Raw genomic sequence first — 72,089 nt, 5'->3', positions numbered from 1 at the left:
TGGGGTATAAGAGGGCCAATTAGGAGTCCTGCGACACTGAACTGCAGGGATTTGTCGTACCGTAAGGATAATCGCCACAGAGCCTTAAAAGTAACAGTGAGAAACTCAGGCAATGTTGTAGTTCCTTGTCGGAAAGGGAGATAAAAAGAGAGAGAAAGATAGGGGGGGTCAGTACAGGCCCAGCTAGTGTCCCATGCTTACTTGGGTGTAATGACACATCAATTGTGACATCTTGTTTCATCAACTTCTGCTTCCCTTCACTTGTCTGTCGGGGCCTGGTCTCTCCCTTTCTCCTGCCCTTCTCCCCTCCTGCCTCCTGAAATCCATCTTCCTCTCTCATGTTCTCCATGTAACTGCCCGAGAGCCTCTGCTATGTAAAGGACAATCCTGCAACGTCTACCAGAGGACATTCAGATTCAGAGCATGTGATTTCTTTTTTTGGGGAGACAGTGTCCTGTTAGGGCTGGAAGTAATGTTACAAATAATTTTCACATATCCCAAAATATCGCAAAAGTACGTGCAAAAGTATTTCTGAAAGAATCAAACTGATGTTGTTGTTACAGAATGCCTGGAATCATTCATTTTGACATGATCCTACTGTCACAGTTTAATTCCATTGAAAGTAGATACAAGTAATATTTAGTTTAATGTTGGAATGTGAGTTGATGAATCAATTCAAAAGTAGGAAATCATCAACAATTTAAAAAATAGAAAATGCCCCTCCCAAAAGTACTTCCAGGTTCTCATGTATGAGTGTTTGCTTGTCTTTAGACAGTAAAAATCATTGGTCAGACAAAACAAGTAATTTGAAGACGTCACTTTCGACTTGTGAAAAGTTTGGGAAACTTGGGAAAGTTGAATAGATTTAATAGATTGAATAGATAGAAAGTTTAATAGATTGTCACAAAACAATAAATCAACTGAGGAAATTATTGCTAACTGCAGCCCTGTGTCGTGCCACCATCAATTGTTTATCCTCCATCTTTTTTCACAAACATTCCAACATTAAATAAAATATTACTTGTATCTACTTTACTGTAAATGGAATTAAACTGTGACAGTATGATCATTTAAATACTCTATATGCCTTTGTTTAATGCCCTGCAAGCTTATTTAAAAAACAAATGTGATAATGAGAGGAAAAATAAAAAAAAGAAAAAATGAAATGACAAATGAGAATAGTTTTTTATGGACCTATAGATATATATATCTCAAAGTGAAGTCAACGTAGGGCGTATCAAAAACACGATGAATTGCATTCTAACATTCTCTGTCAGAATCGTGTGTATGTGTGTGTGTGCGTGTGTGTGTGTGTGTGTGTGTGAAGAGGTAGGGGGCCCAGCTGACGAGGCCTCTCACCGGGACACTGGCAGGCCTAACTCGCGGCGGGTCCAGCCCTCAGCTCTACCTCTGACAGGCTTCATACTTATTGCTCAATGACATTCGATGTTTTCCTTCAGTTTGCTGTAAGATTGATTTCCCAGATATGTTTGAAATATCTCCAGAGCCCTAGAGCAGGGTGACAGGCACAGTGGCACAGCGAGAGAGGGAGAGAGAGAGAGGGAGAGAGCGAGAGAGAGAGTGGGAGGGAGAGGGAGAGAGAGGTGGAGGGAGAGAGAGAGAGAGAGAGAGAGAGAGGGAGAGGGAGAGAGAGGTGGTGCAAAGGGGGAGATGGTGTGTCCAGGGAAAGGAGAAGAAGAAGAAGAAGCAAAAGAAAACTTCAAAATCAACATGATCTGTCTGTTACCTGCTGGATACTCAAGGTTTTATAGTTGATTCTTGATATCTTTTGGTTTGATTGATCATTTAATCATTTCGTCAGAAACATGTAAATAAGAGATGGCCATCACAAAGCCCAAGATAAAGATAAAGGGGCACTGTAGAGATTTTCTGTACACAAACAAATGCATTGAATGCATTTCCTTCCTCATAATACATTAGCCGATTTTCTAAAAATATTTTACATTTACTCTGATGTTTAGTCGTTTCTAAGCATTGCTACACTGCTTTGTCTGTTACCACCAGTCTGTCAGTGAAGTGTGATACTGACAGCAGGACCGTAGCCTACGCCGTCACTACTCTTGCGGCTGTAAAACAGGTTGTTTTGAGCGCCACAATCCCCACGAAATGAGCTGTTTTACAATCAGAAATTGATCAGAAAGCATTTGGAAAGTCTAGAAGAGCACGATTTGATTGTTCTATCCCCATTGAAATTAGCATTGGGCTACACCCGAAGTTAGCCGGCTCGGCCGAGGGAAGTCTTTGATGCACATGGTCTGACCTTATAGACCAGGGGTCTTAACATTCTGCAAAAGTAGAGCGCAGCAGTGAGATGTCTAACATGTCGTATACACTGTATAGTATATGTAATCAACCCTCAGCCAAGGCAGACGCAGCGTTTCAGAACAGAGAATACTGCGTATTATTTCAAGATTTTGAAACCTAATTTTCTATACTTGCTAATCATTCAAACTCAGAACACATATTTATTTTTACTTTGAATTTATAATCCTATAAAATACAGTAACAGAGGAAATCATCACTATTGAGCAGTCAAACACTTGCCAAATGTTTGACCGCTCAACAGTGTTGTTCTAAAAAATGGCCTAAATTACTTATTGATCAGAAAAATCGCCACTTATGGATTTTCTCTTGCTCAATAAATCAAATATTTGACTGATCATTTCCGTGTTATTGCATTTCTGGCTCATGTTGAACTTTCAGTGTTCTCAGATTCACCCTGTACTTTACTCTGATATACTGTAACTAAAATAAATTGGGACATATTGATGCCTGACCCTAAAGGGGCCTGTTGTGGCATCAAGTTCATCTCCCTCTACTGAGTTGTGCATCATGGTTGGAGGGGCCTCATGATTAAATTGCCCCGTTTGTGAAAACGCACCCTCGGTGCGTGTTACACTATGTCACGCCTCGTCACTGAGCATTTGAGCACATTTGTTTTCTTGGGAGCGAGGAGAGGAGGGGGATGCACATATCTACTGTTTTAAACTCTTTAATGCAATTTAACAATGTCACATATTCTTTTCACGTTTCATTGGGGTCCTTAACGTGTGAAATTGCAGAGGCTTGCCCAGCCTGAGCGACACGGCGCAGCAGAGGCAGGGTCACACAGAAGCGCCAGATGTGGGAGGGAGAGCGAAATTAATTGCTACACATTGTTCAGTGGGTGTGTACGCACCTTCAGTGAATTAACCGCTCTCAGGGTGTGACTGTTTGAATAACGAGAATTAGGTATGAGGCCTCTCACTCACAGCTGAAGCCAACTGCAGGGATTGTGTCCAATTAGCTTATATGGCCCTAAATTCACATGCTTAACTTGTCATTTGTTAGTGCATGTAGAGCGAAAACACTTGTTGTGAACAATACATTGCACATAGTTGTTCTCTGGTTTTCTGTGCAGTTCTCATGCGTGCAACACAAAACACCTTTTCACATCTTTCAAGAGAAGTAACTCCTTCATTTAACGGTGATTTCAAATGACATATATGATAAGAATAATTAAGGGCCAGCCACTTAGTTCAAGTGACATATTCAGATCGACAGTTTTAATAGAGATGACCTGAAAGCTACGCATTAGGTGAAAATGGCAAACCAATTAGCGGGGCTGTCAGTGTGAGCCCATTAATGTGAATCTTAATGTTGTCTGATACGTCTTGTATTTCTATCAGATTAGACATCACAATGTGGCTGAGTGCAGAGGTAATGCACTTGGATGGCAGACATCAGGAGCATATGGTGCTCTGCTATGGCCATGAACAAGTTCATACCATCCCCTCACCCATATGGAGGATGAAAAGGCAATCAAATCCACGTTAAGACAGAATGCCTTCTGTAACAATGTCTAAATAGCACAACTTTTTATTCTATTTGATTGACTAAACTTTGGTGTAGCTGTGTTGTGTGAAATGACAGTTTTCATTGCATTCCACACCATTACCTAAAGACTTACGGTATCAAGAGTGGTAGTACATCATCATATCCCTCTGAGGTCTACAATTACCATCTAAGCAGCTCGCACTGACCCTAACCCACGCTGCCAGCATCATCCGTATCAGGGGAAGTAGCAGTGGCGTGCCCACCTACTCGTGACCCTGGCGAAGTCTCCGGTGTGGCGAGCTTCTTGTAGCCTAGCCCAGCTCAATAGAGCACCTCTTCCCTCCACCTGCCCCCTCCTGTCTTTCTATTTTCCTGGCTGTATGGAGAGTGGAGGGACGGAGGGTGGGTTTGGGGGATTTGATGGAGAGGTGGTGCTGGGGGGGCACTCTGCTTCCCCTGGGGCTGCCTGCTGGAGCGAGGTGACCCAGCTTGTCGCTCGGTGACCTGTGAGAGGGACATTATGAAGTGTGAGTGGCTGTCACCCTAACCGCTTGTGACAGCACGGCTCCCGGCACAGCTGTGCCAGCCTGCCCCCGCCAGAGACCCGGGCCCATGGAGAAGGGGGCGGGAGAGAGGCCGCTTTGGAAAAGGCGTGGGCCAGGTTGGGGTGTTCGGAGAGTGTCTGCGATAGGGCAGGAGGGTAAGAGTAGAAGGAGAAAAAAGGTTAGAGTGTTCAGGGCCTTTGGTCTTGGTGGTGTAGTGACCTCTCCATTGATTCTGGGGCTTAATGGACGACTTTGCGGCTCCACAAAGTCAAAGCCAGCACAGTTGGGCCTTGAGTTAACGGATGATAGTAGAGGTGTAAGCGACCAGCTGTTAACCTTTAAGCCAGCAGAGCTACGTGTATTTGGCATCTATATTTTGTGCCAAAAACAACTTCCTAACTTACTGTTTTCCATAGTGCCAGTTTCCCCTCCCAGTCAGAAGAGTTTCCTCCTCATCAAACGGTGAGACACTTTTATTCTGTATTCAGAAATGTTTAGGTACCTTCTTTAGGTCTGAATAGAAAGGCATCAGAAGACATGACAGCCTTGGTTCTGTCACTCTTCATCTTAATGTTGGGTTATGCTCAACCTTAGCTGGGTTTTGTTCGATTTAGTCCTCTGCAAATCCACCTGTTTCAGGCTCTCGTGAAAGAGTCGGTGACCTTTCGCATGCCTCTGCTGTTGTTTGTCACCTCGATGAACTCGATGAAAACATTTGTTTACACACTAGACTAGTGCAAGCAGGCACACACACACACATTGACATGGCAGGAGATGTGGAGATATTCACATGAATTGAATTGAATTTAATTTTTACATCCTATTTTGATAGTTCATTGCAAACTTTACCATCTGTTTACCAAACATTTTTAAGTTCCGTTCATTTTAGCAACTTTTGAAACATCACTCTTGGACGTGGGATGAAGCCTATGTGGCTGTTGTTGAAGGTAGTTTAGCAGTAGGACTATAAGTAAATAAGTAAATATTTATACGTCGTATAATTTAAAAGGTAAACATGAATTCAACCAGGCTTGCAAGTAAAGTCGACCCAATAAGATAAGGGACACATGGATATTAGTTATATTTCCTGAAATGCAAATGATGTGTATGTGCACAAATTTAAAAGTAATGGACGTGTGACACAAAGAATGAATTCATGCAAAACCCCACACAATCCTGAAAGTGGTTCATACCTGGTTACTCTTCTGCATCTGGCAGTGTTTGTTATACTTCTTGAACATACAGATCAGAGCTTCTCTTGCTTCCTTTTACAAAAGTGCACACGCAAGATATAAGTACAAAAGAAAGTTGGCATTTTTAAGACATGACTTTTAAGGAAATAATAAAAAATTAGTTTAAATAACTATGTTAATAAATCATATGAAAAGCAACACTGCATATCGTCGATGCCTTACATTGTACATTGCCGACACTGTACTTCCTGGTGGATGAGCACATACTGTGATTTTATTAAGCAGGTCTCTAATTCCCCTAATCACTGTACATTGCAAAACGTGTTATTTACACATGAGCAGTCCAAGAAACACAGAGCCTGACTCCTCTTGAGGTGTTCCCAAGCACCTAATGAGCTCATGTCTCATGTTACATTACCGCCTCTTTTTGTAATTTGGAAATGTCAGAATGGAGCAATAAGATGCATAATTCCTTTATAGCTACAATTTAAAGAAAATGATCCATTTTTGGCAACCACGGTGTCCTTTACGAATAATTGACATCAGCTGTTACAAAGAGGAACCCTCATTTGTCCCACCTCGCTGCAGACTGCAAGGAGGCCACAAATATGCAAACAGAAGAGGTGACGTGAAATTGGCCTAATTGAACAATAGAACTGGAATAAACCTGTTAATTGGAACAGCCTATTTTCCCACAATACAAAACAGCTTCATGAATGCTCATTTACCAAGCCTGGCAGTCTCTACTCGATACAACTGCATTGAACAGTGTCTATCTATACAATGTTTATTCTATTTACACTATTTTATGCATCCAGCAATCCTGTTAGAAAGCATGTGTGTGTGTGTGTGTGTGTGTGTGTGTGTGTGTGTGTGTGTGTGTGTGTGTGTGTGTGTGTGTGTGTGTGTGTGTGTGTGTGTGTGTGTGTGTGTGTGTGTGTGTGTGCATAATAGGTTGGCCCAAACAGCAGCAGGTAAACTTTTAATTAAATTAACTGATTTGGCAAACTGGATGGATGACATATGGTGATGTTAAATGTTTTGTAAAAAGTCCATTCTGAGAAAAATCATTCCCACACCTCAACTTTAACAAAACAATTTAGTATAGATTTAGTGATGCATATATTTCACCATTTTCATTTGGGAGTAATGGGAGCTTAATAGTAGAAGTGTTTTACTTGAACCTGGCTTTCTTTCTGTTGAAGATTATCTGCATACAGATACAGTGTAGGTATAACTTCAGAAATAGCATGAATGAATTACCTCAGCTCAGATAACTAAGTATGTATTGACTTTGTTACATTTGCGGTGCAATGTGGTACAGGTAAATGTCCTTCTTGTATGTAAAAGGATTGTTACAATATAGGTGCAGTGTTTTAAAATAACACACTCTCACTCTCACTCTCTCTCGCTCTCTCACTCTCTCTCGCTCTCTCTCTCTCTCTCGCTCTCTCTCTCTCTCTCTCTATCCCTCTATCTCTCTGCAGGGCCTCTCCTGGTAGCGCCCAGCTGGCGCACTGCGAGTCGGCTGGGCAGAGGCAGGAGGCAGTGCCAGCTCTACTGGTGCAGAAAGGGGCACACCGGGCAGACAGGCCCAGTGTCAGCAGCAGCAGCAGCAGCAGCAGCAGCATGCTATCCCCCGGCTGCCACATTCATAGCACACACATATGCTCACATATATAGGCTCTTGCTGCAACCCAAGCACACCAGCATCAACGGACCAATGCCAAATAGGTTTGGTCCGACTGGGACCTAGTTAACTGGGACAAATCATTTGTTTACACACTAGACTAGTGCAAGCAGGCACACACACACACACATTGACATGGCAGGAGATGTGGAGATATTCACATGAAGAGAAGCTTGTCTTTGGTGCTGTTAGCAGAGTCCTAAGTGATTACTTTGATAATCCTGATGTCAGCCCGGGGGCCTGTTATCCCCTGAAGGAATCTGAGCAGCACAACACATGTAATAGAGCACATATTGGACGGAACGCATGTTATTGGCTTGTATTTGTCTTCAGGGTTGACACTTGAGGCTCCTTGTAATTACGAAGATGAAGACTGGGCCTTCTGCCTGTACTTAGCCCCTTCATGTCTTCAGCCCTGAGTATTGCTGTCAGTTATCTGCCTTCCAATTCAACTTGACCTTCCTCTAGCAGCAACTTTATCAACCCAAGTAAAGCGCTGCTGCCCTGAGATCAGACCTACAGTGATTAAGTTCAGCAGGGAGAGGAAATAGCATGTTGTATGAATATACAAAATAATTCAACACTATTGTGATATATATATATATGTGTGACATTCATTTCAATAGCATCCGTTGTGTGACTTATTCTAAGCCATTCATACGGGGATTGTTTGTCTTTGCATAGAAGAAGGAACTCGCTAATTTGCATACTGTTTGATTATCGGAGTCTTGAGTATTCAGCTAAACTTCCTTATTTGTGTTTGTGCCCCTGTGTGTGTGTGTGTGTGTGTGTGTGTGTGTGTGTGTGTGTGTGTGTGTGTGTGTGTGTTTGTTTTGACCTCTTTCACACAGAGAGAGACCCCTAATTGTGCTCCAGTATCCAGCAGCGCTCAGTGAAGCAGAGCCTATATGCTCACTGGCATTTCACACACCCAAACGTGTGCATGTAAACACACATGAATATCATTTATCCAGCTGGGGCCCCATGCGACACACACACACACACACACACACACACACACACACACACACACACACACACACCCACACACACACAGATGCACACAGACATCGGCTTAAATGGAAATAATGGTGTGGGTCCTATCCCCTAATGTACATAGCACCTTATTGCAGCAGGAAACCCCCTCAGCCATATCTCCACTGTTATCTGTCCAACTCCTGCTTGACTCTGCAGGTCAGCCCTCTCTATGCCATCTCCAGCCTTTGAAGCAGACTTCCGCTTTAAAAGTTGTATGCCACTACCTTTGATAATCAAGATAGGACCTAATTGAGCTCACCCATGCAGAAGATGCTCTCGCCTTTTCGCGCACACACACTTTTTGAGGAGACGGGGGCCTATACTGTTTCAGCTCATCCAACTGTGAGATTCTCCTTTCCCCTCTCTAGTCCTGCCATCATCTCACTAATGGTGTTTCTATCTCTTCTCCATAGGAGGTAAATGAAGCTTTTAAGCGGGGTGGAGGGGAGGGGGACTGCTGCAAAGATTAATTGACTTTCTGCAGAGCTTCACTTATCCTCCACTGGCACCTTTGACTTGTGAGTGTATTTGTGTTTGGATTACATGATTATATCGCCATTATTGCGGCAATTTGTGGTTTGTTCAAAACGGTGTCAGGAAATGTCCAACTGTGTCCCGTCAACCATTTCATCGACAGTGGCTACTTGGGACCTTTATGCAATTAGAGCCAATCTTGGTGGCATTCTTGGTTAGATATTTTGTGATTACAAATTATGAATGTAATAAAAGATAATTCTGAACTCACCCTGTTTTTTTGTATATTTACAAATTTTCAATTACATTACAATAAAAAAAACACAGGGAAACAGATTACAGTTAGTAAAAAACAGGGACCATAAACGTGGATAAGTGTGTAATTGTGGCTCTCCGACGGTTGCTTTGAGAGCTCATTGCACTACAACTTAGGAAAAATACACCTAAATTGAGAAACACATTCACCAATTTCACAACATGTATGTGCCATATGCTGCATGTCATACACAACGTGTAATGTACAATTTGTTAAGGTTGACTCCTCATAAATGATGCTGTTCAATGAGCTAGTAATGTTTATGTTCATTTCAACATTGTGATGGAGTCTGATATTACTAAAGATAGTAACCATACTCCTAGCAACAGCCATTTACTGATTACTCGTGTGTTCACCAATTCATAGTGTTCCCTAAAAAAACTGCATTTTGTTGATATTGACTTGCAGCATTTTAGTTTTTGCTTGAAATGGGTGTATTTGCAGCGTGTTTCTTAATGCCAAGCATATGCTTTCAAATTGGTGAATGTGTTACTTTATTTACTCGAATTGATTTTGTTGTATTTGTTTTACTTTCGTTCTTTTTTAAACTAAATGCAAAAAGTGTGCTGTCACTGTACCCACTGTACCCCATAATGTTAGAAAAGGTACCCCTTAATTAAGAAACACCTACAGTATATCGTTTTCTTTTTAGTTCCCACCTTGTTACGACCATATTTCCAAATGTCACATCTTGGTCACTTGTACTTACATGTATGTATCCATACTACACTGTACACAGTACAAAATATTGCACCACAATGAACTGCTCATTGTGGACCTCTACAAAGCCTTTCTGAAGTGTTGCTGGCAGTGAAGCTAGCTTTAGAATTCTATGTGGACAGCAGCAATGTTACAGAAGAGTTTGCAAATGAGCAGAGGACTGGCAGCCGTAGTCTGCCTTTTTGTAAAGGGTGCGTTGGATATATGTTGCTGATGATTGTGACGTTTGACATAGCTTTACCTTGCAAGAGAACCTTGATCATCTCTTTGCACAATTTAAGTATAACAAGGAGCTCTGCATGTTTGATGTAGATGGTTGAAATACTCTTCACTGACTATTAGTGTGGAATGATTTACTGTTCTGAGGACCAATACAACAAGAAACAAACATTAGACTCCTAAATAAGAGTAGTCTTGGACCAAACTGACTGACATACAGCACAATCTCCATTAATGGATCAGTCTGATCCAGGAAAATGCTGAATTGGTGTGTGTCCATATGTGTCAGTGTACAGAGGGTATGATCGTGGGTAGCAGAGCTGAAGTAAACTGCTTCATGTTTAAAATGTCTTATTCCGATCTCACAACATTCTCCAGTTTCCACCAATCACCTTGTTTTAACCTACATCACCTCACAGTCATGTTGAGTACAGTTTTGTAGAGTAAATCAGCCTTTAGCCTGATACACATGCTAAATAACTCGATATCAATGTTTGCTGTACGTCTGTGTTTCTTACGCACACATACATTTGATGGACAATTAGTACGTATATCTTAGAAACCCTGAAGTAAGTTTGACTTTGAATAAAAAAACTGGCATGGTGAGAGAGAAGAGCCAAATGTGTGAAAGCACAAAGAGTTTGCTCCCCACCCCCATCTCTCCGCTGTAAACTCCACCACCCACAGCTGCGCACACTTCTCCTGTCACGGTGATAATCTCTTTGTCAGGAGCCGTCTGTTAGAGATTTGTCCATCTGATTCGGTGAACGTCCGAGTGGCAGGTCTAGCTGTAGTGCCACAGGGTGTCCGTGGGTCCGTGTCTGTGTGTGTGTGTGTGTGTGTGTGTATTTGTGGGTGAAAACCCAGTGCCATCGGTGGTGGGATCTCCGTCCTTGTCAGAGTGTGTATGTTGCTTGTCTTCAGAACTCTGTTTTGTGTCCGAAGAGGAATGTCGAGCAGACGAGGAACAGACACAGATACACAAGGAAGTGGTTTACATTTCACATTTAAAAGCCAATTTAATAACATCTCCTCTTCATGCATCCATCTTTATCTTTACTTATGTTGTAGCCAGTATGACTGGAGATACAGCAGCACTCTGTGTCACCCATTACTAAATGTGGAATATTGAGAAGCTTTTATTCCCTTCAGAGACATAAATTGAAAACGGCATTCCACTACATGGCTCTGCTTTGTGCATAGAACTACGTCTAACTACTCTGCTCTTAAATTATTAACAAGCAACATTGAAAATAATTTATCATCTGGTTATTTGAAATGCAAAGTGATATTCCGGTGTTTCAAGAAAAGCGGTACTGATGATCGTGCAGTAATATTATTTTCAGCAGTAGTCAAGTGATAGATATTGCTATATTTCCATTTATCATCAATCCTGCAAAATATAACGTGATGCATGCCATCTTTGTAATAAGCTCCAGTGGTGTCTTCGTCTTAATATTGAGCCACACAGTCACATGCTCTCCAGAAAGGTCAGAGGTCAAGCCATGCTAGAAAAACAGCCCTTCCAGAATTATTCAGTTACTTGCTCAAGGACATGTTGGTAGTTGGGTATTAAAGAACATGAACATAACTCAAGGACGGCCAGGTGAAAACCGGGTTTCCTACTCATGATTTAATTCATTTCAGTTGCATGTGCTCATTTTTAAGGAAGACTAAAGACCAAAAACTGACACGAGAACTCTCTGACTGTATGTCAAAGTAAGATGAAATGATTTGTTGAAGCTACACAAGTGTAGTATTAACTTGCAACAGAATATAAATGGCATTATACTGAGTTTTAAAAACATGAGGAAATACATGTAGAAATTCTTCCATTATGAAAGCCAATCTAAATTCTGACAAGGCTGTAATTGTTGGGTTGAGTTATTGTTTCTCAAAGCTCTCTTTCTTTCTTTTGCCTTTCATCTCTCCCCTCCCGACACCTTCTCCTTCCTCTATCTGTTGTTTGGTCTCCTCTTGTCACTCCACTGCAATCATCTTCGCAGGGGGGCTTGTCATCTGTATCTACTCATATCCTCCAATCCCTTTTGCTCTGAGCACTACTGCACTTAAATGTCAGAGCTGATGAGCCTGCCACACCCACCTGACACATCAGCTCAGCGCCTGCTAAAAGCTTTTATGGAACAGAGAGTGAGCCTGGTGGTTGATATCAATTAAAGGGTTCCTCGCTTCTTTTTTGGGGGGGATTAAGGCTCCAAAGGGACAACTTCTGGCGAGAAATAGAAAGAGAGCGAGAGAGCGCGAGCACAGGTTATGATTGGTTGCCATCTAGTGGCTTGCTGCCACATTATCATGGATAGAGAGAAAGTTACAGAAACTGAACTTTCCTCACCTAAAAATATATTACATTTACTCCACCTTTCATAATTATTCGTCATGCTCTTGCATGCATTTTAATGCATACAATTTGACAGACTGTTAATGTACTTGCAGAATTTGTAAGATCGATTTATTTGTTCAGCGTAAATGCATTTTAGAGCTACATGTCTTCGTCTACTTTCTGTTCCTGGCTGCCTATCAGTAGGCTACAAACTTGTCCCGCGTCATATCACCCCTCACAATTAATCGTTTAGTACGCTCAAGCAGCCTTGAATACATCTTGTAAGCTCAGTTCTTTGTTTGAGATTTAAGGAAAGTGAAGCAAAAATTGTGCAACAGTGTTACTCTTTTCGGAGGTCTGGAGATGTAATGTTAAATATTGCACTGTACTTATAGATCTTTTTCGCAGACAGCATTTTGACATGTCAGAGAAGGAAAAGCACAGGTAAATAATACAAATGAATGATCAATTGCATTTACACATGCAGGAGCATAAATATTATTTAAAACAAATCTGCAAATTTCAGTGCAGTTTCTGTTGTTTTCCTTTATTTGTAAAACTTTGGCATTCTAGCCAATAATTTCAGTGATTGGCCAGGTATAGACAGTATGTACACTCTGAGCAATGGATAGCAATGGACAAAATAATATGTACAATCTCTATCTGCAAACACAATATATACAGTCGTACTGCGTACCACACTATATGTACAATCTAAATTAGTAAACAATATTTACAGCTTTACCTTGAACAACACAATATCTACAACCTTATCTGCATCCTCACAGTTGCATCAGTCCCAGCTACACCACTCACAGTTGTGCAAATCTGTCACAACACATACAGCCTTAGGATCAGCCAACATAATATGTACAGAATTACTGTTTCTCTGCTACAGTGCTTGTTGGTTACACGTGACAATATGTTTCGTCCTACGTCTGACCAGTAAGTCTGTGTATTGCTGTGGAGCATCATCATCCACATTCCTACTGGTAAATTGTACAACACAAAGTGTGCTACTCGTGTCTGCAAAACACCCTGTTCTGTCTTACCTCGTATTTGCGATTGTACAACTTATTAGATACAATCAGGGCAGCAGCAATAGACAGTAGACCTATATACAATCCTCTGACACAGTGGTTCTCAAACATGTACTGGCAGCTACTTGACACACTCAAGCACACACAGAAAGATGATTTATCACACTGATTGCTGAGTTAATATTTCAAAGTACAGCCTGCAGAGTTTTGCTGTGAGTGGTATATTTACCAAAGAGCGGTATGATGCTCCCCCGGTTTTCCCGCCTCCATGACGTCTCTTAAACCACATAACATTTTGAATATGTTATAGAAAAACACAAGAAACTACGCTCAACATAAATACCTTCATAGCTCACTGTTCCATCTGATCTGGGAAGTGCAGTTGTGATACATTTAACAATACATTTTACAATAGTCAAAGGCTGTATTCATGGCAGACAACGATACATACTGTATAATTATTAAACATATTATTGACGATAAGACTTCAATGGCATTGGTAACTTAATAATTCCCTTTGGTAGGATATTTACATTTTTAACATGCATAACTCTGTAGAATTCAGAGGATCGATTGTAGGAAACATGTTATAATCAGAGTGAGAGTACCTCATTCAAATACATGTTACTCTAACCTATATCTATTGTTAGATGATGATGATGATTCAACATATCTATAGTTGGATATATGTTAGAGCAATGACTGTGGAAGACTGTATTAATGTATGACGTTTACTCCTGGGGACACACATGTGTGTGCTAAATATGAAACCTAAAGTAAATCGACTACATGGCATGTTGTTTGTGGCACTGAATACTGCTTTTTCTGAAGTTGGTGACCGGACTCATTTTTCCCGCTTTCAGCGGTTGGAGCTTTCGTGGCTTTGGTTTGTCTGTGGATATTGCATTACATTTATAATTGTACTCTGAAGAAGTAAACGTACATGTGTTTTTTTTCATTTAATTTGACATTTTCACAGCCAGCACCAAACTATGAGAAATGTTGTCTGAGAGCCAGGCTCAAAATTTGAATGAGAAAATAAAATCTCGATAAATGTTTTTTCAACCAATTGAAAGTATGGGCAACCGTCAAACAGAGTTTATGATACCCACGGGACAACTGAGGGATTGGACAAAGCTTCTGCTGGATTGAATGAAACCCTCTGTGCTCAGGATTTAGATGATGATTATGATTTTAGGGCAATAATAGTCAACTTCTTCAAATAAGAGTCAGGTGTGCATGATGACTTTTACATCACAATTGAAAAGGTTTAAAATGTACACTTTAAATGAGGTGAACTGAAGCTCGTCCTGATACCTGTGCTTGTGGACTGCTTCATTGTTCTAGGGAATTAGGCTTAGTTCCCTTTGCGACAAGATTTCTAAAATCTGCTACATTTAGTTTTTATAGGCCTAGCACTTTGTGACAAGGTCTTCTTTAATTATGGGTCTATTTTTAATTCATTTGAAGTTTCATTCAGATTGTTGAGGCTTTTCCTTTTCTTTGGGGTCTGAGTTCTCTTCGGGACTCCCCGATTTATTCATCCCTCGCCGCTGAGCGAGGCAGGAGGACTGAACAGGCTCCAATACTGGAGCAGGAGCGCAGCGCTTCAGAGCTGAGTAGGTGGCAGACAGTGCTCCCTGGTGGAATAAAAGGAGACGACGTCATTACATATTAACACTGGTCTAATCTGTCGTGCAACTACATAAGTGGCAGACAGCACCACCTGCTGGAAAGACAGAACCCATTACAGTGGTTTGCATTGTTGTACATTTTGCCGATGCTGACATGAACTCATGTAATAAGAACAGCTTCTTTAAGAGCTCAGTTATTGAGGGCAACAGAAATAATGACACGTGCAAACTTTCAGACGTGTTACGCACTCAGTGAAAAGCATTTGACGAGTAAATCTTGAATAAATGATCTTACAATGAGGGTGTAACAGAGCTACCCACAGAAACATAACAACAAGTATTGGATCTGATATTCTGATTATATTCACTGTATACACACACATGCACATATGTACCGACCTTAACAGTAAGAGCATCTTGTCTGGTGAGAGCTCTGTCAGAGAGCTGGTCTCTGTCTACAATCCAGGGATGACGAAGAACCTAATGGGCATTAAAAATGATTTCCTGATGCATTTTTCAAAAACTGCTCTTAAATGAGCAGTGTGTAGAACTTGGTGGCATGGAGACATTGCAGATTGCATCCAACTGAATACCCCTCTGCTCACCCCTCCCTTTCAAAGCGTGTCTGAGAACAATGGTGGCCTTCAGGTAACCTAAAAACGCAAAAGGTCCTCTCTAGAGCCAGTGTTTGGTTTGTCCATTCTGGGCTACTGTAGAAACATGGTGGTGCAACACGGCAGACTTAGTGACGAGGACCTGCTGCCTATGTAGATATGACCGGCTCATTCTAAGCGAACAAAAACAATTCTTACTTTCAGGTGATTGTGGACTAATATAAAGATAGTTATGAATATTGTATCATATTTCTGCTAATAACCCTCCTCAAAAAGCAGTATACTGTAATATGTAATATATTTAATAATGTTTCCTATCAACAGAATAATACATAATTGATACTAGTACAGTAAAAACTATTAGGAGAAAAAACAATATCAATGGGACTTAATAGCAGCCATCTAAATAGCCTAATAAAGCACACCAAGTCATGTTAGGGAGGGACTAATAGTACCTGTGGGGCAGTCAGGCGCTGGTGAGGGTCCACGTGGAGCATCTTTGTCACAATTACCTGTTAAACATATGCATAGGTGATATTAGTTTATTTGGACAGCAACACAACTATTTTATGTGTATTTTATTCCCCAAAAAAAGGAAAAAAAAGAACCTTGGCAGCGTCTGATACCAGGCCCCAGTTCCCTCCTGTGATAATGAATTTTCCACTGCCGATTTGAGCCAGAATTTCCTCTGCTGTGTCCTCAGAGCTGCTGGCAAACGGACTGAAGCTGGGCCAATAAGAATAAAAAGCAATTCAAAAGCTGGGCGAACTCTACAACTGGTGTGAAAAAACAATCTGACATTATTTAATCTAGAGACAGTAAAAGCACAATGTAGAGATGTTAAAAGACCTAAAGCCACTTTCTAGGGTAGTTTATTTGGAACAAATGTTGTATACAGCAGCAGGAGGAGCGGTAACAGAAAACATCGCATGTGTTTTAAACTTTAAACTGACCCAGCTATCATGGTGTAGAGCAGGATCCCCAGGCTCCAGATGTCACAGGCTGCATCATAACCCTGCTTCTTCAGAACCTGAACACACACACATTTGAACAATTTATTATGTTCTTTTTTTTCCTGTCAATGATTATTAATGATGTATTTTTGACAGCTGTTTTGTGGTTTCATTTGTTTCATAAGTGTTGGTGAGATATTAGAGGCTTCCTATTATGATTACTGATATACTGCACCTCAGGAGCCATGAACGTAGCTGTGTAACAGGGAGTCATCAACAAGCCGTTCTCAGCCCGAAGCTGCTTGGCAAAACCAAAATCACATATCCTGATGGATTGTGGGAGTCCACTGTCATCAGAATAGCGAATGTTACTCGGCTTCAGGTCTCGATGCACGACCTGAAAAAAACGAGAAAGGCACACGCAGACAAAAACGCAATCATGATCTGCAACAAAGTTAACATATGGTTGCTCCAAACCATACAGACTGTTGCAAGTAGGTGAATACAGTATAGTGATGGAACGAAGTCTTGTGTCAAAGATTTCAACAAATATTTTTACCCCCTGCGAGTGTAAATATTCCACAGTCTTGGCCAGTGTGCAGGTGATGTCTGACGCATCTCTCTCTGTAAAGTTCGGCACTGTCAGAGCTCTGTCCAGCAGCTCATCTCCTCTTAGTAAATCTTGCACCAGATGCACACATTGGCCGTCGTCATACACCTGATGGTAAAAGCACACACACGGGGAGCTAGAGCCACCAGAAGGCACACAATACAATGTTATCACAACACTTGTGTCACGATGCAATCTTGATTCAATCTGATTTTAAACATTTTGCGATGTGGTGCGATAACATATATTGCGTATTATTACCTTTTTTTCAACTGCAAATTATACAGTTTGTCAACATTCTGTTTTATCAAATAAGATAGAGTTTGACTCGGTTCATCTCACTTCAGTCATTTTTACTGCAGCAAAATGTGTTTGTCAGTCAAGCAGAAAAAGCAATTATTGTCATAAAGTTTAATTTGTAATTGCAATATTAATAGTTTCTGTAATAAAAGATCGATACTAAGCTTCCAGGTATCGATTCAATATTGCAATACAAAATATTGCTAATTCGATGCTGAATTGACTTTTTCCCCCACCCCTATTATATCCTGTTGTAAAGATGCTGAAGAAGCTCTTCTAACATGGCTGTTGAAGAAAACAATGTGTCAGGAGTGGGTTTTCCACTTACATCCTTCAGGGTAATAATATTTGGATGCTGTCCGTATCTTAACAGGATCTCAATCTCCTCTGATGGATCTTTTCTGCCTCTGTCAATGATCTGACACAAATACAGAAACGACAGGATATGTTTAGAAAGACATACAATTGCAAACCTCTAAATAACCAGGATCCACAAAGCATGTTGTTTGGGTGGTTTTTCATTTAATAATGCCAACCTTTCCCACAATGCACCACTAGCTCACTTTATATGTAATTACATTTTGTTGGTTGGATTCAGACCTGTGTTTTAGGTCAAACTGGGCTATGAAATGCTAGGACAAACGCTGCAAATGCTTTTTATGTATGTTGAAAAATACTTTGAATTCAATATAATGTTGATATCACAATGTTGTATATCTTAATAAGTTCTAGCAAAAGTTTAGTGACCACTACCTTCACTGAATACTCCACAGCAGTAACTCTGTTCAGACAACTTTTGCAGACAGAAGTCGCTGTCTGTCCAATTTCCTCCTTGAGCTCATAAACATCACTGAAGGCCACGTCCCCTTGGAGGTGCTGCAGGGAACACAGACAATCAGACAGACACACACACACGCTTCTATTACCGGTATATTTCATATATCTGTCATAGTCAAATGTGTCAGTCATATATTAGGTGTGAGAAGAATTGCATTGCTTCAGCAGTCAGTTGCTGTAGTAATAGTTGAGCAGGATTTATGAGGGTCAGCATAAATTAAATTGCTTCATCGTCCTGTCTGCTCGTTAACTCATAAAGCAATGATCAACTCTGTGATTTATTTACAGAGTTAATTAGTTGTCCAATCAATGTGCAAGTGTCTCATTTGTCTCTGTTGATGTGTAGATAGGGCATGAACTGCTTTCTTAAAGACACGTACCTTTGCTATGGGATTGATGTTGTTCACCTCCTGACGAGAAGGTGCTACCGGAGCGATGCTAGGCTCCTGACTTTGACTCGTTGCGACAAAGCTGAAGCCACGAAACAGCTGGTGTGTGTTTGCGCTGGGAGGGATGCCGGGAGAATCTGGATAGAGGAAAAGACGGACCGATACAAACATGTGCTCACAATACTTGAACTTCATTACAAATTTACATCCAATTAGGAACATCAACATTTTGAAATACATATAAAATACATTTAAAGTAAATCTTGTTCATTATATGAGCTATTCATCTCAGTTTTATTTGCTTTAATTACATGAATGGTACGTTTTGATTGATGATAGAATTACTCGACTCAAATGGATGGAAATTGTATATACAATTGAAATGAATAAACCTGACCTATGTATTTATTTGATTGGTGTATAAATATGTATGTTTATGTTTTTGTGGGTCTCAGTTACCAGTGGGTGTTCTGGAGGTGAACTCAGGGTCAAAATGGAAAGTGTCTTCAGGTCTTCCAACTGTGGGTTTGAATGGAGGCCTCAATTCCTTCCTGTACAACTTCTACAGAAAACAACAACAGCGGTCAGTATCAGCATTTATCATAAACCACTGGTTTAAATACAAAAGAACACATGGCCAAGTGCAAATTCACAATGAGAATTATTATAAAAGTGATGTTGCAGTTGGTGTGTGTGTGTTTTCCCCATTATACTGCTGTGTTTAACAATCACTGGATCCAGTATGAACAATAAAATATAGGTTGGGTTCCACAGCAGTTACATTTTTAAATTTCATGTCCCACTCAAGTCTCACATCTCGAAGCAAACTAGTCATATTGTAATGCAAGTGTTAATGTAAACATGTACTGAGTCAGCAATGGCACAGCCTGGTTTTTAAATGTAATGTGGAGCACAAAGAATAGAGCAAATGTAATAAGAAGAAAATAAAATGAAGAAGATTGGACTGGAAAATAAAGCTTGGCCTCAACTCGTGGATAATGAAAAGTCAAAGTGATTAAAAAGAACACCCATAGCATATGTAATGTGATGTCAAGTGAAAACTGCCCATTATACATGAGCACATACTGTATCTTTATTACATAAAGTGTATTATTGACTATGGCCTGCAGATGTCACCATTGCAGTGTTAACAACAGTCTGGCAGGGTCTCTTTGAGTAATATATCACATTAAATACCGAACAAAGGACTGATGCACACTCCTACTTGCTATTTGATTTGTAATTGACATTCTCTGTGAAGGCGAGGTTGCAGATTTGGTCAGTTTTATCAAAGATGAAAACATGAATAAAAGATCACAGAGAAAAAGTCAACCAAGATTCTGATGGAGTAAAGCATTATGCCTCTTACTGCACAGGATTCGAATTAGCATAGTGTGTAGGAGAACGTAAGCCTCTTATTGATAGCTTGTCACATCAAGCCAGCAACACCATTTGTAAATGTGAAAATGTGGTGCTTGGCAGAGGCCAGTAGGTAGTTATGTAGCGAGGAGTACAGTGAGAGCCGGTGGTGAGGGCAGAGATTAGTGGGCGTGTAAAGCTGATCAGAGTGGATTTTGTTCGAAATGAGAGCATCACTACTCGCAACAGCGGATAAACAAGAGTCACAAGCCTTCGGAACATCTCTGATAGAGAGGAATGGGTGCAACAATGTGACCAAGGCTCACATATTAAGGAACGCCCTGTTCACACTCACACTTCTTGTGTGTGTTGTCTGTTAGTAGCCTGTATAGGATATACAGTAGTTGAAGAAGTGCATTGCTTTTCACCAGTGTGAGCTTGTTGAGATGCTTTTAACTGCTCTTGTTATGGTATGCAGCAGAAGGCTTCTGCAGGATGAATGCTACTCAGGTACTGTAAATAGAAGCTTTGTGCAAGAGTGAGTTGAACGAATTTCAAGGTTACATTGTGATAGCACAGGTAATGTCTGCAGCCAGAAGATGTGCGCATGAGCCACCTTTCTGTGAGAAAGGCTGTTCCAGATAAGAGGATTAATTACAATGAAGTTGGGCAGGACAGGCAGACAGGGAAGTTAGAGATTTTGCTACAAAGCAATAGAAAACCATGACTCATGATTGTGGGTAAGTTTAGAGGAAGTGGGTGAACAGCTACAGAGTTCTTATGTAAGGATACAAAAACTACAGTTATCACAGAGTGATTTAGATGTGTTGTTCTTAGAATATGTTTTTAAATTCAACACAGGCTGCTAATCTGAGTAGTGCATCTCAGAAGTGGAACCTCCAAGAAACCAGTAGGCTACGTTTGTCCCATGATACTGAAATAACTTTTGTTCCGGCAACATCCTTACATGAAACAGTAAGTGTGAACAACCAGGTGTAGTTGTTGGCAGTCGAACAGGGTATTCATTTACAGACCTTTACCACAGTTGTGGCGGACATAACGACATACGATGCAGGCCTCGATCTGTTCTCACTGTCTCTAGCAGTGTTAACAAGCCAACTTTGTTTCACTTCCACTTTTTTTCAGTCTAATGTACACAGCATGTGTGTAATGCCAGTGAGTATATATCGTGTCCTTCCTCGCAAAAACAACAGTACTGGACAGCTTAAAAATCATGCAGACCGTAGAACATTCTTCATGAATTGTACTTACGTTCCAGTCTATGGATGCAAAGAAGCGATGTCTTTTTATTTCCTCCACTCCATCTGGTCCTGCACCTGTCAATCACACAGATTCAGACACGTTGATAAATGATGCCATTGTTCACATCTAAACATGCATTCATTAAAAACGAAATCATTCAAAGAGCATGAATACAGTCAAGTCTTTTATGTACACAGCACATTTTCAATGGACCTCCATGATGTTTTGTGACATAGACCTGATTTGTAGAATCTTATATTTGGTGTTAAACAACTCAACAGTTTTTCAAAGTGTTCAAAATGACACATTTATTCTGGATTGCTGTTTGCCTGTTCCAAGTTGAATGTGTACAGTACCTAGTCGATTTACAGGGTTCCTCTTGAAGAGCGCTCTTAATAAACTCTGCACTTCAGGACTGAGGAACTGTGGCATTCCCAGCTTAGCCCTGTACAGTGAAGACGAGAAACAGATGTAAAGACATGCAGGTGTTTGGTAGCACTGTGATGCATCAACATTGTTTGTATTGGATCAGTTTAACTTTGTTTTCCAAGCAACAACTTTATAATTCAGTTTATTCAGGTATAGTGGGATATTGTGAGATTGATAATAGCATGTGCATTTAAGCAATTTATCTTGAATGAACCATAACTGAGAAATGTATTATTATTTGAAATAGTAGACTGTTTTGAACAAATCCATTTGAAAAGGGAAAGAGAAAGCTGATTAGAAGCTTCGAGGGGAGAACGTAAGTGATCAAAATGCAGTCACATCCTCTGCATCCTGTTTATCAAGATAACCACTGTTACCGTAGCACGTAGAAACGAAGAACAAGACACCAACGAAACCATGAACACTGAGGTTAGCAACTTAAAAATGACCTAGAGCATTAGGATTTGGTAATAAATAAAAGAAGCTTTGATAATAAAATGATAACAGTTAAAATATGTCTTACTTAAGAATAAACGCCATTGTTTCCTTCCGATCTTTTCCTTGGAATGGCAATGATCCTGTCAACATCTCAAACTGGAAAACAGATGATAATAATTGTCAAAGCACCTGAATTAATCTCAGTGACTTGTCATACCAAAACTACTTGAAGAAAAGTTGTATGCACAAGCAAACCCCCCGACCAGACCAATACTTCTCTCATGAACAGCAAGTCTGCACCTGCTGCTGACATGCCCCTGCTTTCCAGCACCATTGTTAATGTTATTTACGTTTCCCAAATATATTACAGTGTTTGGAATGAAATGTAATCATAACTATGGATTTTTCCACTAATTTTGTTTTCATTTATCAAATAGGCTCCGCCCACTACTGTCTCTGGATTACAAAACTCTGTATTGTCCAGAGGGAGTATTTTCAAATGTTCTGTTTGTCAGCTGTCAGTGAATGTTAACCTCCTTTTCAGTATTAGTCAAAACAAAAAGAAGCCACCAAGCAAATAAAACAAGCAAAATCCAACAGATGCACGATTACACAAAGTAATGGGACCTAATCTGCCAGAAACGGTAATTAAGCAGCTTTATTTGCCAGAAGAAAGCTAAATTCAAAAACCAGTAAACCGGCACATTATGTAAGAGCTGAGTATTTGGCTCATATGATATAATAAATGCGTGCCTGCTGTTTTTGATAGCACGATCAGAAAAAACTTGCAAGTCAGTAGAAAAAATGTCTTTGTACTCCGATCACAAGTGCACATTAAAATAATAAAAAATGGTTTAATAGGCTGTCGAAACAATTCTTACCATGAGTACCCCAAATGACCACCAGTCAGCACTTTGCGTGTGCCCTCTCCTGTTCACAACCTCTGGAGCCATGTACTCTATTGTTCCACAGAACGAATATGCTCTTTTATCATGGTCAATGGCCTCCTTACTCAATCCAAAGTCTGAAGCACAGAGAGACAAAGAGAGAGCGGAACAAGTTAAGACTGACATGAATGACGATGAATAGAATGACAGAAACTGTTTGTAGCTGGAGGCACTGACCAGTTATCTTAATGTTTCCTTCTTCATCCAGAAGAATGCTGTTAGGAGAAAATGAACATTAAAAGCTGCTTTAAAATTATTTTGGAAAAAAATAAATGTATGCAAAAAAAGGGAGCATTTATGAGATAATACTTTTCAGGTTTCAGGTCCCTGTAGATGATCCCCAGACTGTGTAGATGGTCCAAGGCCAGGGCCAACTCTGCAAGGTAGAACTTCACATCCTCCTCAGTAAACATTACCTGGAGCAAATAAAGACATGTAGATGCTGGTAAAAAAATATATATATATACTAAATAAAATGTTTCTTTAAAACAATTATCCAGCCTATAAGAGACCTTGAAAAGTAAAGGCTTGTAAGTCTTAGTGCCGTTGGGGAAAGAACCAGGGAGTCTATGAGGAGGAAACCTACCTCCTTTGACAGTCGAGAGAAAAGGTCTCCTCCTCTGAGGAAGTCGAGGATCAGATAGAGTTTTCCTTCTGTCTGGAAGGCTACGCACACACACACACACACGCACACACACACACACACACACACACACACACACACACACACACACACACACATGCACACATGCACACACACGAGATAAACACAAGTAATATGAGGCTATATTGCTGCATTGGGGCTGTATCGTATTCTGTTACTTTGAGGATGCATTTGAAGTAGAAAAGATGTATATGAAATGAAATAACAAAATTCAACCAGGAACTTCTCTACAAAAAAGTATTTCAACTCAGCTGTGTATCGGAACGTTATCTTGTTATCTCTTGTTAAAAAACAATGTTGTTATATATGAGAATACACTGTGATTTCAGAGACACAGATATTCAAATCAGCACCTCAATGAAGACCATCAGACAGTCAGACTTACCATAGTGCAGTTTAACTATGAATGGATGATTCACTTCTGCCAGAATGTCTCTTTCCATCTTAGACCGTACGCGGTCACGAACTGTGAAGGAAATAGCGGGGCAAGACGAATTTCCTTTATAACATAAGATTCACTTATTAATCTGCGTGCAGATAGTCCTGGTATAGGCCAGACCTATCTCCATAATCACGCCACGCTTCTAATACCATCTGAATGTTTTATGAAACTGCATTGAGTTAATTAAAACATGTAAATTGAATTAAACCATCCCATGGTGCAGCTGATCCCATGGTGCTTTCGTCTCTAATGACAGTAAAAGTGTTATTGCCGCATCTGTTTCCTTGACAGGATGAGACCATAACTTTTTGAGATTCAGAGGATTAAAGCTTGTATAAAGACACAAAATCAGCACATGGCTGAACCTGTTTTCACAGTACATCCTAGTTTACAATAATCCCATTCAGTTTATCTTCATCAAAAGTACAAACTAACCTCTTTTACCCAAAATACTTTTAAAAGTAGGGCACTCTGAGGACTGACAATCAAATCTCCCTTATCAGATTTGTGGGAATAACCAATATTAATTTTAAACAAATTATTAGTCTGTGCCCAACAAACAACAAAGTTGTTATTTCAGCAAAATGTGTCAAAAGTCAAGATTCAGTAATTTATTACATTCTTAAATGCTACAGACACACAAATATCAACAATATTTACAAGTACTACTTGAAAATGAAGAGGCATAACCATGACAACAAAAGCATCCTCTACGAACTTTTGTTTCTTTGCCTTCCAATATATATATATACATATATATAGATATATATATATATATATTTTTTTTTTACCTTTTAGTGTGGCTTTCTTCAAGACCTTCATGGCATACAGCTGCCCTCTGTCCACTCCCCTGATCTTTCTCACCAGAAACACCTGGAATCATCATCATCACCATCATCATCACCAGCAGCAGCAGCAGCAGCAGCATTAGTTTAAAATAAATGACACAAGTAGGGAGTATATTATTTACGTCATCCAGGTGCTGCTAACAAGAAACCGTTGTAATACGTGTAGTGCACTACAGCGCATGCGCTTTACACGCACACACCTTCGCTGCTTTTTGAAACGCTAAAATTCATGGCAGCAACTACCTCTCCGTTACACACAATTTGCAGGCGACCGAGCAGAGGTAAGTGTTAGTGAGCTACCATCCTTTTGCATAAAACACATTTAGACTGTATACAAGCTAGCCATGCTAACCTGCTATCCAGGCTAAGGATTACAGCAGCATGTTAATGCCCAAAGCTTTTGAATGAGAAGTTAATCAATCACACAAACGCACATACTTAAGCATATTGAAGTGTCGATATTCCAGTGAAACAGTTGCAGTCTTACAGATAATCCAAAATGGTATAATACTCACTGAATTTCCTTAACATGAGTAATTGTTTAAGATATCCAGGGTCTCAGTGTGGTTATGGTGAACATGCATATCCTGTACCTTTCCATAGGAGCCCTGTCCCAGCACTTTGAGCAGCTGGAACTGAGAGGGGTCTGCTTTCTCACAACCCTCCTTAACATGATGGCTGATGTCAATCTCCTTCAGTGTACTATCATCCTGAGGAAAGCGAGACGCATGTCACTATTAGTCTGTTATTTACACATTTACAAAGACAGTGACAGAAAACCTGAGATAGAGTAACGTCTCTCTCAAAAGTGAAACATGAACAAGACGAGATGAATGACAGTTGAAATGTTGTTTGTGCAACATCCATATGGATAAGACAGCCTCCAAACATAAACTAAAACACATCTTCTAAACACACACGGAGACAGATGGTTATTTATGAGCTCTTATGTTATTGCTGGAAAGGTATGGGCTGAGTGGCAGTGATGCATATCGTGTAAGCTGCCTTTTTCAGCCGCTTCAGTCTGCTCAGTGAAGCAAATGATAAACTGTCAACCCGAGGCACGGTTTAGATTGGTCAGTGTAACAATATACTGTAGCTCTGTTCAGCTATCATTGAGAAGTGGAGCTTTACACCCCACTTCCAACAAGTATGAAATGCTAGCAGGAGTTAGATCGTCTAGAAAGGTAACGATTGTAAACTCACACATATAAGATCTATTTGAATTGAATTCTTGTGCTCCTGCCTTTCCTGAGGTCTCCATTTATTTCTAAGACAATCACATGCACACCAGCATTTCAGTTCTACGAATACAAATGACTTTGCTGTTTTATTCTTTAAACGGGGCAACAGGAGTGACATGCATCAACCAGAAGGAAACAGGATCAAGGCCCCAGTACCAACTTCTGGGATGCTGATCTATAGCTGACCCTGAACTCTGACCCTCCCATGAAGGGGAAGGAAGTGAAAGAGATCTTCTTCACATGGACCATCAAAGCATCATGTTACAGATGTGGACAGTCAGACAAACAGGTAAACAAACACAAGCAGACAGACAGTTACCAGCCAGATAGACTAACAATCACACAAACAGGTAGATGGATGTCAAGATGATTCGTCAGCACTGAGTCACAACAACAAAGACCAGAGGAGGGCAGCGGATCTATTTATATCTCCAGCAAACAGGTAGATGTGCTGCAAACAGCAGCCTGCCTCCCTCTCTCTTCCCCGCTGGTTTGTTTGGGCTATAAATAGACCTCCAGTGCCGTGCCGTCCACTGACTCAATCTGTCTCTATCCATTCGTCTATCAACCTGCCTGCCTGGCTGCTTGTTTGCCTGTTAGCAATTCTGTCTCTCCGACTGTATGTAGCTTGTCTCTCTCTCTCTGAGTCAAAACACAGTGTCTGTCTGTCTCTCTGTTTTCTAAATGCTTGTCAGACGGGCAAAGGAGCAGCTGCAACAATGCTGCAATCTCCTTAACGGCTCCACAACAAACCAAATAACACACATTCTTCCCACTCCCATTCCCGTAATCACACAGACTTTTCACACTCATCCTTATCGACTGTTGAAATGAGAAGGCTGCTGTCATGGCCTTAATACTTACACAAAAACACACATGGTCCAACTGTGATGCAATCCCCCTTCCAGCATGCGCAGATTCACACACATGTACAAATCTCTAGTTGACAGACGTTTGTCCTGCTCCGGGGGGTCTAAACAGCTTGACTAACCTCTAGTTGACAGAAGCCAGTGTTGTTCTTGTTCCTCGCCGCCTTGTTCTTCAGATAGATAGAAAACCATCTCCGCACTGTGAATTTTCGCATGCTGGTATCCATGGCAACGGGCAGACCTGTCCATCTATCCCATAATGAATGACATCTCCCTGCAGGAGGGTCCCAAGGTAGCGATGCAGAAACAGAGTTTTGTTTGGGGGGGGGGGGGGGGGGGGGGGGTTATCTATTTGTCCCGCAGTTCATCCATTGGCTCATCCTCAATGCAGTCGTCGCTTTTTAGTTTCCCTGTTATTTACATTCGCTGCTCGTCTCTCTGGATGTCGTGTCCCCCCCCCCCCCCCAACCCCTCCGCCTCTCAAACGCAGTCGACGCCAGTAAACATGCAGTCAGAGTTGTAACAGAGCCGTTAATCGGCGCAGACAGACAGACAGACAGACAGACAGATGGGTTGACGGACGGGGCAGGTGCTGCTGCGTTTGGGATTGTCTTGTGCTTTGCAGCCGGCTCGCTGCGTGAGGCTGCCCGAGAGGTGACGAATAAAGCTGTTCCGCTGAATCAGGAGAGGTGTGTGTGTGAGCTCACTCTTCACATCCCCTGCTGCCTCCCTCTCTCCCCCTCTCTCTCTCTCTGCAGAAGGGATTGTCACCAGTCACATTGTGTGCCGGAAAGCTCCTGACCCCTCCCTCCCTCCTTCTCCCGATTCTGCCTCTCACCTCCCTCTCTTTTTTACTCCCACCAGCATAAAGCAACAGCTGGCGGGGTCACATGGTGTAACCCAGCTACCTCTATCTGTCTCCCTTTTCCTCTGTCCCTTCTCTTTAGCTCCTGCCTGACATCCAGTAACACAGAGACTGAATAAAACATGACAAATAGCAGCGTAAACATAGACTATAAGCAGCATAGCAGTAGATGTCTTTGGAAAATACTGTGGCTCAGATTCAGCGACATTACATCCGAATTTAATTTGAGGACAGCAATCAATGTTACAATCCATAATGACGACAGATGCAAGGGAAGCAATCACAGTGTACATCGTGATCTGGTTGATCACTGGGCATGTGTGTGCGTGTGTGTAGGTTCATGGATCTGTCACATCAGCAGCTTTGCAGAACTGCAGTGTTGCATAACCAGAGAGAGAGAGAGGGGGGGTTTGAGGTCAGGACTGCTGTTCTACCTGTTCAAGTGTCTAGCCGATGTGGGCTTTAATTTATTTCTAAAATAACATCTTCTTTATTTAGTCAGAGTAATTCGCCATCAAACGCTTAAACTGTAATCCTCAAACTTGTGGTTTGACAGGATTTGGACCACATTTCGAATATTGCTGGCCCATAGTTTCAAGGCATTTTAGCACAATTGAAAATGTAATCAGATGTGTCCAGTCACTCTGCTGTGATGTGTTGTGGGAGGAGATTCAGGATTATGGACTGGTGTCTTTGTCCCGGGAGGATTAAGGCTCTGTAAGGAGATCACAACATTAATATTCATACCCACTGAGTAGATGTGGAGAGATAGAAAGACTGGCATAGTGCTATACTATTGTGCGTTATGCTGCATGCATAGAAAGAGACAGGTTAAGCTGCACCTTAAAACCAAACTGACTCCTGCCACCAGTTTTCTATATCCATTCACAGGTTTCCTTCACTCTCTATCACATAGATTAAACATGCACATAGACACACCTTAATCAATACTGAATGTCACATGATAACTCACAAACGACTTAATGTGTAGATTGACTTGATATCCAATATTTTATTGACATTTAAAAAATGACCTTTCAGCTTGAAGAGAATTGATTTATCGATGCACAAAAACAGCAATTGTCAAACGGCGTCAATAGAAACAAGTAATTGTAAAAATCAGCTGGGATTAGGTAGTGTTCACTAGATCACGTGCTACATCCTTGAGAAACAAGTATTTCATCTGTACGGTGCAGGCCTAGAGCATACGTGACAACAATGGTGTATAAATCAACTTGTGTTTAGTGTTGGTCGTGAGGTTTCCATGGCAAAGTACTTGGATATTTGGACTCATATTTACTAAAACAGAGCGCTGTAGCATTTACTCATTACACCACATACTATATTTCATTTAGTCTGTACATTGGTTCAATGGTTTTAAGTTCACAAATGTGACCAACAGCCATTTATTAGCAACATGGGCAGACCTAACCAGGCCTACAGCACATGTAACATGTAATCATCATAATGTAGCTAAAAATCAGCCCCGCAAAAAAAGAGATGCCACTTAATAGATGGCACATAAGCACACAGATGTGATATAAAATATGGCCAGATGTTACAAGATATGCAACTCATTTGCCAACAAGATACAGTACATAAACTGTTCACCTGCCTGACCTGAACTCACGATGCCCCCTTTTGAGCAATGGAAATAAACATGCCGTGCACTATGTCGGATTCACGTACGAGCGAGGGTCAGGACGGGACATGATTCCATTAAAGCACTACGTAGTAGTGGAGCGTGTGTCCTGCTCTTTGTAGGATATAAAAAGAGCAATGCACTTAAAAGGAGATTTTGTTTTCAAGTACCTGTCACAGCCAGAATTGTCACACAGTTCAAAATGTTTTCAGGCTGCACTGATTGGGTATCTTTGACATTTGTCATTGAAATGTATTATGTTCATTGCCATTCCTGAGCAAAATGTAATTATGATGAAGTGAGTGTGTGCGCACATGCTAAATCACAGTGCAGTTTTAGTTTTTTATGTCTTTGTTGAAGTAGGGTTGTAATGTGCTGTTGTGTTTCAGTTTGCACATGTGTGTGTTCTATGAAGGAGGTGGGTAGTAAACTGGCATATCATGGTCACACACACTGAACCCAGATGCCTTGTTATCAGCAATGAGATTGTGCCAGTCTCCCTTAGACATCTTCTCCGTGGCAAACTGTTTCTCACAGTCCATGAGGGTGAAGTCAGGGTTGAAACAGATCTCAATCTGCCCCAAAACCTGGACATCAGCGTTCTGTGAAACACAAAAACACACATTTTAACAATCTAACATCAGCTGACATTTGAAACACAGCTTAAATACACTGATGCCTGACAGAAAAATGCATTTCTGTAAAGTGCAAAACACCCAACAGCAAATCATAATTTCATGATTTGAATGAAATGTTTCTACCTTTGATGGATGGACACATTGGATCTTAGGTTTGACGTTGTAGAAGTTCTCTATGACTCCTTCAATTTGTGAAAGCTACACCCGGACACATTAGGAAGAGAAGAAGAGCAAAATTGGGAGGCAATCTTATTATTATGAGGCACTTTATTCCTAACATAACAAATATTTAAGATTCTGATATACTATACAACTTATACACACAATTTAATGTTAAAATATAAATATACCTACTTTGTAATATGTTTCTGAAGGGATAATGTCAAACTTCTTCAGGATGCTACAATAACAGAAACTCAGGTTTATATTTGAGGCGTTTATACTTTCATCCAGAGTGACTTTAGAATAAGCATACAACAGTAGTTGGGATTCTGTGAACTACTCTGTGGACAGCAAACATCTGCAGGGTTAATATTGATCAGTACCATCAAGACAACACTAGAACTAGAAGCATTGAAAAGAAGTGTGTGTATGTGCCCGTGTGCGGGTGTGAATGTGCGGTACCTGTCCAAATCCAACTTGTGGTACAGCTCCAGTGCCTTGCTGAAGTATTTATGTTGACTATTCAGAGAAGCTGCTTTGGCTGCACATGTACCATGTTTGTGCCACTCATACTTCCTGTTGAAACAAACAAGCATGTATAGCTTTTACAATAATTGAGTACAAAGTAATGCCAGGAGTACAGTACATGATGATGACAATCTCAATGCTTAACATTCATGACTAGACTCCACAAAAACTCTGAATATGATCCTGTGGTCAGAGCTGGTTTACAATACATATCTGAGCACAGTGTGCTTGTCAACAACAGTCTATAAATGCATGAAGCAGCATTTTAAAGTGTATTCCCAGATTTATAGAGAGATTGGATGTACTTTATAATAATTATGCAGTAGAGTACCAAGAAGGCAGGTAGGCTGTATATTGCTGTCAGAGAAAGAAATGGAAGTAAATGCTTGTAGTATTCATAGGCCAAGGGAAATGTGTGGCTGTGTACACAACATGGTATGGTGGACTGAACTACATCAATCTCCACTACTACAATCAGCAATAGTATACAGTAATACAGTAGTTATTATCACTATGTCAATTACTTGCACATCTAAATACATAATAGACAAATGCAAGATATTAATAATGTGGTAGTGACACAGTAATATAGTCTATACAACTAGAACATACCAGACTGAAGAAAGTATCAGACAGAAAATGTAAGGATCGATTGATATAATACCAGAATGAAGCAGACAAGGGGTTAAGCAAGTCAGGCCAACTCTTCTTCATGTCTGGAAGCAGGTCCTGAGAGAACACACCCAAAACAGATTTGTTTTATCCATCAGTATACCAGCTAAAGAAAAGGAGAATAACATTTACCCTCCCAAATTAGTAACGCCAAATTAGACGGTCTCCGTTTGATGTGCTTTAGATTAAAAGAGCTTTTCATTCAGCTTTCTGAAGAGTATGAAGTACTCTCCCGTTTCTTCTTTGTCCTGCCAATTGACATCAGTGCAACCGCTGTCTGTTTGTTTTTCTTGATGAATTAAAAAGGACTGTTTTACAGAAAGAACATATTCATTACTTTGGATTTGACACCCAGTTATAACGACACACTGAGCCGGAACGGTGTTGTACCTCTATTTGAGAAGAGTTGAAATGCCACGATGAATTGCAGTCGATCCCTTTATCTGGCCTGGAAAACAGTTCAGATTCACAATGTTAGATATCTCACTTGCCCACTCATTCGCAGAGAGAGAACAGTAGTAAAAACAGGAATTACAACCAGGCAACAATGACTTATTCATGACATTTTCAGACAGGACATTTACCCGGAACCATTTTTTAAAGTGGCAATACCTAACAGGTAGTTGTTAACATCTGCCATGCTGATAATGAAAATAGGACACTCCCATCTGATCCAAACCACACATAAACATACCAAAGTCCATGGAGTGTCCAGTAGCTGATGTTGGGATGACAAACTGGCTGTTCCATCTGAAATGTATACAACATTTTTATTGTTATTCCATCTGGACGCATAAACCTAACACTTCATTATGTTATTGGTATAATTGAAATGAGCACAAAGCAAGTTTTGGAGAGCAGCTACTCGGGCTGCAATTAATGATTATTTCTGTTAGTGATTCATTTTTATTGTTCTTAGATGAACCGTTTCATTGACAATGATTGCGAGACATGAAATGAACAATAAGTCCAAGCCTTTAAACAAACAGTATGCCCTTAAAATAGATAAAGTTCTACATTTTCCCAGTAAGGAAACTCGCACTGTCGAGTGGAACTGCAGCAACGTTGCAGTTAAGAATCTACAAGCACATCTCCTCAGTTGAGTCTTGGTATATTGCGATTATAAAACGTCTTAAAATTGCCTCGATAGAATCTCATACTGAGAATTTTAATTTGTCAATCATTGAGCAAAATGAGACCCAGAACAAATGAATGGCAAAACATTTGCCACCCGAAACATAAACGTGTCATACCAAGACCACAATCTTGCCAAACCTTCTGACGCACAACAGGGCACATGATACAAAACGCATAAAACGGGATGTGTGTTTTGTATCGAGACTTGGTTAAAACTGCATCTTCCTCTGTTGAAAGACCTCTTGCCTCATCAAAGCAGATTGTTGACACACAGCCTGTCTCATGACTCAAACACAGAAATCACATGATATTCAAAGATTAAACGTTTACTCAGTTATACAGTATATAGGTAACATTCTTGGACAATATTTGGACCTATCTATACTACCCTTTTACAACAGGGTTCATCTTTACTGGTGCACAAATGGATCTAAACAGACATAGTACTTTGGCTGGGCCCACAGATACAGTTATGACTGGGCTAAGGATGCTGCATGATTTGTGGGGATATTCACATTAATTTCCTTAGTCGGGCGCTAAACTTTACGATTATTCTGTCGTCACATAAATGCTGCACAAAGCCTATAGCGTTCTATACTGCATGTATTAGCCTAGTGGCCAGCGTCCTCCTCCTTCATTATTGCTCTTCTACTCTTGGTTTAAGTCACTGTATTCCCCGACAGAAGGCCACAGTTGAATTTAATCCTAGAAACAGTAAAGGCAGAAAGAAACTCACGCTACAGAATGTGCTTGGCCAGTGGTGGGTCAGGATCAGTTTGGTCCAAATGTGTCTGAAATACATGCACACTTTAATGAATTAAAATAACAGCAGTTCACTAGGGCATCCACCATCATATTCATCTCCATGCACAGTGTATTCTTTTGTTATACTTACGGAGGTGAAATCACGAAGGCGGATGACAGGGCTGCTGCCAGGCCGAGCAGAAGAGGGGAGCAGAGCTTCATGTCTGAAAGAAGATGATGGATTTGTCAACAGCTGCTTTCATGCAGGACTCAGTGTTGAACATGAACCCCAGGTTCCTCCGACATTCACATTATAGCACTAACAACAACGTCCAGAGAGTAGAATTGATGAAATAAAATATTTGTGACTCTGGAGAATTCATGCATTCAAGTACAATTCTATAAGAATGGATTTTGATTGAACTGTGTTACAGAAATTGTAGATGTTAGACGATGTTAGATTACGAAGCAAGATAACCTGGCGCATGCGCAGAATGATAGTTTTAGCTTTAAGTGAGTGTAATTTAGACCGCATGTGACCACTTAATTAGACAACGAACACAGACCTTTAACACAGCAACCTCTCCCTCAAATACACAAACATCACATGTTTGAAACGTATCCACACATAACCAGGACCAGTTTAGAGAATATCAATCAGGCGAACAATTTATCTATCTAAAGATATATATATATATATACTCAACTTGTTCTAACATGGGCTGTACACTGTCGCAACTCAGGCTGAAGTTCCCACTATCATGAAATAATGATCGGCGAACATGCGCTGCTACAACCCACAAAGTCACTGTGGCAAAGACGTATTCATCCGGGCAACGTCCTAGAAACATGGCATCAATAATATCGTAAGTAGAACGTTAAACTATGGAGTGGTCTCACCGACGTCACGATCTCCTTAGTTACGAGGTCGGTCGGCCATGTTGGAGTACATACAGATCCTACATGGCGGCGAGTAAACAAGGAAGTGCGGCGAAAATACCATACTTTGAATCACTGGATAGTGCATCAAAGGTTCGCTACCTGGCCAAATTGAAGGTTATTGGTAACTTGGATCCCTATACGATGAGTGCAGATCGTTTCAGTGCCGATCCTACTTATCTTCCATCGGTAAACTACGCCAACATCTACACGTATCTCGTGAACACCCCCAGTCCTTACACAAAAGACGAGTTGGAGTGCTACAAAGGGCTCGACGCTTATAATCAGTTTGTCAGTGGATGGGTCCGAGACGTCAAAGCAACGGTCGTCGACAATTCTCATCTCGTCATTGGGAGGGTAAATATATACAGATCTGGTCCGATATTTAGCAATATTCAATGTTTACTCAGTGCAAACAGACACGTGTGTTTGTTTACATTGTACATGCATGTCATTGTGTGCGTGTGTGTAGGAATTCACTTTCAACTAACTCCTAACTTCATCCCCCCCCCACACATATATATATATATATATATATATATATACATATACATATATATATATATGATCCGACGTTAAACTGATATCAAGCAATGCTGAGGCTGCATCTATGTGTTCCGCCTGTTGTACACGCTCGACACGTCTCTGGCACCGACTGCTGTCACGGGCCGATGAAGCTTCAGTAACCTTCTCATGTCCAAGTTTAATTTATATTTCCTTTATTAAATACTGTTAACAAACGAATTTGCAAATAAAATCACTGACCACTTATAAAGTGATCCGCACATACTCTAGTGTACGCCAAATTCCATTCCTTTATATCTCGAGAGATATTTCTCGCGACGTCGCTTGGATAGCTCCTTCGTGTCATTTCCTTGATGTGTAATGACCGCTGGCAAACGAAAGAATGATTTCTTGTCTCTATCAGCTCTGCTGCCACAACCAAAGACAGCACAAAAGTTCACCACCGATAGGTTATGCGACTCAGCCGTGCATGCCAGTGGCTTTGTGTGTACTCCAACATGGCCGACAGCTAAACTGTGACGTCACACGAGACCACTCCATTGTTTAAATGAACGACTCTTCAAACGTGAACAACGAGCGTAATGCCGACTTCATGTTTAAACCAAACAACCTTTACATTTAAACAAATATAATGTTTACATATGACTCACCTTCTGCCGGATACGTGTGCAAAACAAATGTGTGGTGGTTACTGAAGTGTTGCGCAGGTCATCATGTAGAAAACTGTGCATTACACAGGACAGGGACTTGTGTTGTTGATGTCCCGCAGGCGACTCACTGACGTGTGCGCCATTGACGTCGTGCGTCGTCACGTGGTAGAGTGGTTGGGTTGGCTTGTTTTGTGGTCCGGACCGCGCCGGCGAGTCCTTGTTCAGCAGGTTAGCTGATGTAACAGTGTACGATCGACTCTTTTATTGCACTCTTCTCATATAAAGTACATTAATGATATATATATATATATATATATATATATATATATATATATATATATATATATATATATATATATATATATATATATATATATATATATATATATATGTATCTATATGTATTATCATTATGTATATTTTATGATTATTTTTTTATTTTACTCTTTTATTGCACTCTTCTCATATAAAGTACATTAATGATATATATATATATATATATATATATATATATATATATATATATATGTATGTATCTATATGTATTATCATTATGTATATTTTATGATTCTTTTTTTTTTACAAGAAAGTATTACAGCAGCAAGCTCTGATATATTGATCTACATTGAAGACAAATAATAAATAATAATATGTTTTCTAATTTACCAACTCACATTTGACAGAATTGTCAGTTTTTATAACACAACTGCATTCTGATGAAGACAATTTTACAGATTTGGGAGAGAATACACCAGATTAAATGTCTGATCAGCACAATCAGGCAACAGAATTTGTGACATTGTACAGCTGTCTTCATAAAGAGTGTCAATGGAGAGTGTCAGTTTCACAATGTGTTCACCAAAAATGATTTACAGTAATTCATCTCTAGGCAGTATCAGGGTGTACATGCACACAAAACTTATTTCAACCGCTCTGAAGTCTGTAAACCATAAACAATTCTAAATATTATCCTTTTACTTTGTTATTGTAATTCATGTTTTTTTTTCTTCATGAAAACACACAATTAAAATGTTTAGAAAAGAAAAGATTGTATTTTTATGCATTAAAACAAATCTTGTTAGTAGTTTTAATAAAAAATGTGCCACTTCATTAGTGTGGAGCCGTGGCTCACCAACATCTCACTGTCAGCCAACAACATAATGTACTAAAAGTATCAATGGGCTGCGTTTACAGTGTGCTTGCACATGACCAACAGAGGGCTCTTTCGACCTCAGACAGACGTCATTCCTCCTTTTGATTCTACGCCCTTGTTAACACATCACACGCTCTCACCAAAGCCACCGTCCTGCCACTCTCTCAATCTCTTTTCTCAAGTGTAACTCCATGTTTTCCCATCAGTTGATTTTGCCTCAGATGTGAGATGTGTTTCACTGCTCCTCCACTGTGTCAGGAATAGTCTAGCTGTAACTGTAGCTATAGTTTTATAAATAGGCCCTGGCCAAAGTTCAGCATGCGACTTAGTGTCTCAAGATCTTTCAAATGGAGAAAGAGCTTACAAAGTGACGGAAATACGGGTTAAAGTGCAGCTAGAAAGATTTAAATCTATGTGTGAAACGGCCATATAGGCCTACTGTGGATACATGTTTCAACATTGAATTTAAAATACATTTTCAGAGTTTTAAGGTGCATGCTCTATCAGCTCTGAAATACTCCCTAACGTATGTTTTATAATTCGTCAACTATGCCATGATGGTATGGAAGAAATTAGAGTGAGCAGCCTTGTTGCAATGTGGTTCTTGAATAAGCTCACTGTCTTGCTGCCTATTCTAAAAATGCTGCCTGAAAATGTGGCAGTGCCCCCATAACAGATGCTCTGCATTGTCTAGATCAGGTGGTACACTTGAATAACCAGTTGATGAGCATCAGTTGTTGAGCTAACATCCCAGAAAACAGCAAGTGGGCTAACTACTAAAATCAAAGAGTTGACTGCTTGTGGTGGCCCTGAGTTTGAAGGATACTGGTTATATATAGGCAGGCTCTCTTTCCTTATTAGGCCTCAGGGAAAGGCAGGTGGGGGTGGGGTGAAGGCGGGTGGTGGTTTTTGTTGGCCTGGTACTTGGTTTAGGCTGACTCCCGGTGGATTCAGGCTGTCGACCGAAGTCGCTGCAAAGGACATCTCAAGGGGTAAGAAAGCTATAATTTCCTTCTCTTTTTATTCTCTATCACCTTTGTATCCTCAGCTTTGAGTCTACTCTTGTTTCAAACACAAGTGCAGCTGGTGGGATTAGTGGGGTGGAGGAATTAGGGAAAGACCAAGAGATGTTGTTTGGCCCTAACCAGAGCTGATGATACTCAAAGTGATGAATGAAGAATGATGATATATGAAGTATGAAGGATGTGCTGAAATTCAATCTGAATAAATTAGTGAACTACTGTTTTGAAGATAATTGCCGTGTTTGAGACACAACAGTTCTCTTTGTGTTCATAGTTAGACTCTTAATAGGTTAAAATGGAGTCCCTCTGGAGAATAAAACTCGGTGGGGACACTTAGGACTGTTGCTTCAGTGCACAAATTGCTGGTGTGTAGTTCTGGGACTCACACCTTGTTGACTTTGTTTGATCTTAAAATAACGAACTTATAACACAAAGGAGCCATTATTATTCCATTGTATTAAAATTGCCACTATTGAGCAAGTGTTGGTGTCCAAATAGCAACTGTTCAGAGGTTTTTACGGTTATGGTTGAGCGTTTCAGAGGTGTACTGTTGCAGGCGGCGTGGCTCGGGTGTCATTCGGCAGACATTTGTGCTGTTACAGTCTTGGCTGGACTGACAGAGGCAGAGGACAGCCAGTGAGGTGTAGGGCAGATGGGACTATAATATGACAAGTCTGCAGTGAAAACTTGCCTGAAGGCAGTCGAATGTAATGCTGATTTTCTTTGGAAGCACGTCTCCCTATGTCTGCAGCTTTGATTTAGATTTTGTGACACTGCTCTAGAGAGTGTTGCATAAATAAACTGTACAAACTCACAAGAGACAATAGGGACGCTGGTTTGTTGTTCCTTGAGTAGGGTGAAGAACATTTTCTGTGAGACATTATTATTATTATGGAGCTCTTCTACTGCACAACACCATGATTCAACCAGGACTGCCTTTAGGGGTTGCCTTTAAGGGTTGGGGGCATTATCATATCACCTATCTGATTGTCTGGCTGCTTGATTAGCGGTTTTAAGACATTAGAAGTGAGTAAAACATGGGTTAAGTGTTTCAGAGATGTGGTAAAGAGGAATGTCTTTGCCATCGGAGCACGTCTCAGTCGCTTTCAGGGTGAGGTTGGCCAGGGAGAATCGCTTCATGTTTCATCTGGCCTTATTTCTGGTGAGGCAATTATGTTTGAATGCCGCTATCACTGCATGATGTCAAAGTTATGCTGTTGCGTTGTGTACTGTAAAACGTCTTATGTCAGACACACAACAGCTTAAACTGCCAGTGAATACGTGTGCAGCTGTGGTTCCCTGGCTTTCTTTTTTTGTCTCATCAGTTTTATTCATGCCATGTTATGTCTCAGTCTTACCAGTGCAGGATGTGATGTGAATAATAGAAACATCTTATGATGAGAGCTGTTTAGTAGAGCTCACACTAAGTAACAAACCTGTCATATTTCACTTAGTCGTGTTTTATTCACTTGTGTTTAAAGTTGAAAATAACTGTATATTCACAGTCCACCACTGTATATAAAACTGTAATGAATATACAACTGCTCATGCTGAATTTGGAGTTGTCAACGTAATGGAAAGTGCAGCTGTACTCGGTCAGTTACTGTTCATATACATCGCTGGTCCAACAATAGACTCCATCCAAATCCATGCCTTTTCTTTATGTATGTACATGTGTGTCTTTAAATCAATATACACGTTCCTCTGGATTATTAACAAACTGTCCTTCCTTTGGTTGTCTTCATGACAGCATCATTGAGTGCATCAACTTCCTGAAGTCACGTTGACAGTCCTTTAGGGTTGGTAGCCCTTGTGTTTGTGTATGTTGGCGTCACTGTGTTGCAGGTCCGACTTGTAGGTGAGGATCTGCTGCACTTTGTGACCAAGTCAGTCTGTGTGTGTGTGTTTTCTTGCTGGTCCAACAGGTCAATATCTACAGTGTCACCATGTCAGTGTTGATGAAACGTGGGAATTACAACCATGAATACCACCACAAACAGAGCAAATATGTGGTTAAAGAATACAGCAGGTACATGTTACACTCGAATGCTAAATACAACTAAAACATGAAGCTAACAGTAGTATTCTAACATTAGTAAGCTTTGACTACAGGTTAGAATAGAGGGCTAACCTGGTTAACATAAAACTAACATCAATACAAGACTAATCCCGAGCTGGCCACGCTAAACTTGAAAATGGTTTTTTACAATGACTGTCCAAAGGTCATCTTCGAAACACAGCATTTTTTTGAGTTAATTTTCTTTTTTTTTATCGATCCTTTTTGGCGCTATGAAGGCCAATTGAACTTTAGTATTTCTCATGCTGAAGAGAGGCTGTCCAAACTTCTAAGCAGCAAGTCTGATCCTCGTGCCTTTTCCACAGATACGGCTAACACATTTTTTGTAACATTCTGCAACTGTTTAGTGCTGCTGTGATTGGTAACTATGTAGTATTTTGGTATTCGTGTTTGTTTTTGTGTGCTGTGTGTTTCATGTACTTACACCTTTAAACATCTTTTTATTTCTGCTGCTCACTTCTTTTTGCTTCTTTTTTGTTTTTGCTAATAAGCAGCTAACCAGACACAAGACTGTCTTTGTTAAACTTATAGTTCTCTTTTAACAAAGTGTTCATTGGCAGGTGTTGAATTATTTGTTACTCATACTGTTCATGTCGAGCTTATTTTCCAAACTGATTCCTTTGTCTTTTATTTCAAACTCAAGTCTTGTATGTGTATCGTGCCCTGCACACTGATTGACTGATTTGCCGAAGAAATATAAGTTGTCAAATTTATCTTCAAAATAATTATTCCTCCATAGACCGTTCAACAAATCCAGGCACAATTAAACAACAAGAGATGATATTTTTTCTTCTTCTTCAAATAGAATCAGTCCTAGTTGTGTCGGTGACAAAGCATATGGAGTCTGTTCTTTTCATAGGTTTACCCACTCTCCTTTACGGAGCAGCCGCCTGACATTTTTCTTATTTTGCTGATTTGGACAAACCTGAACACATCCACAGGCTGCCTAAATTGTCATCATACTCCAACCTGGCATCCACCTGCAACACAAGACATTACTTTTGGTCATCTTCCTCTCTTAATATGCAACATGGCCCCTCACAGTGGTGCCCAAACCAACTGCTCTGTCTGTTGCTGCCAGCTGATTCTCTGGACTGGGGGGTGCTCCCCTCCATTTTGCGGTGGCAGTGGTGGAATGACATCAGGCCTGAAGGCTTTGTGGACGCACTGATGAAACGTGAAAGCTTCCCACTGCTGGCTGTGTCTCCCCCGCTGACAATCTCCTGCTCGCAGGCAACAGGCCTGTTGCCAGCTCTGGGGCAGCCTCTCGTGGGTTGGGCCTTCAGTGGCATAGTCTGCAGAATATAAGATTTGGCAAAGCGCAAAGAGACTGTGTATAGCAGCGAAAAACAGGGAGGATGTTGTGATACATCATTGTCCTTCTCTTAAACAGCTGTGTCAGCCACAATGGTTCTCGACAAAAATGACTCTACAAATCTACAGCAGTTATTGTTGTTGTCCAGGAGGCTCGGCTTACAAATGACGGCAATATGTCAGTTTATTTATTTGAGATTCTCAAGGCCTGATCATATTTCCTGTGCCCAATGGTGCACAGGCAGACAATACTAACCACATTTAAAGCTGACGACTCTCTGAAGCTCAGACTGCCATGTCTTGAACACAGATGTTGAGCAGTAATCCTGTAATGCACCCTCTTTAAAAAAGCTTGTATTTTGGGTGCTCAAGGCTCTCTGATGCCAGCCACCAGAGCCTTCCTATGACATTTCTGTTACGTTGGTGTCTCTTCCCCCCTCACAGAGGAGTCATGAGTGTTGATAGGCTGCTGTGTAAAGTCAGGCTCAGTCAGGGAGGCTTTACCTCTCTGTCTCTACCATGGGAAGTTCATGGAAGGTGTCCTGCATTCTTTGCATGAATCAGGTTTATACCCTTCTGTCTTATAGATCGCAGGGATTAAAAGCTTTGGGCTTCTCTCCCAACCCCCCAAAAAGTCATTTGTAATCCTAATATGGCAACCACAGACACAACAGCCCATGCTCCAATACGAAGGTGGGATTGGTGGATCAGTACTGATTTTTTTTACTAATAATTTCAAATGTAGGTGCTCTGCTCTACAGAGAAAAGTGAGCTGGTTTGCAGAGCTTGCTAGAGGCCACCATCTTTGCTCATGTAGCTTTGAATGTGATGGATTATCTTTATTTAAAAGTATTTTTATAGTTACAAAAACGGCAAGAAACAATGTAGAATCAGATTTCAAGCACTGGCTATAGACTGCATACAACCTGCTGCACATATCAAACCAAACGTACATACAGCACAGCACTAAAGCTCCTTTGGAGGCTTGTTATTTGGGCTGCAAGGCACCTGAATAAGTGAACCGTCAAGAAGCCCCATGCACTGTCAACAGCACAAGGTGTTTTTCTCAAACAGTTGTTGTTTTGAAACTAGTGTTACTGACTGTAAATGTTATTTGGGCAGAGATGCGCCCTTATATCAGGCTACTGTCACGCCTTGAATATTTTTAGACAGTGGGTACATGTTCAAAATGACATTTTAACCACCTGTGTAGACGGACAACATTGATTGTCAGCAAAACTGACCTACTGTTTGTCTTTAGTTCTGAGGCGATGGAGGAACGATATGAGCACAGAACACGACGTCGCATCCAGGAAGTGGTAAGAATTTATGAACTTTCCCTGTCCAGACCTGCATATAACATTCAATGACAATTGTGTGTTATTATATGTACTATATACTTATTGAGACAATAGTAGTTGAACTGCGTTGTTTTAAAAATAGTTGTAGGTGGATAATATGGTATTAATATTTATTTGTTGGAATATAATTGAGTATAGATGTAGAAAATATAGCAATGTGGCGGGTGTGTGAGTAAGAGATGTATGTTATTTATTTGCTTATTGGTATTCTTGTTTCCCTGTCTAGGTAAGGACAAAGATGATGGACAAATATGTACACGAGGAGCCGATGATCAAGGGACCACAGTTCATGGCCAGACTCAGATCCCACACCGTGTTTGAAAATACTCCAATCAAACTCTTCTGTACTGTTGAGGGCTTCCCCATGCCTGTTGTAAAATGGTGAGTAAGGCCTGGAAACCCTTTTTTATTTTAACATGGTCATTTAATAAAATTATTTCTTTGACAGTTACTCAACCGAAGACTTTCATGAGAATAGGATGGCCTAGCTATCATCTGTTTATTTTTTTCTTAAGATATAAAAGTGATTGTAGATCTGTTCCTAAAGTTGCTGCTAAAATGTTTTCTATTATGGTTCCACATGTCTTTATGCTAGTGAGCAATCATTTTTTCTCTATTTCAGGTATAAAGATGGTGTGATCCTGTGCTTGATCTGTGGACCGTACCTGTATGAAGCTAAAGGTGGAATCCATACTCTGGATATCCCAAGGTGCAATAAGTCAAAAAACGGACTTTTAAAAATTATTTTAAAAGGTATCCTGCGGTGGTTTTGACCACTTGATAAGCTGTTTTTTTAATATGAAAATGGGCACTCACCAATTTTACTCATAAAGGTCAGTTAACTTGATACGGTTTTAGTACTACTCGGCTTGTGAAAGCAGTTGTAAAACGTCTTCTGTGGCTCTGGGGAGAGCTTTGTAATGTCAAAATGTATACATTTAAGAGAAAACATGCGTTATAGACTGCAGATATGGAGATTGAAATATCAGGGTGTTTATCAGGTAGAAAATGTGTAATGTGTCATGAAAGATTTGAGTTGCATTATGTCAATTGTAGGATCTATAATTTTTGACCGACTTGTCGCCTATCCCAAGACTAAATATTGAATCATCAGAAAATGTTCAGTCCCAGGGTCGGTGCACAGATTCAAACGAAAGTGAGCTGAGTCAGCTGACTGAACGCTCTCCCTCCAGTCTTAGGAAGCTCAGCTGTTGCGAGTGCTGACTTCAGTGCTACGTGATCCTCAAGGATTCTTTCAGTCATCACTATCTCCTTGGATCCAGTCACCTTTAGCGCCGTCTGTCTGTTACTTACACACAGTTCAGCCAACAACCCTAACTCCTTAAAAAGACAATAAATACTCCTTAACCCCATCACCCTCCTGTGTGGTCTAAAATTCACAGGATGGATTCCCATTTACACTGAATGCTGTGTGTTATAAGTGGAAAAAATAGGCTCGAAGACTTTAGAGGATACATCCCTTTTGACTTCCAAATTTCCAGCAGCTCATTGTAATTTTAAGCCTTGCTCATGACAGACAGAGAAAATGCAGAATCCCTACCCCCCCAGCTTTCAGTCCTAGATCCTTACGCCATGGCATTCCTGTACAGCACCCCTCTCCCCCAACCACCCCCTACACACACACACACACACACACACACACACACACACACACACACACACACACACACACACACACACACACACACACACACACACACACACACACACACGCACACACACACGCACACACACAGTGCACCAGTGCAAACATTTCTGTGCATTTGAAGGTTTTGCTGAATGCTGCTTTTGCAACTTCAGAGTCATCTCCTTAGGTCTTAGGTCTACACCAGCCTACGCATTCTGCATGGGTTGGAATTCCCATGTGAGCTGACACTAGGGTAATATGAGGTTGTGGAACAGTTGGTGAGGAGAGTATCAGGAAGAGAAAGGGATTCTGAGAGGGAGAGAGGAGGAAGAGCGAGAGACTTAAGGATAAAAGAGAGAATGAAAGAGATTTGACTTAAAGTCACGAATGCATGGCATGTAATGACAGTGAGACCAAAAACATGACTTTCTCTCTACATCGCTCCAACAAACCTGTCAATGCAGTTTTCAGTTTTTGCACCATCTGTGAACAGAACTTCGTCTAGGTCACAAGCTTCTGCGATTTGCTTGGGGCTTGCTAAGATGGTTTAACATCTGTGGCCATATGGCTCTAGAGGGAACAAAAGCGGCAACATCTCATTCAAATACGATTTAGAGGAAGCATGCAAATCATAAGAGACGCAGAACGTGATGCACTACATCCTGCAACGATTTGCAGCTTGTAAAATGAGCATTTTTGTGAGAATCTCTTGGAAATTTGAACCAATTCTGACTGAAAAGCGCTGTCATCTATTCTCAAAGAAGACAGGCTTATGTCACAGCTTTGTGGCACTGTCTCCAAGTAGTATGTCTAATGCCCAGTCTCGTTGAAGCATGTATCTAACCCGCCAATGCTGTAGGTCCTACTGTATGTGCGAACAGGGCTTTACTCAATCCCTACTGTGCCTTCTCAGCTGCTGATTATCCTCGGCAACATAATGCATTCATGTGGGAAATGATTGCTTATTTAATGCATTCGTTTCTTCCGTGGTTTACAGATAGTCCTGTTGGAGCAGATCCTTTTGGATATACAGAACATCCAGTACTTAGGCATTTTCCATAATTTAACAGATGACTGTAAACGTTACTAAAGGCTCATTTGAACATCTATGGCTTGATATAAGGTGACTAAGATCCTTGCTACGCTACAACCCTGAGGCGTAGTGTCGTTTGTAGGCTGTTTTAAGCAATCTTTTAATCAAAGTACCACAAGAGTCTATGAGAACCTTACAGGTTTATTGACCTGGACACTTGTGTTGTTGTTTTTTTCAAAGATGCTCAACTGATGATACCGCCCAGTACACTGTGGTGGCTCGTAACAGCCATGGACAGGCCTCTAGTCAGGCCTCCGTCATCGTTAAGAGTAAGTCCTGATTACCCTGTATCTGATGTTTATCATACAGTCCCAGTGAAGAGGACCCACTCTTTATGTAGACATGATGCTCAATTCTACTTTTTAGGTCATTATTCACTAATTATGCACTTTTGGTATGTTTCTTTTTTAATCATGTAGGGTTCAAGCAGGAGGAAGAGTCCTGTCCATATGCATGGTTGCCTTTCACAGGTAATCATCATGTTCAGAAATGACAAAATCAGGACCACTACTTGGCTATAAAATGTCTCTCTTTTCAAAGTATGTGAAACAACAAGCCGTTACCACCAGCCCTATTCCATCTCTCTTTCATTCTCTCTTTCTTCCTTTCTCCAATCTCTCAGCTGCTATGCTTCCCGAGATCCATTACACCAAAATCCTCATCACCTTTCTGGATAAGTTTGGACCAGTGTTTGCCACCGAGGGAGACTCTGCCAGGTTGACTGCTACCATGACCCTGAACCCCAACCTGGCCAACCTGCAGCCTGAGGCACAGTGGTATAGAGATGGTAATTGTTGTAAAGTAGCATTTTATGACAAAGTAATTACACTTTAACTGCTGGTAATATATTCTGCCTGACACCCCGATTACCAGACCCAATCTAGTCGACATGCAGCCAGCGCCAGAGGCAGAGCAGAGGAAAAATGGGAATATGTTAAGGACACTATTTTGATTGCTAATTTATGAAAGTGAAAGAAGTTAAATAGACTCCAGCGATGTTGCCTCGATTCATGAGTAGTTCAAGTTGCCATGTGTACATAAAAGGTACCACGTGGGATAAAAGCACATTTTGATAGGTTCATCTTTTATATTAAAAATCACTGTAGATGTAGTCAAACCTCATGTATAATTTATAGAAACATGGTTTCTAAGCATCATACAGGAAGGGACACTGTATTCATGATCCTGTCTCATTTTCAGACACGCGTCTGTTTGACTCTAAATGGGTGAAGATCGACACTGGCAGAGGTGTCACGACTTTGACTATCCCCAACCTCTTCAAAGATGACGAAGGTCTCTACACAATACGCATGGTCACTAAAGGAGGCAGTGCAGAACACAGTGCATTTGTCTCTGTCTCAGGTAAGAGGGAATCACACTGACTTCTTATTTCATTGTTATTGATTCGTTGTAAACATGATGGAACAGATTTCACAGAACTCTGTTACTATTCTTACTTAAATATGGATTTCTTACTTATAATATGATTGTTAAAATGCCACTGTGTTACTTCCTGTGAAGATGGTCCCCCCCCAGTCCCTCGTGCACCTGGTGCTCCTATGGACATCAAGATCCACGATGCCAATAGGGACTATGTCATTGTGTCATGGAAACCCCCAAATACCACCACAGAGGGACCGATCCTGGGATACTTTGTGGACAAGTAGGAGTTACTAACACGAACACTATAAATAGATAGCCTGACCAACATAAAGACTGATTACTGTCAGTCATTACATAGAGTTTGCTTGACTAACTGTACAAGTGAAGGAGTTATTGTCATTAGGTACAGTACAGGGAATCGTCCCTTTTCCTCTACACTGACATATTCTACTGTACTTCTCCTTTCATTCTCCGCTCTGATCCGATTCCGTTTCCTGATTTTTGTTTTGTAGATGCGAGGTTGGAACTGAAAACTGGACCCAGTGTAATGATCACCCCATAAAGATTTGTAAATACCCAGTGTCTGGGCTGTTTGAGGGACACGCCTACTACTTCAGAGTCAGAGCGGTCAACTCTCACGGAATCAGCAAAGCATCTCGCATGTCTGATCCTATCGCCGCTCTGGACCCCACTGAGTTTGAGAGGCTCCATGGTGGGTTTAACTGGAGTAGTATAGAGAAATGTCAACCCTGGCTTTTATATTACACCATTTGAAGACTTGAAGAAATGTGTCCTGTAGTCCCTGACATGCCAAATGTCGCTGCTGTTTTGGTATGTTTGGATGGACTGTTGATGATTACTGGTTATGTTGCTGTTTGTAGGTTAGAGTCCCGAGGCGGGGTTGGAGTCCCACGCTGTATAAAAGAACTGCACAATATATCGCCATTTCCTCCGGGACCGAGTTCGTGCAAGGCGTACACTATAAAACGCAGATCGGCAGAGATCTTTTCCAGACGTGGTTTGTGTGCGAGTAGTTGCAGAATTGCGGCAGTGTATGGTTGATTGCGTGCAGCGTAATGTCTCAGGGAGACATCGATTAAGACCTCAGAGAGGCCGGGTTAGAGTCCCGAGGCGGGGTTGGAGTCCCACGCTATTTAGTGTTTTAATGACTGTTTTTATTGTTTCAATGTATGTTTTAAATCTCCTTTACTTTTGCCTTTATGCTTTTAATGGTTTCATGTGAAGCACTTTGAATTACCTTGTTGTTGAAATGTGCTGTACAAATAAACTTGCCTTGCCTTGTATGTCGATGAGATGTGGTTGAAGTGCAACTACTATGCTGCTCCATGGCAGCATCCCCGAATTATAAAAGGTTTCAAATGATGGTCTAATGTAAATAGTTTACATTTTACTCACTGTAAATTCAGGTAGTTGAGATTTTCTCTGTCTTTTTGTTACATGGGATGCTGCAGAATTTATTGCACGTCTATGCAGTTTGCCACATGTAAGGGTTGTTGTAAAAAGCTGGTTTATGTTTGATGTGATCCTTGGTCAATGCAGTCTTAAAAACGACTGGTACTTCTGTCATCGTTGATCAAAAACTGACAAATAATTTGATATTTGTTTATCTATAGCATAACAATTTTCTTTTTACAAAATGAACAACAAGTGAAGCCTTGTTACTGCAACATGACAGTAAAGCAGATTGGTGACAATTTCTTATTTTTTTATTTTCCTCTAGTCAAAAAACTCGGCGGAAAACTAGATGTTGTGTCTTACCGTGATGAAGTTGAAGGTGAGTTTTGACTGAAATATCTACAGGATATGTATTATTACGACATATCCTTTCAGTATATTTTTCTACAGGGTAGGAAGAAAACAGTGGGTGCCTCATAGTGCTATTGTGTAAGTGTACTTTATCATCTTTGTGTGTGTGTGTGTGTGTGTGTGTGTGTGTTTCTCTGTAGCTGATGGAAAGCCACCAGGTGCTCCATCAGGAATGTATGCCTCAGAAATAGACAGGACATATGTTGTTCTGAGCTGGAAAGCACCTGGATATTCCAGCAAGGCTCCCATGTGGTACTACATCGAAAAGGTAACAAAGCATGTCACACTGTTTCCAATGCTGCTTGTCATAGGCCGACTCCTCTTTCTACTTGGAAGTCTAGAGGTGGATTAAAAGAACAGGATAATACATTGTTTTCATGTGCAATGGAAACAGCAGTTTTCTGATCGACTACATTCAGACTGTTGTGAATTTACCAGATTAATCTGAACTTTTACTGAAGGTTTGCACTGAATGCAGGCTGAAATGTAGCACAACGTATCAGTATGTGTGTGGATGCACAGTAACGGCCAGCATGTTTTCTCCGTCTCTCTCTTCCCGCAGTGCATGGTAGACAGTGGCGCGTGGCAGCGTGTCAACACTCAGGTTCCGATTCGATCTCCCCGTTATGCGGTCTTTGACTTGTCAGAGGGCAAAAGATACAAGTTCAGAGTTGTGTCTGCCAATATCCATGGAGCCAGTGAGCCATCAGAGCCGACTGGACCCATTGAAACCCTGCAACTCAAAAGTCTGTTCTGTTTTATTTTCATTATCACACCGATTTTTACAGCAATGAAATAAATCCACACTTAAGCTGCTGTTGTGTTTATGATTATCGTCATTTTTATCATTTATTGAAACATTTCGTGAAACATTTTAACATTTGCTGTTCTTTGTATTCGTCAGGTGTGCCATCTGCTCCCGGTCAGGTGGTTGCTACCAGGGAAACGAACACCTCTGTTCTCATCCAGTGGGCTCCTCCCAAGGAACCCAACAATCTGATTGGCTACTACATCGACCAGTGCGTGAAGGGGTCCAATGACTGGATCTCGGCCAATCACAAACCTCACAAGAGCTCCAAGTATGTTTTCAACCAAACAAAAGCGCGTCTTTCTATAGAAGTTGGTTGTCAGCATGAAAGCGACACTCAAGCATGGAAAGGGAAACTCATGCATGTGATTCTGTTTCTGCAGGTTTGTGGTTAGCGGTCTCGCCACAGGAGAAACTTACATCTTCCGTGTCCAGGCTATCAATGAGCTGGGTCTGAGTGATGAATCCCAGGAGTCTGCACCTCTCACTGTTAAGGCTGCCCTCAGTCAGTACTGGCATATTTTTGATTATTATTACTCACGATGATGGTTATGAAGTATTATTTTTGGAATTAATAGTATTACAATTCAGTACTGCCTTTTCAGCCCACCCCTCTGCTCCGTACGACATTGCATTGCTGAGCTGTGACGGACATTCGATGGTTCTAAACTGGAAGAAGCCTCTTCAGTCTGGAGGAGCAAACATCAAGGAGTATTATGTGGACAAAAGACGCAGTGGAACAACGATGTGGAGGGAGCTTCACATCCCACCCGTCTCAGAAAGACTTTATAAGGTACAATAATGGCAGTTGTTTGGCTTACCTTAAAGCATTAAAACAAGAGGGAGCAACAATTGTTGCATACATCTGACACAAGTGCGTCAGTTGGTTGGTTCTGACATGCCAACGAAGCTTAAATCACATATCGATGGCCGAAGAGCAAAACCTCCTGTCTGAAAAATGCCTGGATCATTTTGCAGATAGGATCTTTGAAATCTTTCCATCATTTGGTGCAAGTTGGAAGAGGTTCTACAAAATGATGCTCGAAATGAAGTTTCAATAAAGGGCGGGATTATTTTAAAACAGACTATAAAATATGAACAGCCTTCCTTGTTCTCATCATCCAAAATGAAATCCGGCAATCAGAAAATTCTGCAGACAGGAGGTTTTGTGCTTTGGCCCTCGATATGTGTTTACTTTTTAAACCGTGGTTTGGTTTTCCACACTGTAAGAAAAATGTCTGGCTCAATTTGGATAAGTAGATAAGCAAGAACTCATTCACTACGACGATCCACTATTTCACGCTGGATCGACTTGTGTGAGTTTGTAAAGTTTTGTTTGAGAAAATGAGGATTAGCATGTTTGTAACCGTGGTAGCGTTTTATTGACAGGTGGAGGGCTTGACAGAGGGTGCAGTCTATCAGTTCCAGGTGTATGCAGCCAATCTGGCCGGTCTCGGACCAGCTGCCAAACATTCAGCCGATTTCAGCTGTGAGGCCTGGACTATGCCGGAGCCTGGTGAGTCATGTTTAGACTGACTTTACACATTTACATCAAACTTTATGCTTTATGGCATCAGGCGCATGTCTACCAAATAGCCTGGAGAACTGAGAGGAAGAGAGTGAATGTTTTCATTGACATGTCCTCCAAATGAAATACAAATGTGGTTTTGTGTCTCCTCTCATGCGGTGTGTCCTTTAGGCCCAGCCTATGACCTGACCTTCGGTGAAGTGAGAGATAATTCAATGCTGATTGAGTGGCAAAAGCCCGTCTATGCTGGTTCTGGACCAATCACAGGTTATCATGTTGAGTACGCTAAGGAGGGCACTTCTGACTGGACCACCACCAATGAGACGGCAGTTAGTCACCGCTTCCACAAGGTGAGAGCATCTTTAATGTGGTTTATGGTAAATTTATGAGGATTACCATAATTATTCATCTGAAATCCTGCCATATAGTATTGTCTTAATACGTTGCAACCTGAAAGTTTGAAACCTAAAAGTTAGGCAGAACTGAAATAATAAGTTTATTGAATGATTAATTGATAATTAATTAAACAATTTTCCCCCATAGTATGTCTTTAAGCAAAAATGCCAAACATTCTTTGGTTCCAGCTCAGTGTGCTGAACTTATCACTGTTCTATGACTGTAAAATTTATATTTTTAGGCCCGTTGGTCAGTTTGGACTTTGACAGATTTATCGATAATGAAAATAATCGTTAGTTGCAGTTGTGCAACAACTTTTAAGTTGATTTTAGTTCTTCAGAGGACATTGGTTACAACATGTAAAAGACAATGTAATATACTGTGTATATATATACAATATGATATTATACATTATAGTCTATAATATACTGTATATGTATATATATATTGTAGAGTATAGTGTTTTAATCGCCCTATTGTGCAATGCAGTGATGCAATGCAGTTATATTAAATTGTGTGACAGTGACATCTAGTGGACAAAGTAAACAGTTACTGGCTGTGCTCAGCTAAGAAGGTAGATGGAAATGCTTGTTTTAGAATGAAAAGTAGGAGCAATTATGTCTTATATCAAATGTGACACGGACAAGAAAGTCAACTTATCAACATTATATGTATGTGATTGCTGTGTAATGCAAAACAATATTTAACGATCTGCTGAAACATGGGTTGCGAAACAGGATGGATTAATTATGAGTTAATAAAAATGATGAGAATTCTTTTTTTACCAAAAAGCAATTGGTGTGTTGCTAGTATATCATATTACGTTTTGCAAATATTTGCTGCAGCAGCTGCCGGATCTCAGAATTTACTACTTCTGTCTCTATCTCATCAGCCAAATACGTTGCCTCAGGAATTCCCAACAGTTTGAACAAAACATGATGCAAGAACGTTCATGTCAGTTGTCGTACATGTCAAATTTACCGAAATTGATGATTAACACCTGTGTAGCTGTAGACCATGCGATTGTCATACAAGCATCAAGTTATGCAGTATTTATTGCTGTAACTTAGCTGTCTTTTTGCGTTTTACATGTAGCCTACATCAATCTGACAGTGGTGCTTCACCAAAGTGGCAAAAACATTATAAATGTTGCTGTTTGGCATATAATCCACACTGTAAACTGTCATTTTGCTTTTGACAGAAGCCATTTCACTGAATGGTGCACATTATGTTTTACATAATATGTAAAACTTAATGTAAAAAACATATGTAAAACATATTATGTTTTACATGTATTACAGATGTCCACCAGTAAAATAAGCAACTCAGTCATTTTACTGTTAGTTTAAACTCCTTGGTCACTTTGTTAGGTACAATATAATCTAATACAATCCACTACAACAGCTCAGACATCAATGTTTAGTTTGTTCAGTGCTGTACATGCATCTATGCATGAAGCCATTCATTCACACATCGACACACACTTACGGAGTCAAACACATATTCATATCCTTTAATCCAGACCTTATTTCACTTTAAATGACAAGAACATTCATTTATGTATTTCTGTGTGTTATTTAATAATAATAATAGTAATAATTTGTTAAAATATAATTGATGTGTACTTTATTTGATTTGACAGTTGTTGACTACACAGAGACGTTGTTACTACTATTAGGCTTCTTGAATATATTTATATATATATGGCAGTAAATAGCGCGAGTGAGATATTATTGTAATGTTTCGGATCTTTGCCCGAGGAGATTTTCTCGATCTGGACCTTTTGGAATTTTAGTTGAATACCCCTGCTGTACACCCGTCACCAAGTTTGTTTTCTTGTCTGTTTGTTTCCTGTAGGTAACAGGCCTTGAGGCGAGCACTAGCTACATGTTTCGAGTGCGTGCGGTCAGCGCTGCAGGAGTGGGTATGGCCTCTATGGCCTCTGACCCTGTGACTGCCAAAGCTTTGGAAGGTAACTTTTATTCACAAACAACAAAAAGATTATCAAATTTGTGTCATCAATTTCTGATGGAAGGGATGCACTCTTTGCCGGAGTGCTGGAGGCTGAATGGGAGTCGGGAGTCGAGCCGACAGTTACAATAAATGCCCATTGAAATATAAATTATACACACTGTGGCCCTCTGTGCCTTTCTTGTAGCCTGAAATTGGGGTCATTTTTAAAAGACCGCTTTTTGTCATTTTCTCTTTGTATTCAAGGCTCTCAGGAGGTATCCTGTGGTGTGGATGAGAAATCAGGTGACATTGTTCTGTCATTCGAGTCCTGCCAAATATCCGAGTGTTCTCAGTTCGTCTGGAAGAAAGATTATAAAGAAATTACGGAGTTCTCCAAAGGAGTAGTGATTAAGACTGAAGGCAGCCAGTAAGACTACACACACACACACACACACACACAGGAATATTTGTGTGTCACATGTGAACAGTTGGATACATGCTGGATAGATGGACGTCATCTGTCTGTGTCTCTCTCGTCGTGCATTTCAGTTCGAAGCTGATCTTTGAGAATGCAGATAAAGAGGACTTCGGGACATACTCTGTTTCTGTCACCAACACAGAAGGAGTGTCATCCAGCTACGCAATCTCTGCTGAAGGTAGGATTCACCAATCGCTGTATAACTGTTACTGTTACTGCTTAGCGAGCAAGCCAAACTCCAGCTTTCAAAATGTACAGAAATCCAACACTAAACTACTAAAACCTAAACTGTTGAATATGTTATCTTTCACTTATTTACAGCCTAGACTGACACATTATGTTTTCCACTTGACACGCTTTCATTTGATTACAGTTTTGTACTCGTTAAAGTTTGGTGCACCGCGTTAATCTGTTCCAAAAGCAGACATTGGATTGTTTTTCAATACTGGGAAGTTATTTATAATTTAGATATAGCTAAATATTGTTTCTAGAGCTGCAACAATTATGTTGACTACAGCAAAGTCTCGATATAAAGTCACTCGAAACAAATGTAAAATGTCAATAATATAAAGAACATTTCAGAGTGAGGTTTATAAAGAATGAAGAACACAGACATCCGTCATTCATCCTGTTTTGTTTTTTTTACAATTTCATTGCACGTACAGTAACAAGCATAGTTGCGCCACCTTGAGTGTCCTTCACTTGTTCACTTCAGCACAGCGACATATCTGCTCGCGATTCATGCGTGTGTGTCTATGTGTGTGTGTGTGTGTGTGTGTGTTATTTGCGTGTGTGTGTGTGTGTGTGAGAGGGCAGAACTAATGCGTGCTGCAGCGTGATAAAAAATGACATCAAAACATGAAAAAGTACGAATAAAAAGCACCTGTAACGTTGGGGCTTATCAATGCTACGATCTTCAATTATTTAGCACCGGGGCCCGTTTAATTCCGGGTGTCAGAACGCATCCCTATCTTCAATGTTCCTTCTGAGCTGCTGTAAAAACATGGCAGTGCAAGATGGCGGACTCCGTGGAAGACGACCCGCTCCCTATAGGAAGATATAAATGGCTTTTTCTAAGCGAAGGAAAACATAACGATTCTTAGTTTAGGGTGATTATACACTGATTAAAACATAGTTATGAATTTTATATTCAATATCTGCCAATAAATTGGTATGGTTCAACCAAAGCCCTTGTGGGCCAGCGAGACTTGGCAGAACAAATATATGAACGGCAGAGAGGCTGAACACTGATTTCACTCCACACTAAATTAACAATGCAGTCTTGCATACGATACACACACAGAGATATCATTATCCAATAGATGGCAGTGTGGCCACATTGTGCAGAATGTATTACCTGAGAGCCCTGGTGCCTTCTCTGGCAAGGGTCAGATTGGCACTTTTACTACTGATGGGTGAGAAGCCTGTTTACAGATCCAACAGAGTCTTCAGCAAAAAGGTTGATTCAATCCCCAGGTCCCCCACTGGGAGAAATTAAAGATCAGTTCTGGGATCTGGAATGTCTGTGAAGCGCTCACCCCGATGTCTGCTGGTTGTCCAGTAGAATTCAAAACAGGGTTGTTTCTTCTTCTTCTTTCTTCTTGAACGGCTGTACTGCAACATTGGCACGTCAAAACTACACTGTCTTTCAGAGAACTGAGGCGATGTGTAGGATGAAACACAAATGAAAGCAATGAGAATGTGCTTAAAAACGTCCACACTGTCACGTAGGCAACAAACATTTGTATTACACATCTGATGAATACTAGCAGAGCACATTGATTTCTCCAAGCTCGGGGCAGTGTTCGTTTTAGGACCACGTCTTACTGGCAAAGGGCTTTCTGTCAGGATATTTCACAACGTTGTCCTGCTATTGCACCACCACGCTACGAGGCTACAGTATTATTATTATTCAGTGTGCCTTACACTGATTGCTTCCCATTTGGCCTACAGTTTTTTCAGCCGTACTTACTATATAACCTACTACACAAGATTTCATTTATTTCACCTATATCAAAGGTACTTAAGAAGGCTCCAAATCACAAGCCGTAATAATAACCACAGCGTCTTTCCTATGGCTGTATTTGCTTTAGTATTTCAGTGTTTGTTCATTAATCTGTCTCTTCCTATTAAACATAATTACAGCAGTGACTTCTCTAACTCCAAACTTGGTACTTGAAGCATGATAAAATGACATCTATGTACAAAGTGTAAGATGCATTTGAATTGCTTGTTTGTGCTCATGCTTGCATGAAATGACTAAACTGTCGCTTTATGTTTCAGAGTTGACAAAGATGCTGGCACTCAGCTATGACATCAGACACCCAAGTAAGTACCTCTGGCTGACTTTTTCGATCTCTCATAATCTCTCTCTCTCTCTTTGTCCCTTTTAATCTCTCTTCTCTTGCTCTTTTTCTCTGCTGTGTCTCATTTGTTTTACCCACTCCCTCTATTGATCAGTTTTTCCCTTTTGCTTTGTTCTGACTCGCTTTGAACCTTTCAGATTTCTTTCTTCTGTTAGGAGCACAATTCTCTCTTTTTTATTTTTATTTATTTATCCAAAAGGTCTTACCTGCTTTTGCATCACCTGCCTAACCACTATTCACCTCACCTACTCTTTTGCCTCCTGTCCTTTTCTCTCACTGATAAAGTAACAACAGTTTGATTAACATATTAGTGCATACGTGCAGTAATCTCAAATGTTATTTCCTCCTCTTCTCTCCTCTAGTCATCCCGCTGAAATCAGAGTTGGCCTATAAGATTTTGGAAAGAGGCAGAATGAGGTTCTGGCTGCAGGCTGAGGCGATTTCTCCCAAAGTCACCTACAAATTCTTTGCCAACAACAGGGAACTGTCTGGAGCTAATGTAAGATGTGACACGGTAGTTTAAGGCATGGACAAACAGTGGGGAGAAATGGAAAAAATACAGGCTTCAAGCTGAAAGAATTGTCTTTCTTCCCTCGCTGTACGGTGAACAAGATGCAGGCAGCTGCATGTGGCAACAAATAAAGTCACTCTAAATGTATCCATATTTACACAGTCTATTTTGGAGTGTGTCATGGCCTTTTTTATTTTATAACAGCCAACTCTATTTTTCCACAGCCCAACAAGATGGGTCATGACGTCTCTGCAGGTATCATTGAGTTCATCATGGACCATTTCACTCAGGAGAATGAGGGGACATTTACCTGCCAGATCACGGATGGGGGAGGCAAAGCACAGAGCTCACTGGTTCTGATTGGAGATGGTAAGAGAGGCCTGCTCTTTGTAAACTGGTTGAACCGCACAACTCTGCTATGGAGAACTGACTGCAATCCAGTGTTTCCCATTTTTTAGCTATTTACTAATGTGTTTATGATAAAATTGTTTACTACAGCCCAGAATTGTTTACATGAGCACACAGTTCTTGATAGATGTAGCCTCTTAATTTTGCTATCTACGTGCCCCCTTAGAGGGTCTGAGGACCACTCGGTCTCATACAATCCTGTGGGAAACACTGTGATCTACCACCATCCACCAGTCAGGTTTTTCAGAATGAACACAGCCTGTTGAGACATATGTGCTTGACTTACTCCAGCTCCACCATAAGAGACTAGGTTATGGAAATGTATTCAGTTGATAAATGTAAAGGTGGTTTTGAAGCTTTTATGTAAAACGGACACTCAAGAGATTCAAATAAGGAAGCTTGATTTCAGAAATTATGATTCCACTCTCATACAGAGGACTATTAGCAAGCTAATCCACTGACAGAATCTATAGCAACTACTGGCAACACTTTGATCTTTTAATTATCCTATATTTATGTGTATCTGTGTGTGCACACAGCTTTCAAAGCAGCACTGGCCGAGGCTGACTTCCAGAGGAGAGAGTACATCAGAGTCAAGGAGGGTGAGCAATACAAAACATCATCCACTCTGAAGCATGTGCAAGCTTTTCCTCTACTTAGCCTGAGACCAGCTCACCACTATGTTGCCTGAGAGACAACTCATCTCATGATGAGTGTACAGGGAGGAAACGCACATGCATTACCGAAAGCGGTAGTTGGAACATTAAAACATTTGAAACGGCTCTCTACATACAAAATAAGCTGCAAATGTAGAAATGTATAGAACAGCTACCATAGGTGCAAGGGTTGATTCCTTAGTGGTATTTTGCATGAAGCATTGAAACACATAACTTACAGGTAATAGAACTCACACAATCTCGGTCCACATGCAGTTTGTTGTACGGCTAAGCTCATGTTTTCCCTGAGCCTTTCGCTCCTGCCTTCATCCACCACAGGTCCCCACTTCAGTGAGTTCCTGACACTTCAGGTTGGAGATGACTGCTCTGTCACTTTGGTCTGCAAGGTAAACACAGCCAACCTCAGTAATTATTGAGTATCTACACTCCGAACTGATTTTAGTCTGTCTTGTGCTAATCGACAGCTAATTAGCCATTCTAGGAGGCTTGAGTACAGGATTATGAAAATGCTGTGTAATGATGAGGTCCAGATTGAAATGAACCAGAATTACAGTGTTTTAAATGAAAGTATTGTTCATATCCCTCGAGACAAAGCCAACATCTATTTAATCAGTTTGTCACTACATTTTTAAGAATGTAGAAACACAGCAGACATGTGCAGAAAATGAGGTTGAGTGAAAAAAGATGAGGTGGAACACATCTTAACTCTGATGAGTGACTTTTAAAGGCAGCGGTCAATCTCAGACTTAATTGGTGGCATTGGGATTGGATAATGTGCTGTATAAAAAGCAAAACCCTCTTTTTAATGAGTAACCTTTTTATACGATAAGAATGTATTGATAATATGTGGGATTCTGTTTTTCATTGCAGGTGTCTAACTTGAAGAAGGAATCAGTGTTCCACTGGTATAAAGAAGACACTGAGATCATCCCTGATGTGAAGCCTGACATGGGATCAGGAGTGTGCAAACTGCCGATTAAACTGGTAATATTACTTTGGTGCTGTTAATATTCTGCATGCTATGAAACCGTCTACAATAATATTATTTGCATGGTTATACATGCACATACCAGGATGTAGTGTAGTGACGACACAAAGTCAAGGAGTAGATGCGATATTTTCTTCACTGATTTTGGTGCAAACATGCTGCGATGCAAAAACAAGGACACACAGACCTCACCATGTGTTCAGATGTACAATTCAACATTCTGTGTCTCTTACATCCTCGACACACTATTTGATGCATTCCTTTTTTTTGCGTCATCTCCAGTTTTCACTGAAGACAGTGGGAGTTTATAAGGCCACCATCAGTGATGACAGAGGAAAAGACATGAGCCAAATTGACATCTCCGGAAAAGGTAAACATATCTGTCTTACTTAATTTATCTCGCTGATTAATTAGGGGAGTAATTCACTGACTTGCCGGCTGGCTGGTTTTCGAACTGAGCATGAACTGAAAACGAGCTTGATGCTCATTAAGAAGTGGGACACGGGAAAAAAAAGTATGATCCAAATGTAAACACTGCATCTGTGGTAAACTAATGCATTTTTAAAACCCCAACTTTGTTTTTCCAACTACTCTACACAAAGAGTTCTTGTCATGTGACCGTTCACCTGCTGGCTGTATTTATTCCTGAGAAAATACATTTGAATGTTCCTGTAAAAGTTAGTTTGAAAGGAACTAAATCGAGTGTTCTGTAGTAAGCGTGTTCTTCTGTATACATTTTGATGGCAGAGCTAAATATTACTGTCCTTTTCAGAACCTCTTTTTCCCAGTCAATATTAGAAGTTAGTAAATATTTAATGATTAGCTGACAGCTAATCACACCCTTTTGCCATTTTACCTAAGTAGTGACACCACCAAAGAACAGCAATTGTCAGTTAATTGGTAAATAATGGCAACAGGGATACTGAACCACAGGATGTGGAGTCAAGGAAACGCACCTTTCATTTGAACCTTTCTATGGTGAATTCTTAATGCAACCACCAGAGGGCAGCATTGTGACTTTGCCTTCTCCGACGGCAGCTCTTTCCCTGACCCCATGTTTTTCTGCCTCTCTTCTAGTCTTTGACGATGCCATAAACAAGATCAGCCAACTTGCTGGTGGGTATCTGCCTTTCACACACTCACACACCCACACACATGCAGAGAGGTGAATACACAGACATCAATTATCTCACTGACACATTATCCGTATTAAAAACAGTCCTGAACATCACTATCATCCTCCTCTACCCACTGAAGGGATCAAGTGCAAATGATGTACACACGGCACAATTGCACCACATTGATAAGAGATTTAGTAGATCCATCACCAGGCTGATACATTTCTGTCTTTAAAATACCACTGCTGCACACACACACACACACACACACGTATCAGCATGTAGCAGAAGTTGTCGTGCTGGAAGCATTTGGCCATCATGTCGTCATGTGGTGAAATCACTTTAAAATTCCACTGCGCTGTCACAGTGACAGTGTGGAGGAGCATCTTACTCCTATTTTAAGAGACAGTCACTTGACTGCTCTGCAGAAACTGTTACAGCAGTGCTTGCAGAGGAGAAGAGGGTTCATTACTGCGATAATGGGAAACCATGGTGATGTGACCAGGTGGATGACACACTTGAGCAAAGTCCCACACAGATACACTGTCGGATAAAACTCTATTTTTAGGTATCAAAGCCTCTGATGTTCGAAGCGCTTTATTGAATGCAGCATACAAATAGTCTGCACTCTAAAATCTGCACGCTGCTTCGTTAGTACAATTCTGCTTTCCTAAAGTGGGTAACGGGAACATAAAAGGGAAGTCTCATGGCTGCAGATGAAAGTTAGATTTGATTTGATTAATTCTGAGCAATTAAGTGCATCGTGTAGCGGCAGCGGAGATGCCAGGTTATCCAGAAGCAGATGGGGAATATGTATCTGATTCTAATGTCAAATGTGCCACTCCACAACCTCTGTCACCTCCTCTAGGATCCAGTGCAGCAGAGCTGGTGATTAACTGCACAGCAACAGGCATTCAGCTGCAGTGTCACATGAAGTATTACACCTCAGAGATGAACATCACCTGGTGTCGTGGGTAAGAATTCACATTATTATATTCTATAAAACTAAAAACACTGCTACCAATGCCACTACAACACCGGCAACAAGTAGTGCTGAGGAGAAGAATGAGGACATAATGACAATAACAACGTAGTTGTTGTCAGTGTTTTTAGGAGGTATAAGATCATTCTGATCAGTCTGCCTATAAACATGCTGACCACAACCACATTTATTTGCTTTTCTCTCAAGTTAAACTGCTGGGAGTGGCAAAAACAATAACCAACATCATAAAACTTGTGATGGCTGTTGGCAAGTGTTTTCATTATCCTGGTTATTGCAGTAGAATGGCCTGTTTTGTGACAAAAACCCACCCATGTCATTTCCCATAAAGAAGCAAGGTTAAAGGCACTCTGTTGTGCCCTGCAGATTATAAAATGTGGTGTGAGGGGAAATAGAGTGAGATTCAGAAAAAAAGATGGAACAAAAAGAAAAAAGGGGACAGGAGGCATTTCTGTTAATCAATTGTGTAAAGAACAAAAATGATGGAGATTCGATTTTTAACCTCACCCTGCTCTTTCTGGGAATGTGTGTGTGTGAGAGAGAGCGACGGACAGCAAGAGAGAGGAATTGGTATCCCTATGCGTAACATTAGGCAGGCATGTAAAGATGATTTTCCATTTCCTCCAACAAGCGTCACCTACTCACAAATAAACAGTACATGTCTCCACACACACACACACACACACACACACACACACTAACCTCTCCTCTCTTCTCCTCAGTGAGGCTAAACTCTCCCACAGTGACAAGATTGTGATTGGAGGAGCCCCTGCTATGGCAACCATGGAGGTATTATCGTCTCCTGTACAAAGCTGAACTGTATATACCTCATCATTGAATCATACATGGATCATTTCATGACAGTAAAGCCCCTCAGGTAGTGGAACTGTTGCTCAGAGCACCTTTGTGGAGGTGATACCAGGGCAACTTTGAGACAAATGAGATAATATCACCCTAATGAATAAAAACTTCACACATTTCATAATTCATTAAACGTCATGAATTTAACAGTGTGTCTTCCTTTTGCTTTTTGTGTGAACGCGTTATCATTTTAATGACCTGGTTTTAAGCCATGCATTAAAGTAGAAATAAACAGCCAGACACTCACTTTTTGATGGGTTTGTTGATTAATTGATTGACAGGTGATTGAGCCAATGGAGAAGGATAAAGGAATGTACTCCATCGTGATCACCAACTCTGAAAACTCACACAAACGCACACTGGACCTCAGTGGTGATGGTCGGTACCTCGTCTCTCTCATTTGTTCTGTCACTCACACTTTTTATTGTCACTTGTTTTTATTGAGCTCTTGGCTTCGGTCTGTAGTTTAAGACTTTTGAGTGATACTCTAACCAAAGTCGTATCTTTTGTGTATCAAACACTCGTCCCGGTAGGCTTGGGAGCTGCCCGTAAAACGTTTGCTGTTCGCTCACCTCCTCTGTCCTTCCATTATGCTCACTATGTTCCAAATAGTAATATTTTTGACAAATATTGGATTGGATGTGGCATGATTTCTCAACTCCACTGCTGAAGCTATGTTAAAAGTAGTGTGTTTATTTGTTGAACCAGCATTTATACAAGACGATCACTGCTACTACTCTAAAATAAAGTGAGGAGACAGTTAAAGTGGTGATCAGTGAAACTGTGTTTTTGTCTATTACAGTATATGAGAAGGCCTTCACTGAGTTCCAGAAACTTAAGTATGACTACACTTTCAGATCTGTTTCTTGCCTTTCTGTGTATATTTGAGTCGGACTAACTCTGTTAAAGATGAATCACTGGTTCCTTCACATTTGAACTTACTTACTTCATCGCTGCAGGTTTGACACGTGGTAAATAAAAGTAATGTATGTTGATTGCCCAGGACACTGATAGTTCTGCCACTGATAACATGTTGAGTCACTCAGCTATTACATTTGTTTTTTTTATCTACTTTTCCATTCATAGCATACATGATTGTGTTAATATTTTTGTAAACTCTGTACACCTTTATGCAAACAGAGCTGTATTTCAATTTCCATAATATTATAATTTGAGCAAAGAAAAATGAATGTTTCAAAAATAGGAGCAGTCAGGTCGCAGAGAGATCCTTTTGGGTCCTTTGGCCAATTGGGCCAAAGCGACACCCTACATGCTGAATTTTGCAAATCCATTTTAAAAAAAATCAATTGAAACTCAAAACACGCGGAGTGGAAACTATCCAACCCCCTTTTCTAATTAATATTCAAAGAGAGACATTTAAGCTAAATATTTTACAAACACATTGAAACAAGTGCCATCCTGTTGCCCTTCTGATTGAGCATCAACATGCCGAGAGGAGAGCAGAGTCGCCCCCAGCCATCTGGTCCTGTGGCTGATCTCTGGTCCTCCCATGCTGCTCTGACAGCGCTCACCCAGTGATTACAAAGCAGTATCGGGTTTTTTTTGCCATAGAAAAGATTCTGTTAAGTCCCTGAATAAACTGCAGTATTATGTGGTTTTGGCTCTTAACCCAGAATACCTTGTGGCAAACCATCTGACCACTGCTACTGACCCAAAAATGGAAAAGATATTAAGTGTGTGGTGAGTGAGCAGAGCCAGATAGTAGAAACAGACCACAACCAAACTTGGCTGTACTACATTTACAACAAAGGGTTGTGTTTCATACTTATTTGTTGGTTGACTAGTTAGTTAGTTGGTTGGTTGGTTTTTATTTTGGGTGTAAAAGAAAAAGAGACAAAATACAGATAAATACATCCTTGGTTGCACTTGAAAGCACGATGCAACACCATTTCCAAAGTGGATCTTGGTGTCAACACAACATTTTACATACACTCATCAAATACATCACAGCAGTAACATCAAATATAGTTACAATACATTACGATTGCAATGCTCAACACTGCTTTATCATATAAAATGCTGTAAAATATCAAACAAACAGAAGCTACCAGACCGAAGTCGGCATGACGTGTCATGACAGAGGTGCTGCTTTATTGATTAATAACTCTCATGTACCCCTCTAATCTGACTCTGTTCAATGTGGAGTGGGCGATCGTTACATGAGCCCATGCCAGAATAGAAAAATGAGTTCCTCGCTGTGCTATTCACCCGTAGGACTTTAATTGACGTAACACTTTGCTCCGTTGAAGTTTGCTGATGATGATCTCTCTATAATTATGATGATGATGACGATCATATGGCACATAACGTTACCTGGGGCCATTGTCTTGATGATTATCATACGTATAATGTAGTTTCAACGAAGGCTGCTAGTAGACCTACCTGCTGTTTTATTTTGAGACAATTTAATACTGCAAGATACGTTTTAGGTTACAGTGTTGTCCAATATGATACGTGTACTGCTGAATGAGAGCGCGAGATGCAGATCTCTAACTTTATTTTCTGTGTGTTTCAGGGCCGAGGCCTATGCTGAGAAGTGTGAGTTAATTATTCCACTCTTCTGCTTTCTTTGTGTAATACAGCTACTTTATACAGTTATTGCTTCTGATTATTTAGTCATCGTATTATTATTAAGTCATCATCAATATTATAGGCAAGAAGAAAGATTATTAATATTAACAACGGTTTGTTTCAGACCGTGGTCAGGTGGTTGGAGGACTGCCTGATGTGGTAACCATTATGGAAAAGAAGGTAGGTGTATATGTGATTTAAGTATCTGTAAATGTGCGCATGTTTTTCTAAAAAGTCATCTTTCTTTCTGTAGACCCTGAGTTTAACATGCACAGTGTGTGGCGAGCCCAAGCCTCAAGTCTCATGGTTGAGGAATGGAGCAGATGTGGAACTTGATGATCAGGTAAATGCTTCAGCCACACCAACAGAAGAAAGGGAATTCAAACAGGGCCTCCCTCCTTTCTTTGGTTCCTACCTATTACACGCTACTGCTGAATGTTGAAGCCGATTACTCCCTTCTCCAAACCCAGCCCCTCCTGTCTTTCCCATGATTAACTACCTTATTAATCAGACACAATTGCTAGTGTGTTTCTATTGGCTTGTCGAGTGATACGATGGGGTCTCGGTACGCGTCTACCGAGTTATGTTTTGTTACTTTTACCTTTTTAAAATGACACGCAAACTAATATCAAGAAATGGAAAAGTCGCATTTAAATAAGAGATTACGAGAATGTACTCGGTAATAATCCATTATAAATCCATTATAAATTGTGATGGCTGAAACAATGAAAGAATGCTTAGAAGTTGTGAAGAGTAGGACAATTTCAGCGAGAATCAACCCAACAGCAAGCCACGTGCAAGTGGTTGTTGAGCAAATTGTAGACCATTATACTTACTCCTTCACATGTGTGCCAAAGAACGTGCAATCTGCTTAAATGAATGACAAATTCAAATTGTTTAGAAACTTATTGTTTTGAAGAATTTTATTTTTTTCTCATCCAAGAACTAAACAAAAGTAAACGTAAAAACTAAGAAACTAAGAGAAACAAAGGGCCTCTATCTGCTTTTTGGGTAGACTTCAGCACCAGCTACAATCCCTCGCTGGAGGGATCTGCATACTTCAGGTGAGGTCAGCATTATCAGCACACTCCTGGATAGGTAATGGAACAAATCCACCTTTCATAACTCATTGACCTACTTGCCTTCCACTATGAGTCTACAGCCTGTCCCCTGTCAGCGGAGGCTCTTTCAACAGCATCAGCATCCTTCGGCTCTTAACGGCTTTGGAGATCTAAGTCTGAGAAAGCGCGGTCCAGGTGGAATACGTGTTGTAGTTCGCCCTCTTCTTTATTCATTCCCTCACCTGCTAATAATCTGTCTAAAACAAGGAATGAAGTCCTTGGTGATGTTTTTTCCAAAGCTCAGGAGTGCATCTCCCCTACCTCGTTACCACAGAGTATACTATTGAAAGAAAAACAAACAGATCCAGAGAATATTGCACTGAAGCTAAGATATGTGTTACTGTATAACTACACAGCCAGTGAGTACCAGAATGTATTTTTTTCTTTTTTTAACAAAACTACCATCATTATGTAATTAACTTAACATTTTTTTATACAGCTGCTACCTTTCAAAAGTCAAACAGAAGTAAATTAGCAACCCACAGATTAGCCTACATGGGTCTAATAAATGAATGCAATTATACAAGACCATATAACGTGTTGATTAGAACAAGTCCATCAATTGCAAATATATATATATGTTTAGGTCTATTTTATTTTTAGGCACATGGTGCAAGTCAGAATATAAGAACTCTATCTTGTCTCAGGTGTCTGAAGAACATCTACCAAGTGTTCTTCTACTCTGAAGGCTTTGAACATCAATGGCTTTGTTTTTGGGGGTCTCATATGTTTTTATTGCCATTTAATCTAATCCTATGGTTGACCTAACAGAGGTAAGCAGATAAGAATGGTGACTAGATTGGAGGAAATTATTTGATCTTGTGTCCACCAAGCCCATCTAGCAGTGCTCAGGTTTTCGTGAAGCAATATAATCAAAGCTTATGCTGCTGTTTTGACTAAAATATGAATCTATTTTTAAATAAAACTCAAAGTGACAGGCGTTTTTTAAAATTTTAAATCATGCCAAACTCCCTGTGCTGGCTCTCTCACTTCTCTAACCTTTGATTTCATATTTCAGTACGTGGTCTCTCTGGATCAGGGCAGGTTTGCCTGTCTGACGATCAAAGGTGTTTCCATGGAGAATTCTGGCAGATATACCATGATTGTCCAGAACAAATACGGAGGGGAGTCTGTGGATATAGTGGTGAGTGTCGCTGCTGCGTATCACAAATGACTGGATTTACTCAGAGCCGTGGAATTTTTGTCACCATCTGTGGCACAAATCTTGTTATTTCATTGGGCCCCAGCAGAGAGTTATTCTCATGATAGCACTTATATTGAACTCAGAGCGGTTACAAAGCTGATATTTGACCTTCTGATTTTTGTCTGACACTGATTTGACAGTTATATCATGAAAAAAACATTGCAGAATCCTGACCTAGAATATTCTTCACCTAAGACTCCAAAGGACGTGTTTAAATGCTGTACAATTTTGCATGGAAGGTGTAGACCTTATGAACTCTCTGCGGCCATACAGTAAAGTAAATTCATGTATGGGCAATGTTTGTATCACACTAGCATCATGTCTTATTCTGTCTCTCCCTCTCCAGGTCAGTGTGTACCGTCACGGAGAGAAAATCCCGGAGGTGATACCAACTCTGACCCCTAAAACAATGATCCCTCCTAAACTCCCCATTGAAATACCACAGCCCAAGACCCAGCCTGCTCCAAGCCCCGCCCCATCCACTCCTAGCCCCGCCCCTCCTAGAGCGTATGGAAAAGGAATGAAGAGTCCCACTCCTACAAGGAGGAAGTAGAAAGCATGGCAATAATACGTGGGGAAGAAACATATTCACACACAACCACACAAGCTTTCATTGTTATTCTCTTTCTAGACAAATGTTAAAAGCATTAAATTAAATGGAGCTACCACACTTGGCGTTAAATTAGAGAGTCAAGAGACCTGTGATGGCTAAAGTAATAACTGTCATAGTAAACAAAATAAATTGGGAAAATAACTACTGTTATTTCCCTGTATAAAAACAAAAAAAAATGAAATTACTAATACAAAAGTAGTTGATATCTGAAGATGGCTTAATTAGAAATGACTCATTTAATTGAAATGAACTGAAATGAAACTTGAATAAAGTTGAAATTCAATAAAACTGTTGCTGCAAAGAGACTGAAATGTGTTTTTAAATTAACGCTGGAATGTAAGTGAAGTAGAACAATGAAATGCATCTTTTTCACACAACAAATGGAACAAACAAAAAACCCAATGTGGTGCTGGCTAAAGTAAAGGAGAGATGACATTTGAATTAAACAGACGCCTTATAAAGGATATTGTTGGTCGCCACCATGGAGACATCTGCTCAGACTGCTTCAGCCCCTCAGAGCTATAGTAACTGTCTCACAACATGTTCCAACAACATAAAACACAACATAACCATGTGTGATACTTCAGGAACAATAGCTTTGCTCGTCAGTGGGGAACCTCATCAGTATCCTGCTGAAAAGACAGCTTTCATTGATGCCTGCATTGTTCATGGTGTGCAACATATTGTGCTTTATGACGCCCTTGGCAGAATTTCTCAATTCCCTCTCAAACACCAACACTGCCACGACCCTTTGAAGACGGAGCCAAGCCAAGTCGTGGCCCTGTGCAGAGAGGTGGGCCCACTGTGCCTACAGGGAGGGCCGGCTCTGTGTATGATCAATGGTTTGGCTCGGCCTCCCGGTCATGAGATGTGTTTTATACATGAAAAAAGTCATTTACATTTCGGAAAGTGTCTTTCTTTTAATGCTTTCTGCAGGATGTTGATGCACAAAACAACACAGGCTTAGTGTCACAGCTCCAAGGCTCTGCTACACCCAGCAAGATGAATGTTGAAGGGATTTAGTTTTCACCTTTACTTTCACAAAGAACATTTTAACACAGGTACAGAGAGAAATAGGCCACAATGTACAAAGCCATTGTTATGCTCCCACGTCTGAACTGATGGCTGCAAGTGTAGAAGACCGTCCTCCTTAACTTAACGTCACCATGGTGAGATATTGAACATGCTGAAGATCAGCTGGCAGTGAATCACCACCAGAGCCGTGGAACCGTGTCACATATACGGTAACCAATCTAAATACTGACTCTGACTGTCAGCACAAAACAAATGTTTTTGGAAAATCTTCACATATTTTACCTTACAGCTATATATCAATTATGTACTGTCAGCCAACAGTCATGCTATCAGTCCGATTTAAAGTGCAGGAAGTAGTGATGGCAGAGCTGGTGAAAATATGGCTGATGAGATTTGTGCTTCATTAAAGTTGATGAGAGGAGAAGAGCAGATGAGAGGAGTGAGGGATGGAGGGAGCGAGGGAGGGTTACTTCATTGTTTGTGTGTTTGCTGTTGCTAATAAAAGAAAGAGATTACACTTTTCTGAGCCTGTTTATTCACTCTGTCAGAGAGAAGGGGACCGAGAACAAGAGACGGTTTGTGAGAAAACTGGAGTAACGGAGAGACTGAAAGAGAGAAATTGCTTTGGTTTTGTGTTACTTTTGCTGCCGATGTGTCTGCTCTGGCGCTATGACACGAGCCTTGTCAAGCTTGTTGAGAGTTGAGTTGAGAATGGGTTGACTGAGCGAATGAAACAGAGAGATATGGTGAGAGGGGTGCCATTTGTGTTTGTGCTGTAGTTGTGTGCAAGTTATTTTTGCCATTGCTGCTGTTGTGTTTTTTTTTGTTTGGACATGAATCTCATTACACATTTTGTGTGTACGTGTGAAAGGAAGGAAGAAACCTGAAGAAACTGAGACAAAGGGCGTGTGAGAGATGAGCGTAGATAATTCAGGGTTGCGTAGCAATACAGGACTTCTGAAGTGTGACAGAGAGACGGCATTAGAGAGAGGAAGAGAAACGGATCTAAATCATTTTGATGTTTCGCTGATCATCTGCTGTGAGATCATTTTCCTGACTTTTTAATTAATTTTCACATTTTAATCAACATAATTACAGAGAATCCAAATGTTACCATGACAACCAACTTTTAATTAAAAAAACTTGGAATTAGGACTCATCTCTGTGAAACACTACAGGGAGGGCCGGCTCTGCGTATGATCAATGCTTTGTGTCCTGTGCACTCACAGACACAAATAGATGCAAACAAGCATAAGCACACACACACACGCACGCACGCACGCACGCACGCACACACACACACACGCACACACATTTAGACGGCTGCTATCTAAATGGAATAGCTAGCCAGTACTGATAGCATGAAATTGTGTTTCCAAATATAACACCGTGTCATTGGAGTGTGTGTGTGTGTGTGCGTGCATGCGTGCGTGCATGCGTGCGTGCATGCGTGCGTGGCGAAACAAGGCTATAGAATGTGTGCTTGTCGACATTCCTCCACATGGGGGCACTATGGTAACATGCACACACACTCAGACACTGTACTCACTTTGAGACACACACACACACACACGCACACACACACGCACACACGCACACACACACACACACACACACACACACACACACACACACACACACACACACACACACACACACACACACACACAGATAGACAGGCCTGTCCTAATTAAAGCAGTGCTGTTCATACAATGAGATAAACTAGGAGCAGAGACATTTTGTGGGTGTGCACTGACACAGCCACGTTTCAAAATATTGCTATGATGCACACATGCAGACTACATTCACACATCTTAATTTGCAATTTGCGCGATGGGTAAATGCTGACAATTATTCTGATGATGATATTGATTACTGCTGATTTTTGCCGAAAAAAGAAAGGAGGAGTGAGGTGCTCAGAGGGATATGAGAGGAGGAGGGATATGAGGAACAACAGAAGGAGGAAAGAGAGGAGAGAGGAAAAAGCAGCATGTTATTTTGTAAGCTTGTCTTGCTGTTTCACCACAGATGATCATTTCTCTATTTTACTGGAAGTAGAAAGACAGCGATAGGAGAAAGGAAAGGAAGGTGAGGGTAATGCAGAAAGGGAGGCAAAGAAAGTTGAAAATGAGTGCAGAGAGGGAGCAATAAGGGAGACAAAATGAATAAGGAGGGAGGAGGAGAGGAAGGGGGGAACAAGAGAGGAGGCTTTCATCTTTTTGTCGCATGCCCACACTACAATCAGACAACAATGGGGTGGCACACACTCTGCTATAACTGAAATAACAAACATTTATTAGCAAGTCCGCAAGTGACGTTTCAAGCTAATGCTCTTCTCGAGACTCAGCAATATCAACAGCCACGCCATCTTTCAATATATATGCTCTGGTCACATGATAGTCGCATAATAATACCGTGGCACAATGCAACCTACACAAAACACCCAGTTATGTTAGCTGTACATATATATGTATTTATAGATGGCATCTCTGTTTATATTACTGACTTTGAAGAACAGCACTAGCTTGAAATGTCATTTGAGGGTGTTCTAATAAATTGCACTTAAGGGAGCTACAGTGTGCGCACCTTTTATTCATATGTTTAATTCTATAACTGACCATTTCGGCATTAAAAAAAACTCAATCTGCAAATGCTGCATCATAAATATACATTTTAACATAATAGCTAGAACACAAGATAGCATAAGATAGCTGGAACATGTCTGCTCATTGATCGCAGCAGTCTAGATTGAATTTGTAAACCCCTCACACTACCACATAATCCCGATTGACCATTGGTCCTGTCCAACCTCTGGTTGGGATTTACCCTCAGATTGGTGGCAGATCAAGACTAAATCAGCCAAGGAATCCTCCGCTGTGCCTCCAGCTTTACTACTGCGACATTTGGTCTGTGGAATACAAATGAAGTAATGCAGACAATATAAAGGCAAATTTATCACAAAAAGAGCAAAGGACAAGGACATAGGTGAGGAGGATGAGAGAGAAACGTGGAGGGAAGGGAAGAATCGGGAGAGGGGAGATCAAAATAAAGAGGTTAAGTTGCTTTTACACGTACTGCAGCTTGTGTTTGGCTAGCTGGGCTATTGAGATCGTTTTATGAGATGAGAGGAGATTAGATCCATGCTGTGATTATTAATCCAGTCTTTAGACATCTTTTCTTCAGGCACGATCATTTTTTCATGTGTGTGCTCTATTCCTGTCACATGCTCACAGACACATTCCGGAGGCGAGCTTAAGGTCATATCTGGTATATTTCCAGTGATATTATGATGCATTGCAGGAAAACATGCTTCTCCCTCTGCAGGGAAGTCGGGTAGCTCAGCTACACAGCAGCTCCCCTGGAGCTCGTAGTGACTCAGTGTCTGGCTGATGGAGGCTTGGCAACATCGGGACTGAAACCCTGGATCTCTTGTCCAAGGACAGCACACCTACTTGCCATTAAACTCTGCACCCCTAATGCCACTCTGCTGGGGCACTTACATGCAATAAATCTAGAGGCAGTGTTTGTGTCAACAACATGCAATAATCTAGACTGAAAGAACCATACGCATCTGCTTTACTCAGTCGAGCCGTGCTGGAAGGGTTGGTACAGTGGCTCATTGTTTTATAAAAACCTGAGAGGACATGCAAGCTCTCATCTTCATGCCACATTACAGACATGAAATGTCGTAGGATTGGAGTCTCTACATTGCTCACATTTACGAGTGTGACTCATCATCTGACTGAGCCTGTGTCACCCTGCCCTCCATGGAGATGGGGTAGAGAGAGTGGGCAGAGGA

General features: G+C 40.7%; 3 protein-coding genes across 3 annotated transcripts; 1 reads left to right on the top strand and 2 right to left on the bottom strand.

Moving 5' to 3' along the window:
* Positions 1-14,885: 14,885 nt before the first annotated feature.
* Positions 14,886-27,510, bottom strand: rps6ka2 (ribosomal protein S6 kinase, polypeptide 2; the record flags this gene model as incomplete). Its single annotated transcript, XM_079287845.1, has 22 exons — positions 27,376-27,510; positions 25,734-25,850; positions 25,084-25,165; positions 24,236-24,316; positions 23,773-23,852; positions 23,496-23,602; positions 23,364-23,401; positions 23,121-23,263; positions 22,325-22,395; positions 21,729-21,817; positions 21,382-21,446; positions 19,210-19,312; positions 18,742-18,887; positions 18,278-18,400; positions 17,853-17,942; positions 17,174-17,332; positions 16,850-17,011; positions 16,615-16,691; positions 16,270-16,387; positions 16,117-16,173; positions 15,447-15,527; positions 14,886-15,053 (listed from the first exon to the last, which is right to left on the bottom strand). Exons 1-22 carry the CDS (start codon positions 27,478-27,480, stop codon positions 14,886-14,888), a joined length of 2,262 nt encoding a protein of 753 aa, XP_079143971.1. The 5' UTR covers positions 27,481-27,510.
* Positions 27,511-29,155: 1,645 nt separating this feature from the next.
* On the bottom strand, positions 29,156-35,877 carry rnaset2 (ribonuclease T2). The gene is made up of 10 exons (XM_079288850.1): positions 35,756-35,877; positions 33,793-33,865; positions 33,634-33,688; positions 32,455-32,510; positions 32,151-32,208; positions 31,753-31,817; positions 31,023-31,136; positions 30,753-30,798; positions 30,522-30,596; positions 29,156-30,362 (listed from the first exon to the last, which is right to left on the bottom strand). The coding sequence occupies exons 2-10, from the start codon at positions 33,861-33,863 to the stop codon at positions 30,168-30,170; spliced, it is 735 nt and encodes a 244-aa protein (XP_079144976.1). The 5' UTR covers positions 33,864-33,865; positions 35,756-35,877; the 3' UTR covers positions 29,156-30,167.
* A 1,906-nt stretch (positions 35,878-37,783) lies between these two features.
* myom2b (myomesin 2b) lies at positions 37,784-67,560 on the top strand. Its single transcript, XM_079283185.1, has 39 exons — positions 37,784-37,900; positions 39,856-39,959; positions 42,583-42,640; positions 42,909-43,063; positions 43,305-43,391; positions 45,604-45,692; positions 45,843-45,893; positions 46,046-46,210; positions 46,624-46,785; positions 46,945-47,086; positions 47,319-47,518; positions 48,548-48,601; positions 48,774-48,901; positions 49,196-49,379; positions 49,538-49,712; positions 49,825-49,946; positions 50,047-50,234; positions 50,831-50,957; positions 51,141-51,319; positions 53,223-53,337; positions 53,583-53,745; positions 53,868-53,974; positions 56,080-56,124; positions 56,525-56,661; positions 56,898-57,042; positions 57,621-57,683; positions 58,077-58,144; positions 58,629-58,742; positions 59,029-59,116; positions 59,824-59,862; positions 60,733-60,838; positions 61,587-61,653; positions 62,007-62,103; positions 62,528-62,564; positions 64,262-64,284; positions 64,442-64,497; positions 64,571-64,660; positions 66,457-66,582; positions 66,989-67,560. Exons 2-39 carry the CDS (start codon positions 39,877-39,879, stop codon positions 67,193-67,195), a joined length of 4,242 nt encoding a protein of 1,413 aa, XP_079139311.1. The 5' UTR covers positions 37,784-37,900; positions 39,856-39,876; the 3' UTR covers positions 67,196-67,560.
* The last annotated feature ends 4,529 nt before the right edge of the window (positions 67,561-72,089 follow it).

This window comes from Melanostigma gelatinosum (assembly GCF_949748355.1).
Source record: "Melanostigma gelatinosum genome assembly, chromosome: 2".
NCBI classification, from domain to species: Eukaryota; Metazoa; Chordata; class Actinopteri; order Perciformes; family Zoarcidae; genus Melanostigma; species Melanostigma gelatinosum.
This window is presented reverse-complemented; position numbering and strand designations above follow the sequence as displayed.

Bases quoted from the DNA above. Each gene is read 5' to 3' on its own strand.
- rnaset2 (XM_079288850.1), bottom strand. From the start codon at position 33,863: ATGAAGCTCTGCTCCCCTCTTCTGCTCGGCCTGGCAGCAGCCCTGTCA. The intron at 31,137-31,752 runs GTATTATATCAA...TTGTTTCAACAG, and splicing joins CCCTTGTCTGCTTCATTCTG to GAAGTATGAGTGGCACAAAC. The intron at 30,597-30,752 runs GTAGGTATATTT...GTCCGGGTGTAG, and splicing joins CTTCAGAAACATATTACAAA to CTTTCACAAATTGAAGGAGT.
- myom2b (XM_079283185.1), top strand. From the start codon at position 39,877: ATGTCAGTGTTGATGAAACGTGGGAATTACAACCATGAATACCACCAC. The intron at 57,043-57,620 runs GTAAGAGAGGCC...GTGTGCACACAG, and splicing joins ACTGGTTCTGATTGGAGATG to CTTTCAAAGCAGCACTGGCC. The intron at 64,498-64,570 runs GTAGGTGTATAT...TTCTTTCTGTAG, and splicing joins TAACCATTATGGAAAAGAAG to ACCCTGAGTTTAACATGCAC.